This window comes from Lithobates pipiens, unplaced genomic scaffold (genome assembly GCF_037356315.1).
Source record: "Lithobates pipiens isolate NorthernLeopardFrog02 unplaced genomic scaffold, aLitPip1_a1.2 Scaffold_8, whole genome shotgun sequence".
Classification (NCBI taxonomy): Eukaryota; Metazoa; Chordata; class Amphibia; order Anura; family Ranidae; genus Lithobates; species Lithobates pipiens.
This window is the reverse complement of record NW_027507903.1, coordinates 235041083-235113171: the sequence shown is the minus strand read 5'-3', so window position 1 is coordinate 235113171 and position 72089 is coordinate 235041083. Positions and strand designations below refer to the sequence as shown.

The following is a 72089-nucleotide window of genomic DNA, read 5'->3' as shown; positions in this document are numbered from 1 at the left end:
CAAGGACCATATGGCCCTGGGTCATGTATCCCCAATTGCTGACACCTTTCTCGGACTTGTGTCCAAAATGGTTCTACCTGGGGGCCAGGGATCATATTACTGACAAATTCATAGGGTGATGGGGTGGCCATAGCTTGGGTTGCTGCAGTATTCCCCATCTAGTAGTCTGGGCAGTGTGTGTCTAGTGGCAGGACACAGGTGATAACACCCGGTTTGTCCAACAATCCGGTCTCTGGTCTGGGAGTAGGATCCCTGATCTTTTTTGGGGCAGATGGACTTATATAAAACTATGAAGATTTACCCTTAATATACGATGAAGGGTAAATTTTTCCTGGTGGCGGTATTTACCCCTCTTACACCAAGTCTGCAAGAGAACCCCCCTGGTCTGGTGGTCAGTCAAATCCACTTGTCATCTATTCTTAGGAAGAGTAGACCTAACGTGCAATGGGGGCAGGCGGATGCTATGTCACTACAAGAGGGCTCCTCATATTCTGCACTCATTTAAACAACAACAATTATTTTCCTTATACTCTATATTAAAACTTATACTCTATATACTTACACGTGTACCTAGAGAGAAACAGACATATTCTTAATATACTTTAAGACATGAAATAACCGTATTGCAATACATTTATCAATTTATAGTGCACTTTTTTTTAAAAAAAAATTTTTTTTTTTTTTTCAAATGGGCGTCCACTCCACCAATCCCTTTGTCACGGGCGTAATCTACTACTTCCCGTGTTAAAAATACTATCACCAATAGTTTTAAGTCAGACCAACCTAGTCGGACTCCCCTAAACCTATAAATTCCTTGCGAGCCCTTTTAACCTCCCGAGGGACCAGCCTAGTTCCTCGCGAAGGCACAGTTACTTCTTTTAATTTTAAACTAAGTTCGTAGCGGCCGCCCGGACAGAGTAAGTGTTTACACCATTCACCAATCAGGTAAAAAAGAGTAAAGTGACTTACCTGTCGCAAGACGAGACGAACCCCACTTTGCTGGTACCAAAACTGTTAGGTTGCTCGACTTCTGTAAGTAACCCCTGGTAGCCTAGGCTAGGATTGAAGAGCGGAGGTCCCTTTCACCGGTGGACAAAACATTACACATACACTGTTGTACGTGAATAATGAATGTGCCTATTGAAGCACACACAACAATTTTATTTAGTTTGAACAGAAGGACAGCCCTGTGGTTTAACCAATCAGGGACTGCCACATAAAATATGCAAGATAGTATATTTTACTACGTCATCATGGTTTTTTTGTACAAGCAATTTCTGCCTAGTAACAAAAAGCTAAATATATACATTTTTATACAGTTTAAAATGTTTCTTAAGTCTGGTGCAAGACAGGCCTGTGGTTTTAATGCCATGGAGTTACTTCTGCTCTCAAAAAGGGAAGTAGCTTAACCGCATCCATCTGTTCTAAACAGATATCTAACCTTGTGATAAAATACCTTGTACAAGCAAAAAACACATATGACCTTAAGCAATAGGTTTCTATGTCATGCTAACAGTAATTTTCCAATACCCAAAATGGATGTCTTCTAACAAGATGGTTCCCTCATTTACCTTATAGACACAATAACATCAGACATACTGTATTAGTGATATTTTGTGCAACCTGTCCCAAAATGTCACTGCTAAATAATGTGATATCTGAAGATTTAAGGCTGTTCTAAAGTTGCAATAAGCTACAATAATGAGCTTTATTTCACCTCAACCTCTTTATGCTCACTGGGAATTTTAATATTTATATTGAAAAAAGCAAAAAATGCCATCTCCAAATTTTCAGAAACTATGAATAGTTTCATGTACAGTAGGTCTGTCTATTCAATTGAGAATTGCACAATTTAAGAATCCAGGCAATCAATATTCATGAAAAATATTCATTCATATATTCAGAAAAATAATTTGCCTCCTTCTCAAACCAATTTAACCATGCCAAGTAATAAATATTTATTTAGTAAGTAACTGGAAATATAATGCACGTGAAATGGCATGCTAGATAGTCATAACAGACCAAACTTTTGGACTGCTCAATGACCATGTAGGACATTACTGTTCATTTCTATGCCATAATATAACATAGGTAGGGATCACAGTATAACAGTGTCAATAGCCATTAAATAACTAGATGCATCGCTTTGGTTCTTGTGCAGGAATTCAATTTTGGTAAGTCCAACTTCTTGTGTACATATCTGAGGGATTGCTAAAGGACTACATAGAGGTGTGAGAAACAGCAAATATTATACATGCTAGTAAGCATGAAATTATCAGAGACATATAATGTCAAACATACTTTCTTTTGATCAGAGACTAAGACAAAAGTGTGACTGTAGGTGGGGTATATTTGTTCTTTGCTAAAGCATCCTACCTCAACATGCCCAATAGGAAACTAACATCCTTAGGAACAAGGAATGTCTAGGGAGTGAACAATGACTTGAATACCGTGCACCAATAGTTTGCAATCATCAGCTCATACTACGAATGGTCTAAGGCCGCGTACACACGCGGGGACTGTTCGCCCAACTTTGTCCGCTGAACAGTGTTTCGGCAAACAGTCCGCTCGTGTGTGGGCTTTCAGCGGACAGTTTCAGCGAACAGTCCGCTGAACAAGGTTTTTCGGAAATTCCGAAAAACTGTCCGCTGAAACTTTGTTTCAGCGAACAGTCCCCTCGTGTGTAGGCTTGTTCGTCAAACTAAGTTCCGCGCATGCTCAGAAAGGATTTACACGCCGAAAGTTATAATGCAGTGTATAGGACGTCGTATTTTTCGTCCCGTCGTACGTGCCGTTCACGTCATCGCGCACGGTTTCAGCAAACTGTTCGTTCGTCGTGTGTGGCCATGTCCGTCCATGCTAATTTTGAGCGGACTGTTTGCCGAAACTGTTTGACGGACAAAGTTGGGCGAACAGTCCCCGCGTGTGTACGCGGCCTAAGGATATAAGCGTTGTGTACCATAAGATTCAGTTTTGTGGCCATTACTCTTTCACCTTCCAATTTGCTCCTCATGTGAACACAAAGTTGCTGTTTTTTACATTCTTAATTAAGCTTTGAATGTTTGCATTTTTAAAATGCAGAATAAACAAATTGTACTATGAAAGTTGCGTAAATGTTTATCAAAGCATTATTTTCTATAAAAATACAAAAAAATCATTATGAGCACACACAAATACAACTTAATCCCTAAATATCATAACATATATAACATGTAAAACTGTATTATATTAGTCAAAAACAAATATGTGCTAATTAACAGTTGTTCATTTTTTGAAAAACAGTAATATTCAAGTACACATAAAACTGTAAATAAACAACTTATGCTCATAACATTTTCTATATCATCTACTTTGCATTCTACCAAAATGAAGACCCCAGAAATGATTCCCAAACATCTTTCATATGTGGGAAAAATATGTGTATTGCAATAAGGGTCTTATCTTTTGTGTCCTAATGCTGCACGTTATGAGTTTAGGAACTTTTTTCTAAATTATTTTATTACTTTTATCGCTCTTTTAACATTTTACCTTTTTACTTTACTCTTTAAAGGGCTGTACACACAGGCAGAATATTGGGTGTCATTGGCTTTGGTAAATTGGTTTAATAGAAACCGGCCGATGTTCGGCTCATGTGTACGGCAGCGGTGCTTTCGGCCACCTTCTGTCGAAGTGGCATGACTGAAAAAGGTCTGCATTCTGCAGATCGCCATCCGAACAGTGCTCTCAGCCAATGGCTGAGAGAGCAGACTGGTGTGTTCTGGCGGGGGTCCATCCCCCTGTCAGAACGCAATAGCTCAGTATGGAAGATTTCTGTATTACCATTGCATAGTTAAGCCTAGAGCACATTGGCTGAATGTCAGGTGGCATTGGCCAGGTCAATAGAACCAGCCGACATTCGGCCTGTGTGTACTGCAGTCATGACCAAAATAGGTCTGCCGATCGGCTCCCAATCAGCACTGGTGTGTTCAGATAGGGGGCTCAGATAGGGGGGCTGCCCCCCATCACAACACAATAGAACAGCAGGGGAGATCGCTGTACTAACGTCAGATAGTTAGTACAATGGCTCCTCCTGGGTTTTAGATTTTTTCATTCAGTCCTGCTGGGTTGAAGGAAAATAAAAACTACTAGTGTGTACTAGGCTTTAGCATAGCGGCTATTTCCGAGCTCTTCTGTTTTTTGTTTTTTTTTCATTAAGCGCGCAGGGTTGAACGAAAAAAATAACTAATAGTGTGTACTAGGTTTTTACTATGATCAGTGGCCATAAAACTATCAACATAGTGACAGTGTACACAGAAAAAATTGGTTCACTTTAATGAGACATCAGATTAGACCCTTGAACTTCCCTTTTGTGTAAAATGAATCAGTCCCTAATCTGTCTGCTAAATCACATTTAACAGATATTACAACACAATAGAGTAAAGTCAGGCAGGCTCACAGTGCTGTTTATTCCACATATCTGATTTGTGGTCTAACTTTAATACAACACTTCATGGCAACAGTTTAAGCAGACCCTTTTCTGTTCCAGCAAGGCTATCCCATGGTGTATAAAATCACCAAGATGAGTTTAGGGTCAGGGAATCTGAGCAGACTGCACAGAGCCCTAACTTTAACCCTACTGAACACCTATGGAATAAATTATTTATTTATTTTTAGATTTTATTTTAGATTTTTTTATAAACACATAAAACATACACACAAAAATATTATCAAACCTACAACATAAAAAAAAAAATCCTACTATTAAGACGCAGCAAACATCAGACATTGCAGATGGAACCTATTTTGACAGCAGACTTATGTCTAAACAGGCCTATCCCTAGCTCAAACCCAAACTCATATGATCTACCCCAGATTGAGTCAAACCTCTTTGTTGAATTTCTAAGGAAAAAATATGTCTCTTATAGGAATTGTACTTATTGAGGTCAAATATCCAATCAGATATGGTTGTAGGATGCGGGGAATTTGTCTCCAAGCCATGAACAGTGCACATAAGACATTATTCCACTTTAGTGGCTTAAACAAACAACGATCAACATAGCCCAATAAACATGTAAGAGGATCCACTTGAAGGTTCACATCTAAGATCCCATGGAGTGTACCCACTCTCTTTGGGATGAATTAGGATGGCAATTATAAGCAAGGTCTCCACGTCCAACATCCCACAAATGCTGGTTTGGCTGAATGGGCACACATTCCCAAAGATAAACTAAAAAATCTTGTAGAAAGCCTTCCCCGAGGAGTCTAGGCTGCTAAAGCATACAGATACATATATACATATTTGTGGTTGGGGATGGGATGCCCAGAAGCTAAAATGGATTTGATGGTCAGGGTTCCACAAACCTTTGACAGCATCATTTAAAAATAAAGATTTCAGGCAGTTACACCAAGAGTATGCATAAAATGCACATATTGATTTTAAATGAATCTAGAACTGGACTAAATGGTGAATTTTTATTTATGCGTGGAGTTCTGTTTTAAGGGCTTGTACACACACATATATACACTAGAACAGTGATGGTGAACCTTGGCACCCCAGATGTTTTGGAACTACATTTCCCATGATGCTCATGCACTCTGCAGTGTAGTGGAGCATCATGGGAAATGTAGGTCCAAGACATCTGGGGTGCCAAGGTTTGCCACCACTGCACTAGAACAAATACAGTATAGTACTGTGGGTGACTGCAAACCCTGCTCCTACCACTTTAAGAAAGGCTCAGTGTACAGAAAAGTGTTGTTGTTTTTTTGTGTTTGTATATTTTGTTAAATGTGGTTTCAGGAACACAGCTCTGTAAAAAGTGATAACCTCCATATCTTGTCCTCACTTCAGGCAATACTTTTTTTCTAGCTCTTAAGAAGCCTGTGGTGAGAATGCTGACAATTTGCTATGTGATGCACATTGTATAGGACTGTCACCATTAACTCCTTATCACTGATTAGCTAGTCATCACAAAGATGCAATGCCTTCAATTCTAAATGACCCTACTCTGGAATGGGTTCACTTGAATGTACAGCATTCCTATTTCTGTGGATGTCCTGCAGTACTGAAAACATCGTCCCTGAAAAAACAGACACTTTGGGGGGTGATGTACTAAAAAGAAGGCACTGCACCAGTTCATACATTAATTGGTGCCCCGGAAAAGTCATTAATTGAACGTGCGAACCGGCGCACATTGAAGCGCAAATAACGGTAATAAATACCCGCCTATGTAAACTGCAACTGGCGCTAGGGTAACTGACGTTTTCTCATTGATAATAGCACACGCACAATACAATTGGTTTATTTAATCTCAATGGATGTGTTTTGTTTGGCAATAAGTAGGTGTTCACAGTTCTTAGTTTGATGCCAATCTCATTCCTATCACTTCTAATATATCTTTGAAATGTGTTTTTTTTTCTTTTTTTACCCAAATCTTTCAATACATTACAAAGAACAGAGAAGTGTTTCTAAACCCAATAAATTAATATTTTCAGATCTTGATCTTTAAAGGTGACCATACACTGCAATTATTTAGATCTTAAATAAATTAGATTTAGTGCAAAATTTACTATATTTTGAATTAATTGTTCAAGTGCGTCTTCCTATTACCTATTTTGCCTAAATATCGAGTTGTAGAGATTGGCCAATCAGATTGCATAGTGCATGACCATCTTAAGTGCCAAATGTGGAATGTAGATGTGCCATGACCCACTTATATTTTCCTAACGATATTTCTTGGGCATTATACAAGACACATGAAAAAACAGCTTTCATTTTGATCAGGAATCTTCAAACGGCTCTCCAGCTGTTGCGGAACTATACATCCCATGAGGCATTGTAAAATTCTGACATTCACAGACATGACTAGGCATGATGTGAATTGTAGTTCCTGACCAACTTGAGTGCCGTAGTTTGAAGACCCCTGTGCTAAACCGTTATTATGCCTCTAGAATTGGGAGTGTGGCATCTACCCAACTTCTTTCTGCTGGGGGACACAAGAACCTATATCTATATATAAACACACACACACTGAAGCAGGCAGGAATATAGCAGGAAGGAATACACATTGGCCTCTAAGCCCTTGTACACACGGTCGGAGATTCCGACTGAATGTTTCCTATCGGACCGTTTTATCGGATATTCCGACTGTGTGTGGTATGCATCGGACTGTTTCCGTCGGAATATTCAGACGGACCAACTTTTCAACTTGCCAGTAAAATTTTCTGACAAAATGCTCCGATCGGACATACTCCGATCATGTGTAGCCTACTCCGACGGACAAGGTGCCATGCATGCTCACAATCAAATTCGGACACGGAAGCGCTCGCTCAGGTAAAACTACTGCTCGTAATCGATATAGCGTATTCGTCACGCTACAATGTTAACAATTCTTTAATGAAACGCATTCTCTTGTTCTTTACAATGCTGCAAGAATGAACTTCTTTTGATGCTCATAGTCACACACACTTCTCCCGAACGTATTTCTTCAATCTTTTTTACTCATTTCAGCAATACAATATTTTAAATCGTCACATCTACACATTTTTTTTTCATCAACATCTCCTTTTTTGTCTGATTGCTCATCTTTGCATTTTTTGGGGTGTGTTTTGGGTTTCAACTTACCACAACACCATTATTATCTTTTTTGTATTTTCTTTTTTAATCTACAGGAGGTTGTTTAGTGTTGGTGCCCCTTGTTATTCATTTCATTTATTCATTTGTATTTTTGAAATGTACCTGCCTGCTCACAAAGAAACTGTCCTTTTTGAAGTAAAACGCATACGCAAGTATTTCTTCAAACAAAAAAAACCTTTATTTATGTTTCAAACAACTAAAAAGAGGAAGGCAGCGCTGGAGAAACTTGTCAATTTGGCGAAGCCTTTGGCCCCCAGGGCAGACATGAACTAATTCTAAAAAGAAAAATTGGTGGCCTGAGGAGTACATATCTCAGGGAGAGAAGTCTGGTCCAGAAGTCCTAGAGATCAGGAAAAGCAGATGCCATCTATGTCCCCAGGATGTGGTTCTTCAAGATGCTGCATCTTCTGTCAGACCAGACTGAACCCAGGCCATCACTCTCTCGTCTTCCTTAGGCACTTCCCACCAGGCATCCTTCGAGGCTGTGGCTGGGCTCCTGTAGTTGTGGCAGGAGGAGGAGAAGGAGGGCGATGGTCGACCTCCTGGCTGCCACTTGCCACAGCCTCCCCCCCGGCTGAGGTCTTCCTGTGTATGAAAATGGGACATAGTTTTAGTTTTTTGCTCATCAATCACACCATTTTGAGCTCATGACTGTTGCAAATTGAATGTTACCAAATAGAACAGACTATCATTCTGAGCCCAGCATTTTTCATTCTCGTCCCAAACATTTTTGCTCACTACTGTCTATTGAGATGTAAACCACTTTGTTAAATCACAACTTACTGATCAATAAGAACATCTAGTTAACATCATTAAATGTACGACAAGAAATATGTTCAACAATGCAATACCTGTCTCAAGCTGGGCCCCTCCACATGTTGTTGCCTGGAAGGCCCAGGTTGAACGTTGGAAGCCTCAGCTGGGGGTGAAGGAAGCCTTGAAGGAAGACGGTCGAGTGGTGGCCTGGGTACCCCCTGGTCTACCAGAAAATGCCGCCTCTCAAAGTACAACATCCTGAGGTAATAAATGGCATCTGGATCTCCTGATCTCAGGGACTCCAGGTGCTTCTTTCTCTCCCTGAGATATGTAATCTTCATGGCACCAATTTTAAACTTCACATAGGTCATGTCTGCCGTGGGGACCATGATCCGCACCAAAGCAAGAAGTTTCTCCAGCACTGCCTTCCTCTTTCTTCGGTCATGATAAAATGGGTTGTTCATCTGCCACAGGCAGGGCAGCTCCTTGAACAGTTCAAGGAATAGCCCCATAAAATTGGCGTTTTTGAAGGGATCCATCTTGTCTGCAAGACACAACACAAGACAAACCCTAAAATACTAATAATGCCATGATAAACCCTCCTAATCTTGTCCCAACATAGGCCTAGATAGAAGCAATCTAGTCTAGTGATGTACGAAGTTCAAAATTTTACCTTCGTTTGCACGATCGTCGTGTCAGCTCCTCACTCTGTTGACAGATCGTACGTACGACACACGCGCGTTGCGTTTTATATACAGTGCGCATGCGTGAAACTCCGCCCGCCCCTGGCGTTCTTTCTAGACTATTCCCCGCCCCTTCTCTTTCGGCGCAGTGGGGAGAGCACATGGCGGAGACAACGCAGGTGTGCAATCAGAGTTCCACTAACGAGGAGGAGGGCGAGGAAAGCCCGGAGCCTGAAATGTCACGATCCTGGAGGAGAAGATTTAAGGTCTCAAATATGTCTTTTGGAGAGATGTTGGAGATGGTGGACATATTGAAGAGGACCGACTATGATGGGAAGTATGGACCTTGCCCAAACCCAAATATCAGAAAGGCCAAGATCATGACTAAAGTTGTGAAGAGTCTTCAGAAGAATTTTGGGGTACGCCGATCCAAGGATCAACTGAGAAAACGCTGGTCAGACCTGAATGAATGAATGAATGAAATACTTGTATAGCGCACAATGCGAACTGAATCGCCTCTAGGACCTGAAACTGAGGAAGCCCGATCAGTACAGAAGGATCAAGTGTGTTCTTCAAAAAAGTAAGTAGTTGTCGTGTGTTCATATGAATATTCTTGCTTGCATACTGCTCCATGTGCTTTGATTTCATGTTGTACAGTTTAAAATGGCCACGTTCATGTTCATGGTTTCAATCGTTTGTTAGAAACATCGTTCGTTAGCCCACTCCCAACACAATGTTTTCCCAAATTACACTTCACTACATTTCTTCACACTGCAGGTAAATATTCCAGCTTAACAAAGTGTCCACAATAATGTTCTCACCTTTGAACTCGGGCAAAAATCACAATTGTACAACACTTCAAAGCAATATTTCATAATCCTATTTCTGCCCTCTGTGTGCTAAGTATTCATTTTTTGCATTCTCATAGGGGAGAGAAGACTCTGGAAGTCTGAGGACACCAGGGACCCCACCCCTCCCAAAGAAGGCGAAATTCCAACACCAGAAGCAGAGGAGCAGGAGGAGGAAGGAGAGATTGTTGAAGTTGGACAAATTGTCTCCACAACAGGTGAGTGTCGGAGACCACAGCTTCCGGTAAGCTCATCAATGTATGTCGGCATATTTATAATACATGGTGTGTTTTTTTTGCTTTTTTTTTGTAGGTGATGTGGAAGAAGAATCACATTTTACCAGTGAAAGTGCCCAGATCCCGATTGGGGAGATAATGGGGTGCAATCGGGATTTAGAAAATATACAGCAAAAGTTCAAAATAAAATGAAGAACGTCATTGATGTTTTGGGGAGAGTGTGAAACACCCCAAACTAGCTAGGGTTTTATTTTTTTGTTTTTAAACAACAACTTTTGTCTTTTACAAAAAGCCAAATTTGGAAGATGCACAGAGTGTGTCAACATGCGCTATCTTCCATCACGGGGGATCAATGTACGCGTTTTGTGGAACGTGGCTGAGTTGAAGGGGTTGCAGCCCCAAAACATGTACATTGATCCCCATGATGGGAGATAGCACATGTTGACACACTGTGTGCATCTTCCAATTTTGACTTTTCCAGGGGTGACACCCCATGTGATGAAGGCAATATCAGCCCAGTTTGTACATACTCATGTCTGATATTGTCTTCACTTTTCAAAGTTGATCTTTGTAAGTTCCTGTGTTCTGTATGTTACGCTTTGATACATGCCTGTTTACACAAAAACACCAAGTTACCCAAAAATTACCTTAAATAATGTTTTTGATACACCCAATATGTTGGTTTGTTGTAAAACCCTTTTCTAAACACACATGTGAATGTGCTTTGATTAAAAAGTGAAATTATCAACAATGTGTGGCTTCCTTTTACAATGCGCAAAAGCAGTATTTGGAGTAAAATTGTTGTTTTCGGTGACAATGGGTGTTATTTACTAAATGCAACTCTACTTTGCACTCCAAGTGGTCCGGGGTGAGGATCCTCATTGGGAAAGGCAGCATCAGATGGTTTGCCAGGGCAAACACCTCATCCGTGACGAAGACTAACGGGAGTCCTTCCTGATTCTCCTCTGGGGGTGGCAAGCCCAGACTGCCACTCTGGAGACGCCAGTAGAATTCCGTCCGTAAGAACACTCCACCATCCGACATCCGGCCATTTTGCCCCACGTCTACATACAAGAACTCATAGGTCGTAGACACCACCGCCAACATCACGATACTATTAAACCCCTTGTAATTATAATAGTACGACCCCGAGTTGGGGGGTGGGACGATGCGGAGGTGTTTCCCATCAATTGCACCTCCACAATTGGGAAAGTCCCAACGACTGGCAAAGTGGGAGGCCACAGTCTGTCATTCCTGTGGCGTTGAAGGAAACTGTGGAGTGAAACAAGACAAAAAATTTGTAATTTTGCACATCAACATTGCAAGCAGATTTGACACCAACATTTTTTGCCAAGATCATTATAACATTTTGGGAAATTAGTATTTAAAGCCTAAAGTATAAGGTCCCCTTATCAGAGTCATCACCCCCCCCCCCCCCCCATCCCTCCCCCACCTCCATCCCCCCATCTGATGGGCCCTTGCAAAAAATGAGGGGGGGTGTTTTGGACAGGTAACCCTCTCCACTTGATTGAGAGCTGAATGCCTAAATAATGTGCGATACTTTGGGAAGCCCCTCCTTACTTACACTATTGGCAGCCCACCGGACAGGTAAGAAGTGTCATAATACCAAAAATTTTCAAAAATGGAAGCACATTTTGACATTCTGCTATTACATATCAAGATAATAATAGGGGAAACGAAAAAAAATTATAACATTTGAAAGTATTGAGGCAGGCCCTTGCACTACATGCTTTGGTGAACTCCTCCATAAATGTGACCATAAAAAAGGTAGGTAGAGTGTGTATTGGGTTTGGTAAAGTCAGCAGATAGAGGATTGCTATCAGCTGACCTAGCAGTTGGGGGGAGGTGGGTTCATAATTAGTTTGGCATAACCCCCAAAAAATAAAAAAAAAGTAACTCTGCATGAATTGAAGCACACACATAACATTTGTAGACATTTTAGGGAGTGTTTAGGGGAAAGCAATACTATGGAGCTGACAAAAGACATTGGTAAGGGACTAGGACTATAGTTTTATGGGCCAAAAAGAGCATGGTGGGGAAGTTAGTGAGGCAAATATGCATGAGGACAAAGGGGCAGAGCATATGAATTCGAGCATATTGCAATCATGGTAATTAGGGAATGAGGAAAGAAATGCAAGACATTAGCAATCATAAAATACATAGAATGTGATGTTAAAGGATAAAACTTACCTTCATATAGTCCTTCTGCAGCACCTGAATGATGGCAGAACAGGTCTCTGGAATAATGATCCCCAAAGCCTGGGGGGAGATGCCTGTAGAGAACTTGAGGTCCTGAAGGCTTCTCCCTGTCGCCAAGTAGCGCAACGTGGTGATGAGCCTCTGCTCCGGAGTGATGGCTTGCCGCATGCAGGTATCCTGCCTGGTGATATAAGGGGACAGCAAAGCCAGCAGACGGTGAAAAAGGGGGTCTGTCATCCTGAGATAATTCCTGAAATCATCAGGATTATTCTCCCGGATCTCACAGAGCAAAGGCATGTGCGAGAACTGGTCACGCTGGCACAACCAATTCTTGGTCCACAAACGCCTCCCCTCCCTGTTCATGGACCGGGCTTGTGTCAAAGTAAGAACCCCAACACGAAGCCCCTGCACAGCACAAACTCTACGACGAGTACGTAGAGGAAACATGGTTTGAAAATGGTCGGCTGGTCAGAACGGACAACAGAAAGCACTGATTAACAGCAATGCCTGAAAGAACGACCTGAATAGCAGAAACAAGCAGACAATAAGCAATGCAAATCAAAGCGTACTATACCAAGATATAGTCCACAATGAGAAACTAATGCTTACTGACTATACGCACTGATTATCAGATACCCAAAGACAAGCAGAAGCTGAAGAGCAGTACCGAACTGAAGCACAAATCTGAAAAGCACGAATCGTCTCTCACCAAACTTCTACTAACACCCGATAGACACGAGATCAGCAGAAGGAGCCCAAAGGGTGCCGGACGTGGTGCTGAACTTCCTTTTTCTGGTGCCACCATACGCGGCTTACGTCACCGCGTTTTGGCAACCGGAAATTCTGACAACTTAGTCCGACCGTGTGTATGCAACATCACTTCCGGACCTCTTCCGGAATTAATCTGTCGGAATAACGGATTTGGTTGTCGGAATCTCTGACCGTGTGTACGGGGGCTAAGTGAATCTGTACACAGGAAGTAGGTGTGTGTTTTGAGGCCAAATCTTTTAGACATACACACATGACCCACACAAACACCACCCCATGTAAAAATAAATAAAAAATGATCTTCATTTGCAAATAAGGATCATCTCTTCCTCAGAGAACAGTGAGTGGGGCATGGTGGTGGGAAGAAATTAGCAGCAGTACAAGCAACTTCCTGGAGAGGCGTGATGTCACTCCTGTGTGCTGGCCACTGCTTCCGGGAACCAGATATGCACCACAGCAGTTTTGCATCTCACATACACAGTGGTCACGCATCTAGATGCATTTGGTGCATCTAGCTGGAGGAACCCAAATTTTATGGAAATTAATAGTAAAGCAGATGCAGATTTCCAGGACTGGACTAACAAATGTTTATAGTGAAAGGCAACTGGTGTTTTCTAATAAACAAGGTCTAAATGGGCCATTGACAAGCATCACACTTGAACTTAGGAATGTGTTTTTGCAAAGCTAAACTAAATTAAATCCTTTCTTATTTTTTCTTGGGGATAGAGTGAAGATGGATTAGAAGTCTTGTCAGTTTTTGGGGATGTCTGCACCCCTGATAGGGTGAACACAACTACCAAATTTTGCCAGTTTCTCCTTCAAATGTATTCACTTCCTGTCACATAGCCAAACAGGAAGTAAGGGTAAAACCCTACCAATGTCTTTTCTTGGGGACACAGGTCAATCTAAATAGTTTCCCCATTAGGGAAATTGCACTCTAGAATTTTGCTGTGTACACCCCAAATTATTAGGTATCTTGGACTTTGGGGTTTATTTACTAAAGGCAAATCCACTTATTGCAGAGTGGATTTGCCTTTAATAAACCCCAAAATACCTAATAATTTGGGGTGTACCCAACAAAGTGCTAGATTCCAATTTGCCTAAAGGGACACTAGTTAGATTGACCTGTGTGTCCCAAAGGAAAGACATTGGTAGGGTTTTACCCTCACTTCCTCTTTAGCTATGTGACAGGAAGTGAAGCCAATGGACACAAAGCCCAACCTAAAAAAGAGAAGCAGGAGTTCTAACACTCACTTGGTTTAGCTCAAATGCCCCCATTTAGAATAGGATTGTCTTGAGCTAGATTTTAGCTCTAAATCAGTGGTTCTCAACCCTGTCCTCAAGTACCCCCAACAGGCCATGTTTGCAGGTTCACCTTCATCTTGCACAGGTGCTTTAAATCGGAGTTAATGGCTTGGTATTTTGGACAGCTATTTAGCTAAGATAAATTCCCAAAATGTGTTCGGTCGGGGGTACTTGAGAACTGAGGCTGAGAACCACTGCGTTAAAATGGAAAATTGAATATTTACCTCTCTGTAATTTTCCTTTCCTGGTTCCTATTCATGGCAGCGTGTGCACAATCCATGCATATGATACCACGAAGACACCAGGAAAGTAGCTTTTAGACAAATCACATCTTTTTGTTTTGCCATCAGCCTAGTTAAGCTGCAGCTGGGTAATCTGTTGCATGAAACTTTTGGGTGGGGAGGGGGGGGGAGTGTAAAAAGTTACTCTCTTTTGGAGCCAGGTCAGTGGAAGTGGCCCTCTCGCTGTGCCGTCTGGGAGAGGGTATTTATGATACGGGCGTCACGTGGTTCGGGGTTCCGGTCCAGTATGAAGTGCAGATTACATGGTCCTGGTCATCCTGACCAGCCCCCAGGAAGGCTATGGCCTGGGGTGTGGTTCCACCCGACTTTAATGCCCTGGAGCTGGCTAGCCCAAGGCATGGAAACTAGAGGAGGATTCTGAGGTGGAAGGGTGCCGTGTGCGGTTCGGGAGGGACCCATTGGACGTCGAGCTTTCCAGGGGAGGACTCTTTAGAAGAACACCACATGTGAGTTTGGTTTTCTTAACAAGAGCCTGGAAGGGCTGAAGTAACCGAGAGAATCAGGTCTTGAGGATATCGGCAAGTAGACTGAAAGATCCAGGTATCCTACAAGTGTTCTACAGCTTAGTTTCCTACGTGTTCTGCAACAATGTCGGTGTTAAAGACTTTGTTCCTGAGTAAGCACCTTGTTGGCTGCTAGGCCTTGTGAGAGAGGGACTGTCCAACCTGAGTGTTCATACAGCTGCGAATGGCTATTCTCTGGATGCAGTCAAAGTAAGCAAGTTCCTTAACGTTTATAGACTTTGACATTGAGAGTACCTTAATTCCTTTCCAACCCTCTGATCCCAAGTTAAAGACTGTTCAATGGTTGAAGTTTGCAAATAAAATCCATTCAAGTGGATCTATTTTCAGTCTCAAGTTACTGGGTCATCTACCACGAGACATCCCCTAGACGTGCAAACAAGGAGAAGCGGAAGGTAATGGTAAGCCCAAAAATAACCGGCAGCTCCTTGGGGGGTTAGTGCTACATATATATATTCACCCCTTTCTGGCAGTGAGAGACAGCCCTTTAAGGGGATCTTAATATCTTAATGCCAGAGACCAGTAGGTTGGTTTCTGCTCATGTTAGCCCGTCCCACCAGTTGCCAAATGCAAACAATGACTGGGAGCTGTTGGTGATACACTTGGTCCAAATGCAGGGGGGCCAGAGTGAGAACACTTCCAGCACAATTCATTGGTGCCAGCTGTATGCATATACTGTATGTAACAGCCCAGCATTATAGCCCAATGTCATGCTGCCCCATATATGTGCATGGCCGGTGGGAAGGGGTTAATAAATGAGTGTAAGTACCTTAATTTATCTTTATATTGGTTTTCTGTATCCACCCTCACTCATATTGAGAGAGGGAGCATAGAAAAAACACAAGTAGATGTACTGTACATGTTTATCAGGTTGTTGAAAAAGATCAGATGACTCGCTTTACAATATCAAGAGAGAAGAAAATAAAATTGAAATACGTGTAGCAAATGCTCAATTCTACCTCAGTGCAACAAAGACACCCTAGCCTAGACCCTAGACAGGTGCTAGGTTTAGATAGATAGAATTAGTATGTGTTTTTATAGGTAAATTTAGTTGCCGTACTGTAGTCAGTGTGGTTGTGATTGCTTGTTAGGTAAAAGCATAGGTTGCTCACTGTACTTAAGCATTAATTCAGTTAGTCAGGTCTGCTCGGTGTGTTCAGCTGCTGCCATTCTGATAGCCTCCTCTGCATCCAGAGAGCTTGAGAAGTTTCTGGATGATAGGAGTGGAGCTATGCAGATGGCAGCATGAATATTGATACAGCCCTGGCCTATCGCAGAGAGACAGGCTCTGGTGGCATGCTGAGAGACTGTATATATTCTGTGAGCTCACTGAGCCCTGGGTCTTTTCCTGGAGAGGATTAGTCCAGCCTGGAGGGCACACTGCCCTCCTAGGCAGTGCTGCTATGTCTGCTGCCGTGAGGCCTCAGGTGGGTGACCTTAGGGCCTGAATTCTGAGACCCTGGAGCTTAGAGAAAGTTGACTGTGGGGACTGTCCACTGAAGATCTAGTCTGGTATCACCAAAGTAAGGTGTTGCTTGGAAGTGGAAGGAGGCAACCAGCTGTTCCTTGGGCCTTGAATGAGTACAGACACTTTTGAATGATCTTGGGAACCTTTGGGCTTTTGCCACCCCTGTGACGCTAGAGAGCTATTGGTCTAGTTAAAGGGGGCAGCTGTGGGTCTAGTTAAAGGTGACACCGGCTGATGTCCTGAAGAGCTTTGTCCATGCAATCTTCTACTTAAAGGGACTCTGCTCTTGTTGCTCTAAGAAAAAAGTTTATAGTAATCACTACTACCAATTCTACTACTTTAAAGAGTAACTCCACTTTTGCTGAAAAAAAAAACATCCCCCTTTGGGTGATCTGTGTACAATGCAAGGATTTAAACAAACTTTGTTGCAGATTCCTACCTTTTGTTATTCTGAAGGAATAGCTGTTTGTTTGTGTCCATGTGCATCTGTATGGAAGTGGTTTAACCACTTCCAGACCACTAGCCGGCATTATACATTGGCTGTTTGAAGAGGGAAATTGTTGTTATGGCAGCAGCTAGCTGCCATAACCCCCTTAACCTCTTCTTCAGCGGGCGGTACACTTTCAGATAAAAGTGGTCTCTGACGTCAAAACGTCACTTTTGCCCATAGCTCTTAAAGCAATTTTTTTTTTTTAAATGACATTTAATATATACATATATTTTTTTTATTGCATTTTCGTGTAAATATGAGATCTGAGGTCTTTTTGACCCCAGATTTCATATTTAAGAGGTTCTGTCATGCTTTTTTTCTATTATAAGGGATGTTTACATTCCTTGTAATAGGAATTAAAGTGACACCATTTTTTTTGAAGAACAGTGTAAAAATAAAAAATAAAAGGTAAAATGAATAAGATTTTGTTTTTTAAATGCGCCCCATCCCGCTGAGCTTCGCATGCAGAAGCGACCGCATACGTGAGTAGCGCCTGCATATGAAAACAGTGTTCAAACCACACAAATGAGGTATCGCTGTGATCATTCAAGCGAGAGCAATAATTCTGGCCCTAGACCTCCTCTGTAACTCAAAACATGCAACCTCCGCAAATACGGTGTGACAAAAAGTATTGCAGGGAACCGACTTAGTACAGACTTTTGGGAAAATCAGTAAGCCAATTGCACAAGCAGGAAATTACATATCTGGGGGGCATTCTGTACACCAACTGTGTAAACCCCCTATGTGAATGGGTATTGGGTACATTGTACCCCTAACCATTCACCAAAAAAAAGCAGTGAAATGTGCCAAAAATCAAAAGCCGATTTTTGACAATTAATTTATTGTAAATTAGCTCTGAGCGGTCTTCTCCCCCAGCCGTGTCTCCCACCGTGATCTTCTCCTGGTGCTGTCTCTCTTGCTGCCATCTTCTGTCGCCGCCTTCTGTCGTGTTCTTTCCAGCCACCACCTGCATCTCCCGCTGCTGTGTTCTTCCTCGCCACTGTCATCCTCCGTTGTGTTGTCACCTGCTCTCTGGAGCCTCTTACACAGCCATGGGGCGTGACCATCCGATTACGTCACACGGAAAGCCCACCCCCTTTTTTCCAAAAATAAAGGGGACGGGCTCTCTGTGTGACATCAATGGATGGTCACGCCCCATGGTGCTCGTGTCACCCTGACACAGCGCATCTCCGATCGGCAGGAGGGCTCTGTGATTGGCCCTCCTATTAAGTGTATAATAATTGTTTTGTGTGATCACGCACATATGTACGCAATGATCACTGACATATGTGCGCAGATGATCACTGACATATGTGTGCAGATGATCACGGACATATGTGTGCAGATGATCATTGTGACTTTTCATTTTAGTGTTACATAGGTGGGAACAGATGTTTTTCCTGTGTGGGGACAGTGTTTTGGGGACACTGTGTGTATCTGTTCTCCTCTCCTCACTGACAACTTTTGTGTGAGGAGGGGAGAGCCAATCGCCTAGCAACCATCTCTTTGTTCACATAACATGATGGCTCTGATTGGACCCATCCATCATGTGATCAGGAGGGCCAGTCACAGAGCCCTCCTCCCAATCGGAGATGTGCTGTGTCAGGGTGACACGAGAGCATCAGGATCACACCACTGTGAGGGCATGCACGTGCACAATCCTCCTCCTTCTGAGGAACATTCCTAAACGTCCACTCAGAAGGAGTAATCGCCCACCCGGCCGTATATGTGCAGTGGCTGGGTGGGAAGTGGTTAACAGTCATTCTTACAAAGCATTCCAACATAATATTAAAAAAGGCACTTATTCAAAATATAACACCCACCACCACCCCACAATCCACACATAGGTGAGTATGTTGTGCTGGAAACTGCATTTCTGTGTACATGTTTAAGCAATGATATCAAAGAGTCAGCAGATGCTCCCAAACCATGAACCAGACAGGAACAATACACACACAACATTGACAGCATGGCCACATAAACCCACTTTTGATGGAAAAAATGCACAAGAATTTCAGTAAACAGCCCTAGTTGGGCATTTGTCAATATGCACAATAGCATTCCTTCTCCCACAAAAATTACAGCAAAAAACCTGGCCTCTGCACAGACAAAACAACCCCCCCTCCCCCCCACTGCAGCCCTTTATATAAGATAAGTTGTATTGTTAGCACACTGACACATGCCCAATAGAAGTACACGCCAACCAGTATCTTTCAATCAGTCTCTTCATGTATGTCTAAAGTGATTGCACCTGATGAGCAGAAACACATAATAATATTTGCAACTGTATTAGCCCTTGGCTATATGCATCAAATCTCCAACTACAGGCCAAATATCAAAGACCATTTGCATGCACATAAACAAAGCAACAGTTTTATAAGCATATGTACCTGTGCAGTGTAAATCCTACAATTTTAAATGTCCAAGTCCCTAGGCATGATTAGTGCTAACAAACATTAACATCAGTCCCAGGCTGCATCGAGCTTCCAATCTAAAGTCCAAAACTAAGTTTCTTACATTCGACAGTGTCACAAGCAATATACAATATATTGTCCTTAGTATTGGGACGCCTGCCTTTATACTCACATGAACTGTAATGGCACCCCAGTCTTAGTCCGTAGAGTTCAAAATTGGCCCACCCTTTGCAGCTATAACAGCTTCAACCCTTCTGGGAAGGCTTTCCAAAAGGTTTAGGAGTATATCTATGTGAATGTTTGACAACTCTTCCATAAGTACATTTGTGAGGTCAGGCACTGATTTTGGACGAGAAGGCCTGGCTCTCAGTCTCCACTCTAATTCATCCCCAAGATGTTCTGTTGAGGTCAGGACTTTGTGCAGGCCAGTCAAGTTCCTCCACCCCAAACTCACTCATCCATGTCTTTATGGACCTTGCTTTGTGCACTGGTCGAAATTATTTGGTGGACGGGGATTATGATGTGGGGTTGTTTTTTAGGGGTTGAGCTTGGCCTCTTTTCCAGTGAAGGGAACTCTTAAGGCACCAGCATACCAAGACATTTTGGAAAATTTCATGCTTCTAACTTTGTGGGAACCGTTTGGGGATGGCCCCTCCCTGTTCCAACATGACTGCACACCAGTGCACAAAGCAAAGTCCATAAAGACATGGTTGAGCAAGTTTGAGGTAGAGAAACTTGACTGACCTGCACAGAGTCCTAACCTCAACCTGATAGAACACCTTTTGGCTGAATTAGAGCAGAGACTGCGAGCCAGGCCTTCTCATCCAACATCAGTGCTTAGCCTCACAAATGCATTTCTGAAAGAATGGTCAAACATTCCCATAGATACACTAAACCTTGTGGACAGCTTTCCTAGACTTCCCAGAAGTGATTCTAGCCGCAAAGGGTGGGCCAAATCAAATTTTAACCATAAGGACTAAGACTGGGCTGCCATTAAAGTTCCTGTGTGTGTAAAGGCAGGCGTTCCAATACTTTTGGCTAGATAGTGTATCTGACAAGATTTGCAATGGTGGTGGAACCCTCCTACACATAAATACTACATTTAGACATAGTTTTAGGATCTGAGTCAGGAGCTATGTTTAACAACAAAGGGAGGTAAGACAACTTCTCCACATGAAGCAGCATGTTTGGGATTCAAATGTAGACACTCAGGGATGCTAAGCAGAAGTTCTAACCTCCAACCACAGAGCTGCCACATGTGAAATCCTCCTACACAAAAATACACATAAATACACAAAAATACTTTATTTCTTTGGACATACAGGCAATGGAATTACATTGCTCAAGAGTTATTCTTTTTGATTTATTCTGTGATATTTGGTGGTTCTTTGTGGGTGAGTGTAGAATAGTGATATTACCCTCAAATTTTGGTGAATTACATTTTGATTTCTGATGTTGGTACACATATCACTTTTTATGGGCTCAAATTATGATTATTTGGAAACAATAAAAAGCAAATTTGCATCAGCAATGGTATTGGTTTTGGTTTGTAAAGACACCTGAGTAAGTTTGGGTAAAGATTGTTGTGAGATGGAGAGTACAAAAGTGACAGAGAAAAATATATTTTACCAAAACATCAAAAATTCACATTCTAGCATTCTTAAAAACAAAATAGATTAAGTAGAAGCATGTTGCAATAAAAATTTATTTCAGAGAAAGATACATTTCATCTCAACGTTAAAAGATTTATTTGGAGACAATTTTACCATTGGAATCAATGGCAAAAACTTGCATTGGACTATAATAGCACCGATTTTCACTCCCAAAAACGCTCTTTAACACAGCACTCATTTTGGTATTTATTATAGCACCCTGTAAAAACGACATTGGAGGTAAAATGAGAGTAGTTTGCATTTCTGAGCACCTAGTTGTACAGAGAAGGGGAATTTATCTCTTCTCAGACTTTTAAAGATATTTCAGTGTAGAAATCACTTTTTCACCCAGTTTAAAAGCAGACTATCTTTAAACAATATACCGCATACTGCAGTACCATTTAGCCAATTATATCATGCTCTAAACATTATTTCCTTGTGCACTACTCCAGGTTTTAGCAGAGTAAGGTTTTGGGCGCTATTTGTTTTCAGGGAACTATAGTAAATTTGATTTTGGGAGTATTTTTTTTACCAGCGCTATAGGGAATACAATTTTAGCACTAATTAGCGCTAATTTGCTGTAATTAGCGCCGCGGGCACTATAGTAAATGACCCCCATAGTGTACATTTAAAATTCAGATTGTCAGATTTTGTATATATTTAGTATATCAAACCTCTGCCTGGACTGCACCCATTTGCTACTAGTTTCTCTCTTTCAACATATAAACATTGGGAATTAAATACTGCGACCACTAGCAATGATAAAGAAGCACCTGTGATGACAAGGCCAAAAATAACTGATGTGTTAGACCTTGTTAGGTACATGACCTGTGGAGACCTTATTAACATTGGTCTCATGAAGCCAGGAAGCTTGTCGATCACACAGACAACTACAGGAGTTGGGGACCTTGGCATTTCATCCATGCAAGAATTTGATTTGCTTATCAGATGGTTTGGGGCTCATTTATCAGCCTGTGTTAAGAGACTGAAAATTGTTCACATCTATGAACCAGACAAGAGCCTTAAAGGATAAGTTCACATTTGTGAACATGTTGCATGTTCCACCTATACATGTTTCCACTCCTACAGCTGCTCCCCCATCCCCCTTCCTTGTGACAGGAGGCCAGGATGTTCTCCCTGCACCTGCTGACACTATTTGAAAAGAGGAGGAATTTTGACAGATGTCATCCTCATGTGTGAGAATGCTGTGGCTGCTAACCGTACCTTGAGCTTGCTGTCACCCTGTCATCCTTGGTCTCAGTGATGTCTACAGTCTCACACTGATCACAGCTGCTTGGTATCAGGTGTTCCTTATCCATGCTGAATTATACTGACTTCAATGTAAGTGTGCTACTTATTTTAAGTGATTTTTATTTGATACTGACCTCAGCACCCTGCTATTTGTTTTCTTCTGCATTTAGATGATCCTACCCAGATCTTCTGCAGGAGCTGCAGAGGTTCTAGTCTCAGTCCCTTCTCCTGCTTAGCCATCCATCCATGGATTACTATCTTCTCCATCCATCCATCTGTCCAGTTGCCTGATCCATTCCTCTACCCTGTTGATGGTCTGCAGATACAGCGAGAGACTTAATCTTTCTCTTTTCATGTTGTTCTCTATTTCCTATATTTCTTATGCTCCAGAGGACAAATCAGCCACATTTATGGACTTATTTTTGGCTGAGACATGGGCAGGGGGTGTGGTCAGCTCGTCAGCATCTATCTGCATGCACCCTGCCCTATCAGGTGCATGCAGATAAATACCAGAGAGCAGCCTGAAGGGTAAGTCACAAAAGTTTAGTGTTTGCTGCTATGCCCAATATGCTGCCTGTATATTTAAAATTTATTTAATATCCTTCTCTTTGGATGGGACACCTGAGGGCCGAGCCTGACAAGCTGGAATCAGTGGCATGATGGAGTTGCATTGTGGAAAATGTATGAGAATGGCTCTGGGTGGAGAGCCCCTATTCACTATGTAACTCTCATCCCCACCCAGAGACATTCTCATTAATTTTGCACAATGCAACTCCATCACTTTCATCCCCACCCAGCATCATCTATCCCTCTCCAGAATGCATCCCCATCCTCGCCCAGCACCATCCACCCATCCACCCCTCTGCACAGTGCATCCCCATCCGCACCCAGCACCATCCACCCATCCATCCCTCTCCACAATGCTTCCCCATCCTCACCCAGCACCATCCATCCATCCCTCTCCACAATGCATCCCTATCCTCGCCCAGCACCATCCATCCATCCCTCTCCACAATGCATCCACATCCTCATCCAGCATCATCCATCCCTCCCTCTCCACAATGCACCCCCATTCCCACCCAGCACCATACATCCATCCATCCCTCTCCACAATGCACCCCCATCCCCACCCAGCACCATTCATCCCTCTCCGCAATGCACCCCCATCCCCGCCCAGCACTATCCATCCATCCAACCCTCTCCACGATGCATCTCCATCCCAGCCCAGTACCATCCATCCATCCATCCCTCTCCACAGTGCATTCCCATCCTCGCCCAGCACCATCCATCCATCCCTCTCCACAATGCATACACTGTGGAGAGGGATGAATGGATGGTGCTAGGCGTGGATGGGGATACATTGTGGACAGGGATGGATGATGCTGGACATGGATGGGGACTCGTGGGATGACCAGTGGATGGATTTATTGGGACGGCCCTAGGGAATGTGGCCAGACTGGGAGGGGGGCCCAGGCCTAAATGTGTGTAAGGGGCCCGAAAATTTCTGATGGCTGCAATGATTGGAACAGAGATCAGTGTTCACTAACACACAGCCACGCCCCCCACAGTTAGTAACACGCCCCTAGAACACACTTAACCCCTACACTGCCACCTCCTGGTTAACCCCTTCACTGCCAGTTTAATTTACACAGGAATCAGTGCATTTGTATAGCACTGATTGCTGTATAAATGACAATGGTCCCAAAAATGTGTCAAAAATGTCCGATGTGTCCGCCATAATGTCGCAGTCACAATAAAAATCCCTGATCGCTGCCATTACTAGTAAAAAAAAAATGTTAATAAAAATGCCATAAAACTATCCCCTATTTTGTAAACGCTATAAATTTTGTGCAAATGAATCAATAATTTCTTATTGCGATTTTTTTTTACCAAAAATATGTAGAAGAATACGGATCGGCCTAAACTGAGGAAAAAAAATGTTTTTTTTATATATTTTTGGGGGATATTTATTATAGTAAAAAAGAATGCGTTTTTTTCAAAATTGACGCTATTTTTTTGTTTATAGCGCAAAAAATAAAAACCGCAGGGGCGGTCAAATAAAGGCCAAAAGAAAGCTCTATTTGTGGGGAAAAAAGGATGTCAATTTTGTTTGGGAGCCACATCGCATGACCACGCAATTGTATGTTAAAGCGACGCAGTGCCGAATCCCAAAAAGTGGTCTGATCTTAAGCCAGCAAAATGGTCGGGTTTGAAAGTGGTTAAATCATAATTTCCTCTGATCATAGGTGCTGTTTATCAATGGATTATTTATTATTGTCCTTGCATCTTTTCCTCCCCTACCCTTTCTTCCATATTATTCTAGTCTCTTCCCCCCCCCCCCCCTTTTTTTCCCTTTCCTCTCCCTTGAAGAACTAAACCCCGCAGGCTGTGGACCGTGACACATGGCTGTCTTATTCTTCCTCTTTCTCTTATATACTAGCATCTGTTCCTTCTGCTACACTGGGGTATACTCCCAGCTATGGGTGTCTTTGCTTCTCCAATGGAAACCGGGAGACAATGTAACACTGAGAATGTATCTTTGTTTCACTATTTGTACTTTATTAGGTATGTGGAATCTCAGCTTGCACTGAAATGTGTAAGCCCACAGATGCTTTTTAACCTGCACAATTAAGGTGCTTCTTGCTCTGCTTTTCCTGAATAATTAGAGTTTTATACTGTTTTTTTGTCAAGTGTCTGAGGTGTACTCCTTTCTTTAAATAAAGATTGTTAAAAAAAATGCTAACCTGCCTGAAGATTCTGCCAAGTTAGCAAGGGGCCATACTGACCGCACAGACTGGTTCCTTGAAAGTATGTCATTGCATTTATCAGCATTTAACAGAACAATAATAAACATATTTCTGTATATATTAATTAGTTTTATTTGCAAACCAAATAAAAAATAAAAAAATTAGTTTAGCAATTATAAGAATTTATTATAGAACAGGTGTATTTAATAAATTAAAAACATAGGTGAGATACTGTACATATACAGCATGTGCACTGTTTTATCTGCCTCTGCCAAGTGATATTTTTTTTTCTGTTCACACACTGCTAAACTACAATATATTTGATGACAATGATACTATGGTTCTATACAAAAGGTATTTTATAGTAGGCGTGTGGTTTCTTCCTGTTCACGGTACAGTTAGGTTAATTATATTAATCTTAATGCAAAGAATAATGTATGAACTGCAGTAATCCACAGCAGTTAATTAATCAAACTACATTTAACTTATAAAATCAGATTTCCTTCACATTTTGCTTCTATACTCCTTTTTTTTGCTTCTATACTCTTTTTCCCTGTGTTATTCTATGCATTAAGGTGAAAAACCTTCTGTGGTGCTGCAGCCCCCCTGAGCCCCTGTTTTACTTTCCTGACCCCAATCTTTCTGCAGCCAGGAACGAACACACCAGCTCTAGTTGGTGTCTCGTGTCCTGATTGGATAGATTGATATAAGTGCAGCCGTTGGCTCCCACTGCTGTCAATCAAATCCAATGACGACGGCACCGGGGACGGGGCCGAGTCCTGCATTCTGTGTGAATGGGCACAGAAGCAAGACTCAGAAGCATGCCCGCACGGGTGTCCACCTTAGAAGAGCCTTCTCCATCGTGGGCTCTTGATGCAGGGAGGAGCCACCAGCACCATTGGGGGACCCCAGAAGAGGCAGATCGGGGCCACTCTGTGCAAAATGAACTGCACTGTGGAGGCAAGTATGACATGTTTGTTATTTAAAAAAAAAAAAAAAATACGATGGTTTACAAGCCCTTAAGGTGAATGCCTTAGCATAACGATGGTAGTAAAAGTAAACTTCACCCATGGCAGCAGTCCCCAGACACAACACGAGCCATTGAGAAGGCAGCTCAGGCCTTTTTCCATCATCAATGGCCAACCGTTTACCATTGCAGTCCCATTATTATTATTAGAATTTTGTAAGTCATTATATCATATCTTGGAAACAATTTTTATACATGCTTTTATTTGTCTACATGAACTAACCTTGAATTGTCAGAATACCTGTAAGCCCTTGTACACACGGTCGGACATTCCGACAACAAAATCCGTCGGATTTTGTCCGAAACTGGTGTTGCATACACACGGTCGGACAAAGTTGTCGGAAAATCCGATAGTTCGGAACATGATGACGTTCATTCGCTATGACTTGACTACGCTCAGGCTAGTAGCCAATAGCTTTGGTCTAGGAATTTGATCTGAGCATGCGTGGCACTTTGTCCGATCGGAATTCTCTACAAGCGACCAGACAAAGTCCGATCAGATCATGTTGTCGAAAAATTTTATAGCCCTGCTCTAAAACTTTGTCGGTCGGATATTCCGACGGAAACAGTCCGATGGAGCCCACACACGGTTGGATTATCCAAGAACACGGTCCGATCGGACATTTTCCGTCAGATTTTCCGACCATGTGTACAAGGGCTAAGAGGTGGCTTATCATTTGTATGTTGGAGTGGTAAAAATAAACCAAAATAGGTGTGCTTCCTAAACCATATTTGTATAACTCAATTGTGCCAACAAATAAACAACAAATTCATAAAATTTCAGTGCAAAGATCAAAAATGTGAAACATTATACAGGAAATAATGTACAGTTGTCACTGTACATCAGTTCCTGGCTTTACAGGAATTATCTTTTGACCCTGTCCATCGTCTCTATCTTTCTATGAGAGAGCCACACGTTCAGACATGACCAGGAGGGAGGTCACACAACATTAGTTGATTGCAGCTGCGCAAGGACATGCCAACCTCTGGGATAAATCTCACCCAGATTATAAAGACGGAATTATAAAACATTCATCCTGGGAGGAGATAGCATGAACTGGTGCACCCTGGATATTCGGAAGAGTAGAATTGAAGAGTAGAGTGGCATGGTTCTTGATGGCTCAGGAAACTCTGCTCACAATATCCTTTGCTCTTTTTGTCCAAAATGGCACCCAGCAAAAAAAGGCTGTCAAATGCTTATTTTGGGAGTAAAACTTTTGCAGAGGGGAGTGTAGTGAAAAAAACACCTATAAATTAAAATGCTCTTAAACTCTCATAGACTCGCCTAAACTTTGTACAATATATTCTCAATTCGTGTCTTTTATGCCACGTCTTAAAGCTAAAATGCTGACGTTTTTTCTGCACCTAGTGTGCATGGAGCCTTCATTTTGATGATTATGGCTTACAGCTAGTAAAAACCTAAAATTCTGTATCTCAGAAAATTTGAATATCACATAAGACCAAGTAAAAAAAAAAAGGTTTTTAATACAGAAATTTTGGCCTACTAAAAAGTATGTCCATGTACAGTAGAGTATGCACTTAATACTTGGCCAGGTCTCCTTTTGCATGAATTACTGCAGCAATGTGGCGTGGCATGGAGGCAGTTGGCCTGTGGCTCTGCTGAGGTGTTATAGAAACCCAGGTTGGTTTGAAAGTAGCCTCCAGCTCATCTGCATTGTTGGGTCTGGTGTCTCTCATCTTCCTCTTGACAATACCCCACAGATTCTTTATGGGGTTTAAGTCAGGCGAGTTTGCTGGCCAATCAAACACAGTGATGCCATGATCATTAACCACTTTCAGACCGGACCAATTTGCTGGTCAAAGACCAGACCACCTTTTGCGATTCGGCACTGCATCGCTTTAACTGACAATTGCGCGGTCGTGCGACGTGGCTCCCAAACAAAATTGACGTCCTTTTTTTCCCACAAATAGAGCTTTCTTTAGGTGGTATTTGATCACCCCTGCGGTTTTTATTTTTTGCGCTATAAACAAAAATAGAGCGACAATTTTGAAAAAAACGCATTATTTTTTACTTTTTGTTATAATAAATATCCCCCAAAAATATATAAAAAAACATTTTTTTCCCTCAGTTTAGGCCGATACGTATTCTTCTACATATTTTTGTTAAAAAAAATCGCAATAAGCGATTATTGATTGGTTTGCGCAAAAGTTATAGCGTTTACAAAATAGGGGATAGTTTTATAGCATTTTTATTAATAATTTTTTACTATTTTTTTTTTTTACTAGTAATGGCGGCGATCAGCGATTTTTATTGTGACTGCGACATTGTGGGGGACCCATCGGACATTTTTGGGACCATTGTCATTTATACAGTAATCACTGCTATATAAATGCAGTGATTCCTGTGTAAATGACACTGGCAGTGAAGGGGTTAACCAGGGGGTGGCAGTGTAGGGGTTAAGTGTTCCTAGGGGTGTGTTACTAACTGTGGGGGGATTGGGCTTTCATTTAGTGAACACTGATCTCTGCTCCAATCACATGGAGCAGAGATCAGCGTCACTAGTTGCTAGGCAGAATGGAGAAATGCTGTTTACTCGGCATTTCCTCCATTCGGCCGCTCCGTGAGACGATCGGGGGGATGCCCGCGGCGATCGAGTCCGCGGGTCCCGCGACCGGACTCACGGGGGTCCCGACCAGCGCGGGAGCGCGCTCCCGATGGCAGGGCGGCATTGAATATTGGACGTACCTGTACGCCAATATGCCTGCCTGTGCCATTCTGTCGACGTACATCGTCGTGCGCTGGTCGGGAAGTGGTTAAACCAGGTATTGGTACTTTTGGCAGTGTGGGCAGATGCCAAGTCCTGCTGGAAAATGAAATTAGCATCTCTATAAAGCTGGCCAACAGAGGGAAGCATGAAGTGCTCTAGAATTTCCTGGTAGAGGGCTGTGCTGACTTTGGACTTGATAAAACACAGTGGACCAACACCAGATGATATAACTCCCCAAATCATCATGGACTGTGGAAAATTTTGCATTTCATTTGGAAATCAAGGTCCAAGAGTCTGGAGGAAGAATGGAGAGACACAGAATCCAAGTTGCATGAGGTCCAGTGTGACGCTTCCACAGTCAGTGATGATTTGGGGAGTCATGTCATCTTGTGTTGGTCCACTGTGTTTTATCAAGTCCAAAGTCAGCACAGCCCTCTACAGATATACATTTGGATATGTGCACTGAAATTCCTTTTTATTAAAGGGTTAGGCCGTGTACACACAACCGGACTTTCCGACAGACTAGGTCCAACAATCTCCCCGACGGACTTTTCAGCGGAGTTCCATTTCCGAATGAACGGACTTGGCCACACACAATCACACCAAAGTCCGGCGGATTTGAATGTGATAACGTATGGCTGGACTAGAATAAGCGTCGGTTTTCGTCCGTCGGAATTGGCATACAGACAAGCTGATTTTTCGACCAGACTCGAGTCCGTCGGAAAGATTTGAAACATGTTCTAAATCTAAAGTCCGTCTGATTTTTTCGACCGCAAAGGTCCGATGAAGCCCACACGCGGTCGAATTGTCCGACAGATTTGTTCCGTCGGACCTTTGCTGTCGAAAAGTCTGGATACGGCATAACTCCATCTTTGTGGGGAAAAAAGTATCAAACAAAGAAAAAAATAATATAGCACATATAATTTGAGACACTAATCATATTTTAATTAAATGTTATTAAAAATTACCTTTACTTTTTAATCTGTAGCCACTGCAATTTTCTGAGAATGCAATGCAATAAGGCTACATGAAGTTGTTCTGTACATAGAGTGTGTACTGACCACTCCCCAGAAACATAATTTCCTGCTTGTGTGATTGGCTCACCAATTTTCCTAGAAATCTACCTAAGATACAAGTCAGATTTCAGGCATCCCCTGCAACAAAAATTTCATTTTTCGAGAGATACTTTCAATAGGAACACATCTAAAGGGATGCAGGACCATCCGATTTACTCATTAGTGCCCTGCAGCTGCACACCTGCCAGTTAATTATGAAACCACTCCCATTAGACCCACTCAGTACAGAGGCACATACAAACACACATGGATTTCTTCAGAATAACAAAAGGTAGGGGAATCTGCAACAAAGGTTGTTATAATCTTTGCAATATACATTGATCACCCAGCGGGGAATATTTTTTTCTTTAAGTGAGATAATTTATGAGGAATGAAATTTCCTTGGCACTATTGATTTATACAATTATGGTTTTGGAAGTGCCCCTATTTTTGCTTATCTATATCGTGCATTGAAAATAGTTTGTGTTGTGTATCCACACTTATTATTTTTTCAAGCGCAAAAAGAATTTTCTATTACTATGGAGCATTATTCACCAGTTCATCATAAAGCCACTGTCTGGCATAAATCATTAAAAAGTCTAAAAAAGAAAACGACAAGAAATGTAAACCAGATGGACTCTTGATACCATATCACGCCATAAGTAGCGTTATGGTCATTGTTCATTCTGACATTGCAGGTCTCTCAGTTTGTTTTACTGTTCCAGTCATTTAGTGTGTGTTTACCTGGGCAAACATAACAATGAACTCTGTTTAGTCTGAGTAAATAAAAAAAAATAAAAGCTCTTATAAAGTATACGTTCACTGATAAGTCACCCAGTGCGTGACACAAAAGCTGCTATCACCAAAGTAAAGCCCAGACAGTGAAACTTCCTATTAATCTTTGACTACATGCGTGTGCCAAATACATCAGAGGAGTAGCAGTCTACACTTTGACCTGATAGCATTAGTATTACTGCAATAAACAGTCATTGTTAAACCGGAGTTCCACCCAAAAATGGAACTTACGCTTTAAGTACTTGTGACCCCGACATGCCACATTTGGCATTTCTTTTTTTGGGGAGGGGAGCAGGTACTTTGTTTTCACAGGTACCCAGCTCCCATTTGCTCTCCTGGCGCTGCGGCGAAGAGCGGCGCCCCCCCCCCCCGAACTCTTCTGGCACACATCACAGGTCCCAGAAGATTGCCCAGCCATTCACTACGTGCAGTGAAGCTTGCGTATGCGCAGTGCCGGAACCATAGAGAGGAAGGGAGAGGCAGCCGCATCGCTGGACCGTGGGACAGGTGAGTGTATGTTTATTAAAAGTCAGCAGCTACACTTTTAAATGGGTGGAACTCCGCTTTAAGATTTTTATAACATTTGTGGGTGTTTGTAAAACTGCTCTGGGCAATTTGTCTACACTTTAACCACTTCAGCTCTGCAAGAATTACCCCCTTCATAACCAGGCCATTTTTTGCAGTACGGCACTGCGTTACTTTAACTGCCAATTGTGCGGTCATGCAATGCTGTACCCAAATAAAATGTATGTCCCTTTTGCCCCACAAATAGAGCTTTCTTTTGGAGGTGTTTGATCACCTCTGCATTTTTATTTTTTGCGCTATAAACAAAAAAAGACTGCCAATTTTGATTAAAAATAAATAAATAAATGTACTTTCTGCTATAAAACATATCCAATAAGAAAAATGTAAAAAACAAATTCATCAGTTTAGGCCAATATGTATTCTGCCACATATTTTTGGTAAAAAAAAATCACAATAAGCATATATTGATTGGTTAGCGCAAAAGGTATAGTGTCTACAAACTATGGGATATATTTATGGCATTTTTATTTATTTATTATTTTTTTACTAGTAATGGCGGCGATCAGCGACTTATAGTGGGACTGCGATATTGCGGTGGACAAATCGAACACTGACACTTTTGTGGGAACCAGTGATACTAAAGCCCCGTACACAGGCAGAATGTGGAGAGACATTTGCCAGTTCAAACGAAAATGTCCGACATTCGGCCTATGTGTATGTCAGTCTGCTGGCTTCTGTTGGACGTGCGTACTGAAAAACCAGCAGCTGATCGACTCCCGATCAGAGCTCTCAGCCAACGCCAGAGGCGCATCCCCCTGTCAGAACACAACAACTCAGTGGGAAGATTGGTGAACTAACTGTGCATGGTTAATACAGTGGCTCTGACCGGAGCTGTCAGTTTTTTTTTTGTGCAACCCACTGGATTGCACATAAAAAACTGTAGCGTGTACCCAGCTTAATACAGTGATCAGTGCTAAAATATGCATTGTCACTATGTCACACTGCCTGGAAATGGGTTAACATCAAGGGGCAATCAAAGGGTTAACTGTGTGTCTAGCCTGTGTTTTTATACAGTGTGGGGGGGTGCTTTTACTAGGGGAAGACATGGATCCTTGTCCCTGCTTTGCAGTAACACAGGGCATATGTCTTCCTTACTGACAGAATGGCAATCTGCCTTATTTACATAGGAAGACTGCCCTTCTGCCTCTGTAATGAATGATCAGTGGGTGCTTGAGGACATTGAGTCCACAGACCCCACTGATCGGCTCCCACTGTGTATAATCACAGCAGGAGCGAGCCGCCAGTGGCGTGCATTCGCACCCACTACCCAGAAGTGCAGAATCATGTATATATTCATGATCTTGCACACGGCATATAGCATACAGTATATCTGCTATAGGGTGGTCGACAAGTGATTAACCCCTTCGTGAGTGCCCCGGCATCCCTTTACACAGTTTGGAACTTCCTGGGTGTGGGAAGGATCATCAATCATGTGACCAATATCTGGAATCCAGTCCCAACAATGACCAATCAACTAGTCTGGACCAAGAACTGTCTTCAAGAGCTCAGTTTTTTTTCTTGGAGCATGCGATAAGCGCGCTCTCAACACATAAACATCTGTCACCCAGCAACAACATATGTGCGGCGTTTAGGCATTAAAGTCCACCCCAATATATCTTATTGTGACAGTTGTAAAGGGCTCTTGCACAGCTGAGATTCAATGTAATTCCTGGTGTATTTCCTCTGCCTGAGCAGTCCAGATGCAGTGTACAGCTTGTCATTGACATGAATGGCTATGTACCTCTGTGCTGTATACCATGGTTCTGTTTTAAAAATGAATACAGCATATACAACATGCTGCCACTACAAAGTGCAGCTTACCTTTCATTTGAATGAACCCAACTGTAATATGCATTAGCTGCTTCTGTGATACTTTCTGCTGTATGGTAAGTGATGCACACAGTCCAATGTCTGAGATGTTTTTATACTTTTTATACTACTTATTTATTAAGGCAGCAAAATGAACTCTGATTACATGCCAAGGTATACTGCCCTTTGCGATTTATCATGGCAACTACCCAAGGCAACCAAGTGCATTTTTGTTTACCAAAGTCAAATCAGTAAAAAGGTGGTTTCTGGCTGTGGAATAGTGTGCACCATGCACATTATAAATGCTCTTTTCATCTTCATGTTGACTAAACAATTTATCATATTAAAAATAATTTTTCACGTGGACTAAAACGCAGCTAGGTTCACTATATGAGATCATCTGAACTGGAGGAAGTCATGCTTGAATCGGAAAAATTATCAAATAGTCATGGCCAAAAATATTGGCACCCCTACATTTCTGTCAGATAATAGCCCGGAAAATTGTTTTAATTGCAAATGTCTAGGCATTCTCAGGACTGTCTTGATACCCAGTAATTAAACATGACTGATTAAAAAGAAATACATACATTTTATTAGACATTTTTAAAAGAATGTTGAAATGAACAACCAATATACGGATTTATGTCATCATAACATAGACAATATAATATTCAAACAATACTATGCCACCCATTGATTGGAGAAAAGGGGGACTTGTGCCCAAGTTAGTGGTGTCCTCTACATGTTTTGCAACCGAGTCGCTTCTTCAGGAGGTGTCTAGGCGCATCTAGAATTAAGTAGATACAATCTCATAGTTATGATGTTCACGACTAGCTTACTACAGAAAAATCCCAAAGTGACCTTACAAAATTGCAAACATGTAGTAAATTACAGTGATAGTATAGATAACATCGCGGCTTACCACCAGGGTCCCCAAAGGAAGCCCACAAACAAGGCACGTGTGGCACCCCCACAGGGTGTCCCACCCCCGGGGCGGACATGGGAGGCAAAATAAACAGGGACGGCTGTGGGTAACAAATTCAAAAAAGGTAAGGAAATATGTATACAAATATAACTAACATATTGTATTCACCAAGCACATGTGGTGAATATATGGCTACACCTAATACCATTGTACCATTAAGGATAGACTGATGAGAAAAGGAAATCTCAGAAAAAGAGGGGGGGGGGAAATGGTAGAGGAATTAAGCCCACCTAAGTCAATTGAAGTCACCACAGGCAGGGACACAGAACAAGAATTGAAAAAAGAACAAATGAAGGGGGAAAAAGATAGAAAAAATTAAAAGGGGAAAACAAGGAGGGGAGGGGGGGGAAAGGGGGGGGGAGGAGGAGAGGGAAGGGAAACAATGGGGGGAGGGGAAAGGGGGGGAGGGGAGGGAGAAAAAGGAGGGAGGGGGAGAAAGGGGGAAGAGGGAAAGGAGGAGAAAAAAGGGGGGATAAAGATCCCCAGAGGGTCGGGAAGGAATTGGAGAAAGAAAAGGGACAAGTCAAGGTCCTTATAGAGGAGCATTAATTAGGTAGAACAAATGGAAATGCAAGTATGGAGATAGCCACCATGGTAAAAATGTAGTGCCAATATACAAAGATTAATTACTTTGGAATCAGGCTGAGAGCATATTGTAGCAAAGTGCCTCTGATTTCAAAATTAGCCTATAAAGATAACAAGGATATTGATATCAGTGATAATTCCCAACCCCAGCCAACAATAAAAACACGCCAGATCCACCGCTCCTAATGCGCATGCGTCATAAATGACTGCGCGTGCACCAGCTCCTGGTTTCTATGGGAACCCCATGAGCCAAGAGCACAGGCTTTTGGTGAAACTCACCTGTACCAATTAACGGGTGCTGAAAATATAAAAATCAAACCAGATGGAATGGTGAAAATTTTACTCAAACTTTCTGTGTTTCTGTGTGCCACACAAAGCATGGATAATCTTAAGGTTGTAAGTCCATCTCCAGAGATCTTAATATTCCTGTGTCCACTGTGTGCAACATTGTCCAGAATTTTACAGCCCATGGCATTGTAGCTAATCTCCCTGGATGTGGTTGAAAAAGGAAAATTTAACAAAGAGTTTGCCAAAACTTACCTGAGGAAGCCAAAATCCTTTTGGGAGAATGTGCTGTGGACAGACGAAACAAAATTACAGCTTTTTTGGTAAAGCCCATCATTCTACTGTTTTCAGAAAAAAAAATTAGGCCTTTAAAAAAAAGAATACAGTGCCTACAGTCAAACATGGTGGAGGTTCACTAAAGTTTGGGGTTGCTTTGCTGCTTCAGGCACTGGATGTCTTGACCGTGTGCATGGCATTATGAAATCTGAAGACTACCAAAGAATTCTGGGGTGCAATGCAGGGCCCAGTGTCAGAAAGTTGGGTCTCCGTTAGAGGTCATGGGTCTTACAACAGGACAATCACCCATAGCACACATCAAAAAGCACCCAAAAATGGTTTAAGACAAAGCGTTGGAGAGTACTGAACTGGCCAGCAATGAGTCCAGATCTAAATCCTATACAGCACCTATGGAGAGATCTGAAAACAGCAGTTGGGAAAAGGAACACTTCCAATCTGGGAGACCTGGAGCAGTTGGTGAAAGAAGAGTGGTCCAAAATTCCAGTAGAGAAGTGTAAAGTGTAATGGTTACAGTGAGCAATTGATTTCAGTTATTTTTTCCAAGGGGTGTGCTACCAAATATTAAATTGAAGGTGGCAATAATTTTGTGCAGTCACTTTTTGTAGCTTTGCGTTGAATGTGTCAGATTTGGCTTTTGTTTGAGAATGCCTAAACATTTGCAATTGCAGCAATTTTCTGGCGAAGTGGTGCATTATCTGACAGAAATGCAGGGGTGTCAATATTTTTGCCCATGACTATACTTACCTCAAAACTGTAAGTACCAGGTTCCATGGGGTGCCATAGACCCCAGTTTATGTAGATCTGCATTAAGTCATTGATAACTTTACCGCTTCTAACTTGCCCCCTTCCAGACTGCTTGGGTAATCTAGTAAAGGAGCCCTAAACTTAAAGCCCAGCTAAACCCTCTAGGGAAACCTTTTCAATACATTAAAGCCACAGTGATGAATATATCATCTGTTACCCTACCTCTACTTTGCCCCTAGATTTTCACTGCCCTACGAGCAATCCCCTATGCTTCATGCACCATGTAAGGGGGACAACAGCATTGCCTGCATGACCAGCAGTCTGGTAGAAGCAGTCCATTATGCCCCTGCCTGCCTAAGCAGGACTTCATGACAAATTACATGGACAGTCTTTACCAACCAGTTCAGCAGCCACTGTTCACTGCAAAGAGGAATCAGTATGTTCTCTAATGAGGAAATTTCCTCTCACTTGCACATTTTTAATGGGATAGGTAGTGACAAAAATGGAGAAAAGCCAGCAATATAATCCTGTTAGAAGTTCTATTTATTCCGCACTATGTACAGAACCAAACAAGTTCCTGCTGGAGTTCCACCTAAATGAAGATCCCCACCAAGAATCTTTAAAGAAAAATTAAGTGTTAGCATATTTGTTTAAAAAGTTCCTCTAAAACAACACAAAAGAAAAATCATTTTCATTGATACTTTATTTGAAATGGAATGCACTTTAAAAAATAAATCAATTCTCTTTGATATCATGAAAACTATTTACACAGAAAAAATGGAAACATGACTGTCCCCTTCTAACAGTAGGTGACATGGAATTTTTGGTGAATGATTAAAACCCCAAGGAACATTTGCGTGCTTTACTTTCCATGTCATCCAAATTTACATATTGTGAATTCAAAGAAAGAACAGAAGAGAATGGGGCATATCACGCAGCGGTAACATCTGACTGTACAGACATAAAAAGATAAATCACATTATAAAATATGACTTTTTCTGCTGAAATAACTCAGTTTTCCTTCTGCTTCCAGAAATCGTGATTTTACACCACCCACTACAGAATACATTTTATAACAATTTGTTTTTGATGATTCATTGCTCATTAGACTTTATAATTCTATTCCATAAATGGGATGGAAACCCCCAGCAACAAATATCATGTACTCATCAGAGTAAGAGCATAGAATAATATGTTCCCTGACAGATTGTCCATGGGAGGATTGGTGTCTTGGCTGTTATTTTAGCATTCGTTGGAACTGCTGTTTGGCTTGCCACTAATATCATTACATCTATAAATGGATTATATTACTGAAGATACAAACTGTAGACAGAATTCAAGTAGACGTAAGAAATGAAAGCCAGCATTGAAACTTGATTCCATTGTAGATGACATCAGCACTGATGGATGCATGAGCGCGTTCTTCATAACACTACGACAAGCCAGTACCAAGCACGTCACTGGAAAATATGTGTTACCCAGAAATTCTGCCCTTTCTTCATTCACACGTTCTGAATAGCTCACTGTTCTCTGTTCTGTACATTTTGATGGTTCTGGGACCCCTGCTATACCATGAGAATACACTGTGAAAGCACCAAGTCTATATTAAAGCTGAGACTCTGCCACTTAACAGCTACGAAAGTATGTACTGTCTGCAGAATGGCTGGGGACTTGTAGCTCCACAAATGTCAAGAAGATGGACACAAAAATTGTATATGCATTTTCTGAACATTCCCCAGTTATAGCTATAGCTAAACAAATATTTTGTGTACTGAATAACTCACTATTATAACAAGACATTCCCCCATTTATTTATAGCTCTAGTCAATGCCAACGTGTAAAGAAAAATCAATAAGCAAAGGAATCTTGCAGATTCAAAGTAAAAAAGAAAAAAAATCACAATCATAAAGAAAGAAAACAAAATCATGGCATGCCATCCAAAATTCTATGTACAAAAAATATTGACAATATATAAAATCAAGTCAAAATTTAAAACAGCAAAAAAAAGATTTTTAGTTTTTCTTGACTAACGTTACATAATTCCATGTAGCCTTATCAGTTCCTTCATCTCGTTTCTGGAAGAGCCAGATGTAATCTAAAACATATAACAAACTGACAATGTAGACACGTGTCTATCACTGTGCATTATGAAGCTTGAGACCTGATTGAGAGTTTTGATTCAAGATCTTTCCACAAGCAGCTTAATGACCCAAAACAATCACTTTAGAGAGAGACAATTTATAATGCAAACTTTGGTGCCGATCATAAGTGCTTCGGTATTTGCAGTGGTATCGCTCCACTTTCAGGGTTATTAACCAAAGCAGTGTAAAATGTCACAGCCCATAACAACTAGTCAAATGTCAGTTTACTGTAGAGTGATCTGTTACAGAATGATCTTGAACTGATGCTATGGGGTACTGCTTTTCACACTATGATTGTTCTTTCATACTTTTGCACATGCTGTCAAATATTGCAACAAAACCCCCATTGCTGTTTGTGTGCTGTCACTCACTTGTGCCATTCGCTTGTGCCACAAACAGACCTTTTTACTGGGACCTAATCCAACATATCTGGCTACCAAGAGGTCTAACATAAAATAAATAAAGTGATTACAATATTCTGAGTACATGTAATGGAGCTTGGTGTATTAAATAATGTGTTAATATACCTTTGTGTTCTCTGTATAGGTATTGATATAAATGCTCTGCTTTGGTTGCAGTCATCCTCCAGTTCTTTCTAACTCTACTATACATTTGATGCAATTTTTGTACTAGAATGTAATTATTTCCTAAACAGGCAAAGAGAGGTGAGCTAAAAGACAAAGGATGACATTTTTTAGACCTCAGTAACAGAGCCAAAGAAACACACCATAAGAGGTTATTTACTAAAATTGGAGAGTACAAAATCTGCTGCAGCTCGCCCTTCCATATGTTCCTTGCTGCAAAGGCCAGTTATAGCTGGGGGCAGTGGCCATTTGTTTGGAATACTGGTGAAGGGACACACTGGACACCTTTGCTGCCATTGTGCTATGCGCTGGGTGTCCAGTGCACCCCCTGTGCCTTTAAAGAGGGGTGGGCTACCTCTAGGCTCACCTGCCCTGTGCCTATCCATTATTATGCATGTGCTTCAACTGTGGAGGCTCTCAAAATTTAGAGTTAGGACTGCAAATAATACTAGGGTGCCATGAAGTGGCTCTGCAGCTTACGCATGTATTTGCAAATGTGTGCAAACTAAACTCCTGTTTGTAACGCATACTGTTAGACAGGTCAATTTGGTTGGTTGCAGACTGGTCGGTGAGTTGAGCTGGGAATTTCCTTTGGTTTTGTCGCCCTTCTATGTGCTCCTTGCTGCAAAGGCCAGTTATAAGTGGGGGCAGTGTCCATTTGTTTGTACTGCATATAAATCAATCCGCTTCAAGGTTTTATTGTCAAAGCTTAATTGAACAAGCTGAAGTTAGAAATTCATTGGTTACCATGTACAGCTGCACCAATTCTGAATTGTCCAGTTTTAGTAAAACTCCCTTACAGTTTTAAATTTACCCCACAAACTCTCAAATGAAAGCATAATTTAATTTAAAAAATTGTTTTTTTTTCATTTTCGATAGAGTAGAAAGGGGTTAAAGGCCCCTAAATCTTTTTAGGAAGATTTACTCTCTCTATTTATCATGCTTACAATTATCAAAAGTGAAAAAAAATCCCACTGGTTATCCCCAGAATAGTAATAGAAGGGAAATATTCCAATGGAGACAATAGTTCCGGGGACAACCTGGGATTTCACTTTGGAGGGATTTCCTATTGCACCCTGTTTTGACTATTGGAGAGGAAGTGAAGTAAAATCTCTCCAATAGGACAATGACAAAAAAACTGAGAGGGGTTATAACCCTACCTTACTCCAAAATGAAAAAAAATGTTAGCCATTAGGTCTATGGGATTGATAAATAACAATTAATAGAAGGGTGGAAATGGCTTTCCTGAAGAAATTGGTGCTCCAGGCTCCTCCTGTGATTTTCACCAAACACCTAGCATTTTGTTGTGTACTCTGCGTTATTATTTAATATGATCTTTTCTTCCTTTCAATGGAGATTGCATAACCAGTTGCCTAAGGTCCAATAATCACCCCTTCAGCAGCATCCTCAACAGTATTTCAGTCCTTCCAATACTCCTTCGTATTTATCAAAGAAAGTCTGTTCATAATGGTTTATAAATAACTTATCAGTTTAGGAACATAGGAGCTGCCACCACTCACCTGCTTGATTTCAAGTACCCCTTAAATTGTTACAATACTTAGTAAATCAACATTGCTTTCAATATTAGAAAGAGATGAGCAATGGCCGCCTGCATGCTTTTTTTTCAACCAAGATTTATTTTATAGTGTATGTCCAGCTTTAGATAAAAAAATAACCTCATCTAGGTCATCAATTTACATTGCAATGATTTTAGCTAACTTTAATGTGGATGTATACATTTCTTTGGCTTGAAGAATTAGCTATTAGATTCACTATGTTCTCTCTAGACTGATTCCTGAATTGGAGGGTCAGCTTTCATTATAAACACTGGAGCAAATCTTAGCGTTCTAATGAGGTAAACTGCAGTGCCTGAAAATGCAAATTCCAAAATGAAACTTCTATTGCAGGAGATATATCATATTTGAGTGTAGACTTCAGGGAAAGTCATTGAACCAATCACACAAGCAGGAAATTAGATTTGTAGGGGATGAACTATACACAGGCATGTAAACAACACAATAAGTTTGCAGTATTACAAGGAAGCAATATTTCATTTTTTTTTTTTACTCTTTTACAAAATTACAGAGGCAGCAGATTGCAAAAAAATATATATAATTACAATACATACATATATTGATCGAAATTTGTCCGGTTCAACAGGGATGGTTCAAATTTCAATCCATGTATGGGCAGGCCAATTGTACACAAGTTAAACTATCAATTGACTTGTGTACAATCAGCCTGTTAGAAAAATTTCTCTCAATCAGCGCTGCCGGTTTTAGCTGGCGGTGCTCACCATTGTATTCTGACTGCAGGGACGTCTCCCCGCAGTCATAATACAATAGCTCCGCCGGAGGGATTACCCCATCCACATCCAAAGTGTGGATGGAGGGAATCGAGTCATTTTCTTTCCTTTAGCCTGCTGACTGAAAGAAAAAAAAATCCTTATGTATGTGCAACCTAAAGAACAATACTACTAAAAACATTAATTGAGTCAGAAAAATATTAATCCTAATTAATGACCTCTTCAATTTCATCAATAAATTTATATTTCTACGATTGTGTAATTTCCAAATAAACTATTCAATTTTAAGGAAACATCAACACATTTTAAAGTGTAAATTTAGACAGAATTTCCCTATTATCTATCAGTATGGCAGAGAGGAGGTATTGCTTTTCTAATTAATTTGAGGCCAAGTTGTCCAGACTGCACTTATTAAAATGCTTTTGTGGTTGAAGTAGATGTAGGAGGATTTGGAAAACATGTTGCTATGACTATCGAACTGAATCAACGATGGTATTTATAGATGATGTCTCTTTTATAATAGCTATGTAAGGTCTCATTAAATGAGACATAGTTAACATCGTAATTAAAAAGATACCACATAAGAAAAAAAAACTTTTCCCCACATATTTCGGACTGGTAAATATTAGTGACCTGTTAATTATGTAATATAAAACACTTTTTTTCCATTGCTTTTCTGGCTTATGTGTGGCCAAGACTGACTCAGGCTTTTGTCCTTTGCATATATGCACCAAAACCAAAGGACATTAGAAGTCTATGGCAAAGAACAGGTAGCCCAAATGAAAATCACGGGGACACTGCAGGGCACCCACACTGAGCAAGGAGTGCACCAGATCAACGTGAAAGAGGCTTTAATCTCATTCATCCTCTCCTTTCCCTTCTTCATACTGTATAAAATTTAAGTAATTTATTGTTTAGGAAGAAGGTGGAAAGTTGGATCCAACAAACATTAAAGAAACATAATTGCACTAGAATATAAATAATTTGGCTGCTAAAATGGTACCCTAGACTTTTAATGGTTGGTAAGTACAATTGGGCTGCCATGCAAAATAAATATGTAGTTATTCATAAAGTGAAATACACTTGATTTCCAAAATTTTATTTTATCCTGTTGTTTGAAGCAAGAAATAATTAGTTCATATTTCTGCATTCAGAGTCACTGTACTGTCAAGGGACCTATCCTAACAGTTGCTACATAATCAGTTACGTGACATAGCTCATATACAACATAATAAGAATGGTAAGGATTAAAAATATAAGCAACTTAGGTATATATTTCCCTAAAAAGGACAGAAACAGGCTTAGTTAAAATTTTGTATTGTAATGCATTAAAACCTAAATGCGACAGCAATTTTTTGTCACTACATCGGAGTATTTTGAAGCATCACAAAAAGAGCCTAGGAAATCTAATTTAAAAAAGACTCAAGATACTATAATACTCCCATTTTATTTTATAAAAATGTATGTGTTGTTAGAGGCAGCAGTGTTGGGTTCATATAAGAGCCTACACCTCCTGTTGCATCGTGGTCTTGGACAAAATTTCCCTTGACAGGAACAATGAGAGCTACCATTAGGGCCTGGGGTAATAATCAGGACCTACTGGCACCTGTGTCTGAATCCTGATGTGGTTGAATCCCCATTGAATATCTATATCTGATCCAGTAATATGAGCGTTAAAATGGGTTAAGACCTTAGGTGACATTGTTAAAGAGGGAGAATTATCTAAATTTGCTGATCTGAAACAAAGATTTGGCCTGCCTAACCCGCATCTGTTACACTACCTTCAATTGAGACATGCATCTATCTCTCAATTCAGCTTTATCAGGGTGACAATAAGACCCTCCACACTGGAAAATGTCCTACTGGACGAGTCCATAATAAAACCCTTATTGGAATTATACAAGGAGTTCTTCCCTGCTCCTCCTCCCTCTGTAATCAGGTATAGGGAGCAGTGGGTGGCAGAGGTTCCAAACTTAGGAGGAGAGGACTGGGATAATATGTGGAGTTTCTCTTTTCCCCATTTAGTGTCGGAAAGAAATCAATTTATCCAATTTTTGCAAAAGATATATTATACTCCAGCAAAACTAGCCAACATTTACTCGGGAACTTCAGCGGAGTGTTGGGTTTGCTCACACTCTCCAGCTGAATTTAGTCATATATTTTGGTACTGCCTGGTAGCTCTGGAGTTCTGGGCTGCTGTTGTTCGCTGTTTCACAGAGGTTACCTTTGTGCAAGTGCTTATGACGGTGTCAATCTGCCCGCTTGGCCTGGTAGAGGGCCTTGCACCAACTAGAGCTCAGCACACTTTACTTAGCCTGCTTCTATTTTATGCTCGCAAGGCGCTGATCCTCTATTGGAAAAAGCCAATAACTCATTGTCTTACTGGAAAGGACTTGTGAATAAGTTGACTCCATTCTACAAAGCCGCATATCTAGGCAGGGGCTGTCCAAACAAGTCTGATAAGGTTTGGAAGGTCTGGCTGGAGAGCCCTGCCTCTGTTGCATAGGGTGGTCTTGATGTTGGGTATGTGGGCGAAGACTGATTGGAAGGTGGTGAACAATAGATGTGCCATACTCGGGAATTTGTTCTAAATGCTGAGGTTTTTGTTGAGGCCGGTTCAGCACATATTAGATACATGACTGTGTGCCCAGCCATGTTACTATCTTAGAGGCTGCATACTGATTTAATGTATGAGTTATTCATACTCATAATCTTGCCCCTGAGGGGGTCCTAGATCTGGGATGGTGGAGTTACCTGCAGGGTGGTAAGCTTGGATGGGAAGGGAATGGGGGGGGGGGGGGTTTAAAGTCCTGTTTTGCTTCTATTGTAAATTCTGCCCTGCACCGCGAGGAGTTTTTGTTATATATTTTCATAAAATAATAAATACAAATTATCAAAAAGATAAAATAAAAAAAAAGAAGATGTGTTCCCACAGATCAAAGATTACAAATTATGAAAACAGGGCATATATGTGGCCATCCCTCACCATGTCACAGCTGGGACAGTCTAAAAAAAGCAATACAAAGCCATGATCCCATAAACCAGTACGGCAAAGGCACAATTCCCCCATCAACACAGTCAGGGGTTGATTTAATAAAACTGAAGAGTTTAAAATCTGGTGCAGCTCTGCATTGAAACCAATCAGATTCCATGTTTTTTTTGTCAAAGCTTAATTGAACAAGCTGATGTTAGAAGCTGATTGGCTACCATGCATAGCTGCACCAGATTTTGCACTCTCCAATTTTAGTAAATTAAACCCACAGTGTTGACAGGGGAATCCCTCCTGCGGAGACATTGTCTGCTCGACGGGGGCAGACAGGGAAAGCCATCCCCACTGGGAGAAGACAGTGGCTATTGCTAATGGCTATAGCAGCCACTAGCAATCATAAGTGAATCCGGCAGGCTGGTTGTACCCAAGTTGAGTGACCACTCAACTTGGTACATTCAGCCTGCCCACACACGGTCCGAATCATGGCTGGTTCAGCAGGAGATTCAAATTGTTTATGGCTGGCATAAGAGTCTTTCTTCCCATGCTTCATGGGTCAGTCAAGTTACAATAATGGGAATGGTCAGAATTGAACTGGCATCCAGTTATTCTCATTGATGTTAAAGCAGAGCAAAGTTAGGACAACATATTTTTCTAGATGTTGGAGTCAGGGGGTCAGCCAATGTACAATCTAGAGCGATAACACCATCCGAAACTAAAGTCAATTTGTTAATAAGTATTATAATCAGAAAAATAAATGCCATTACAGTCTGCAGAAATGTTTGTTCGGAGTTCCTTATTATTATGCTTAGCCTAAAAATGGCCCACATACTTTTTTCCTGAACAAATCAGTATAAAGAATACCTACAAATCTGATCATACACCAGTAAAATTTTGTTAGAAATGTTTTGTTTTCAGAATGTTTGTTTCTAATGGTTAGTGGGGTTAAACTGACATTTGTTTTTGACCGTAGTAAAGAGAAAATTGCAGGATAGAATTTTTTTACGCAAACAAATCATTTTCTAACTGTGAATGTGGTTTTCATTTAGGAAAAATGGTACAAATTGCAATGAAACATATTTAATATGTCTGGGATTAAAATGAAATAGCATGTCTGGATGAAACTGTAAGGGCTTTCGGATGAATTTACTTAACTGAATGATGGCAAGAAAGAATGTTCTGAAAAGAGAACTTTCTACAAATGTTCAAACACAAATCTAACCACGTGTCGCCAGCTTAAGGCATGATATTGCTTGCTATGGTCATTGGTGACACAAAGGGTTCATGTGTCAGGCAATCACACTTGATAAGTCTAATTTCAATCCATAAACAAACACAAATACAGTCTCTCGTTTGGCCCTCTACCCCATTACCATCACCTTTATCTACTGGGAGTCAGTTACATAATGCACTTTATTTAACAAGCTTTACCACTCATTATATGAACAATGCTTATAGACACACAGTAACAGCATTTTATACAGCATTTATATACAAACAGCAATGTACTCCCGAAAATGAAGCTGGCCGCTTTGATTCAAAATGGCCATACATTGTACAAGTGTAGTATTAGCCATCCAGCTGCCAACTATGTATTCAGATTTACGTTTCCTTTTCCCTGCTATTCCAAAGAAAAGGCTTCTTGATTTTAAATCTGACATTTACAAAGACTGAGGAAAAATAGACATTTGCCAAAGAATCAAGAGTGCTTATATGTGAAGGTTTCTCGGCCCCTTTGGAGCTAATAGATGCGACAAGCTGGTTGCAAAGACAGCGGCTAAAGATGCAAATCCTCCTGACAACATAGAGACAGAAAGCATCAAATGGGAATTATCAGCCTGACCAAACAGAACCATCAGATCCCTTTGTTTGATTTTCATCCTCCGCTCGACTTGTATCACGCTGGATATTCTGTCTTGCAAGTTTGCTCAACGGTAAAAAATTAATTTTTCATACGGTTTAACTTTATGTGTGGACCTCAGCAGAAAATGTTGGCATCCTCAATGGTACAAAAGGCAAACGAATTACAACCTTTCCTGTGCCTCTTTCAGTGTTCTAAAACATTAACACTTTCAGCACAGAAAAAAAAATAGGCAAGATATAGATGATGTAGGCAGCATTACTTTGGACTAATTTCCTCTTAGGCAGTCATGTTTGGCAGTTAAAAAGGACGAGAGAAATAAATACATTGCAAAAATCATAGTACATAAAGTCCTGACCAATTTTTAATTTTGACATCATATGGTTCATGAATAACTGCAGACCTTCAAGCTGCAGGGGATGTCCACAATCAAGCATTCCATTCCCAACTTTCTGAATGTATGTGATGAATTCAACAAAAAAGACCTCTTGTACCAAGTAAAGTGCATCTTTATTCAACCTGAAACAGAGCAATAGGTAATTGGTTAGTGAGATATATAAAATCACACAAACATTACGAGATCAAACTCTCGAACTCCAAAAGGAATCCTTTTTTAATTTTCAACAAAGTGAGGATGGGTTGAAACCTTTGTCGGGTTTTTGTTGATGTGTTGTGGCTTGTTGTGGAAATTCAGTTAGAGAGATTTCCCCTCACTATTGTGTTGACCACTCACAAGTAGGGTAATCCCCCCAACAGGAACTCTGGCAACATTACAAATTAGAAAGAGGTTCTATCCTTTTCTCTTTCTTCTCAAGACTTCTATTGGAGTTCTATTAGAGATTAAACTAGAGTACGATTGGAGTTCTATTGCTTCAGTTCATTCACACGATAGCTGTAAGGGCCTTTTCACACAAGCAGACTGATCGGGTCTGGTCCACCTGTCAGTTTTTTAGGTGGACCCGATCAACCCCTCACATCTCTTCTATTCCTCTGATCCATACCCTATCCATCGGATGGCAGTCGGGTGTAAACGAATAGGTGGTCTGTTTACATCTGACCGCCCATTAAAGCGGGCTGTGTCCTAAAATAGAAAAGGAAAGATGGCGCAAGGATTGGGACATACACAACGCTATAGAGAAAAGCTCATGCTGTTAAAAACACTCATACATTGTAGATAAAAATAAGAATATTTCAAAAATTGTTCTGAAAGGTTATCAGAAAGACAAAAAGTCCCAGTTTAGTAAAGGAGTCCAATAAGATACTATAACGGCACTAGAGGCAACTCCCTTGGGAGTGAAGCAGTTTCTGGAAAACAAAGTAAAAACAACAATGTGCGCTAGACTAAGCATATTGGTAAAATTAAATGTATTAACTTATCTGCCAAATTGCTACTCACATAATGTCTATGAAAAATATCTACAGAAAAAGCCGAAGCTTTGAAACACATCATCTGACACGTCCCCACGTCACTTCTGGTTTCCGGAGCCTCCCGAGTGTGTTCCATGCTGGTTTCACACTGCAAAGCAGGAACCTGGCCGGCTCTTTCCATCTCCTTGCTGTCACATCGGTGCAGGCCACTGGGACACCTTCTGCATAAAGTCTCAGACTCCCCCAGTGACCATGGACTTTCTTTGGAATCATATGCCTGTTTTTCACAGACATTATTAGCCAATTGGCTGATAATTTAATAAATTTCCTTTTTACCAATACTTAGAGGTCGACCGATATGGGTTTTTCTCTGGCCGATGCCGATATTTAGAAATCATGGCGGCCGATAGCCGATATATGATGCCGATTTTTTTGGGCCGATATGTTAGGCCGATATTATTTTATTTATTTATTTTTTTCCTTTTTTATTTATTTATTTATTTATTTTTTAATCCCCCTTGATCTAACACACCTTTCCCACTGGGGCGTTTTTCAGGCGCTTTTGGGCTAAAAATAGCGCCTGTAAAGTGCCTGCAAAATGGCTCCCCTGCAGTCTGTGTGAAAGACAGAGTGCTTTCACACTGAGGCGATGCGCTGGCAGGATCTTAAAAAAAAGTCCTACAAGCAGCACGTTTGAATTGGTATATACCGCTCCTCCACCACTCCTGCCCATTGATATGAATGGGCACCACTGCCGAAGTGCATGCAATGCGATTTGGCAGAAGTGCTTCATGGGCGCATTTAACCTCTTCCTTGGCCGCTAGCTGGGTTATATGTGCCCCACTAGCAGCCAAATAGCACCGCTAAAATTATGGTAAAGAGCCGCTAAAACTTGCGTTTTACCATCAACGCCTGCCCGCTCCAGTGTGAAAGCAGCCTTCATAAGTGATACAGAAAATGTCTTACACTTAAACATTTATTAAACAAAACAAACCTCCAATCAGTTTACTTGTATGTATGATTTAGATTTAAAAAAAAACTATATATTAAATAAAAACAGGTAGTCAAAACTTTTGGACGAAAAAAAAAAATGGGCTAACTTTACTGTTTTTATTTTATTTTTATTTTTTAAATAGTGTATTTTTTTCCCAAAAAAATGCATTTGAAAGACCTCTGTGCAAATGCCGTGTGACATAAAATATTGCAACAACCGCTATTTTATTCCCTAGGATCTCTGCTAAAAAAATATATATAATTTTTGGGGGGTCTAAGTGATTTTCTGGCAGAAAATACAGCATTTTTACTTGTAAGCAACAAGTGTCAGAAAAGATTTAGTCTTTAAATGGTTAAACTGAGAACTTCTACACACTGAGATGACTTCATTCATTCAAGTGTAAACATTGTATCTTTCTGTTCTTTTCTTGGCAGACTGCCCAGAGAGGAGGAAAGACGTTTCTATGAGGACTCAGGCAACTTATACTGACTTCTATTACAGAAGTAATTTCAAAGTCCCCGCTGTAGTTCTAAATCTGCTTTTTATCAGCACAATTGGCCGATGCCGATTAATTAAAAAACGGCAAATATCGGCCGATATATCAGTCGACCTCTACCAATACTGCACTTAGTCTGGCGCACCTTGTTGTTTCTACTGTGTCTGTGTCCGCTTTGCATAGGCAGAGCGGACATGTACCAGCCATCCACCTGCTCAGCGGGGATCAGCAGACAGATTCCCCCCTGAGCAGGTAGATTCCAATGGAGCCTGATTTGTAAAGCCACACTATTTTCAAAAAGAACAGCAGGTAGGGGAGAAGACCCCCCTGCTCGCTGTCATAGAGTAGGGAGTACTGGTGGCGGCAGGTGGGTGCATAGGAGCATGTTACATCCTAAATATGGGTGTAACATGTAACATGCTCCTAAAGGTGAACTGTACATTTCCTTTAACAAACACCATGGATCAGAGCTAAAAATTGAATGTATCAGTTTACTTCGTCTGCCTTTAAAAAGACATATAAAGAAAATATCAAATGAGCTATTCAGCCTCAGCCGTAAATTCCAAAGGATGAGCATAATAGTTCTGAGTAGATTTTAAAGGCCATTAAACGGAAAAGCTGATAAAGTGAGTATTTATAGTGAGATGTCAGAGCATATGCTTACAATATGGAGGATTATTGTAGATAATTCATCAAGCTTCACCTGCTACAGAGTTGCATTCTCCATGAAAATAAGCCAGTTACTAAGCAAACATTTAACCATTTGAGGGTTTTGAACAAATAAAATATGTCCTACAAAAAATTCAATAAAGATTTCAGGACGCATTACAAACATCCAGCTACCCTCACCCCACCACTAATACTGGCAATTACCCGCTGTCAAAATGACAATTGCTTGCATTACACATGGTATCATAGCAATTGCTTTGTATTACACAGCAGGAGCAGCTTTTAAAATGCAGTCGCCCATATGTAATATTATATATATTTTTTTTGTTTTGTTTGTTACTTTTTTTAGTGCCAAATTTCAAGTAAATATGCAAAATCGGGGAAAAAAAAAGCCAAATAACTGTCATGCTTTGAACCAGAAACATAATTTTAGTGTAATCTAAAATGGGACAAATTATAGAATGAAACTAACACTTTTTACTTATAGTAAAACTACTTCTTTTAAGAACTAAAGCCAATCATAGATGGTTAGAATCTCAGCCGGTTCAGCAGGGACCGGCCGAGATTCGCTCCATGTATGGGCAGGCTGATTGTACGCAAGTTGGTCCCTTGACCTGTATTAACCTTCATTAATAACACTCACTCATTAACTCATTTATTATCAAAATAACTATTTTTAGTTCATGCTTTTTTCCCGGCTACTTCCTAAAGCGTAATCTAACCAAACCTGAAAATTTAGTTTTGGATAGACTCCAGCGCATTACTGGATCTTAACCAGTTTTACCCTATGAGTACTTTTGATTTATACAGCAAGTTTATCATAATAAAGATTTAGTAAATAATAAAATGTACATAAATAACGAGGGCCGCTGGTAATAAATCTACTTAAATAAAGAGGTATTTAAGATTAACTGACCAAAACCATGAGGAACATTTTAAAGAGACTCTTTCACTGCAAAGTAACAAGATCTCTTTAAAACCCACCCTTATACACACCTTAACCTTCTCCTGACCCTTCCTCTGCTTCAGCCACTGCAAAATACCAGTTATTAATGGTTAGAGGGAGCCACAAGATCACCTCCTTCCATCATGTGACCATTTTGACATCTAGCAATTGGCTCTTAGAAGCAAGGATTAATGGGAGGAGGTCATATGCTCCCCCATGCCCGGAAGAATGAGTATATCATCGAAGCTGCAATGGAAGACAGAACGGCGGGAAAGCATTGTTAAGATGAGTATAACTGGGACATGGGTTGGGTTTTAAGGAAGACTATCACTTTGCCAAGGAGATAGGGTCTCCTAAATAAAAATTGGATTAGATTACTTACATATATGCATTGAGCAACCTTAAAGTTCACCTTTGTTTTACCTCATTCTCTTCATAGTTGTTTAAACACACTGCTCGATTAGTTCTGCCTTACTTCCTGTACAGACTTTAGGTCATGACACAGGAAGGAGTTGAGCAGCTGTTCTCATTAGCCCTCAGCTGGTCCACTCCTTCCTGTGTCATGACCTAAAGTCTGATCAGGAAGTAAAGAGGAATTAATAATCAGTGTGTTTTAACAGCTATGAGTTAGGTAAGCCGGTGCAGAATTAATGGAAAGCTGTTTTATTTTTGCAAAATAGATACATTACTGCTATATTGATACATAGGGGAGCTTGAATTTAGAAAAAATAAATAAAAGGTGAACAAAGTTGAACTTAGTCTTTAAAGTAGAACTATGGGCAAAACACTTTTTTTTCATTTTGGATAGAGCAAGGGAGGGTTTAGGGTTATAACCCTGCTGTGTTAATTTTTTGCCACCTGTGCCCCATTGGGGAAATTTACCTTCACTTCCTGTCCCACAGCCGACACAGTAAGTGAGAGGAAATCCCTGCAAATTAATGGAATTCCTTGGGGACATCCAAGCCACCAGAACTAGTGTCCTCGTTGGAAGATTTCTCCTATATCTCTATTCTGGTGAGAACCCAAATTTTTATTTTTTATTTTTACTTTCACTTTCAATGCTAATGGTAAATAAGACAAATAGACGAGGTGAATCTCTCTAAAAGGGGCACAGACAGCAATAAAAAAACTGACAGGTGTTCTAATCCCTCTCCACTCTATCCAAAACTAAAGAAAATGTTTTGTCTTTAGCTATACTTTAAGGGATGTCATCTTGTACAGACTCCAGGCTCCATCTACCACCCCTCCCAACTACCCCGGATTCCACGGGACTGTCCCAAGATTTAAACTTAATTCCAGCATCCTAGGGATCCAGGTTGGAGCTCAGAGCTCAGTGCCAGAACAAGTTCTGGCACATGGCTCTGCTGATTTACTTCACAAGGACTTGCTAGCACAAGGTGCCCTGGGTCCCCGGCACTACGATCAGCCGCTCTAGTATTGTGAAAGGCAAGCAGCAGGGAGAGATGATGGATGCCTGTCATAATAGTACACCTAAGAGCCAAATAAAGCTTTTTCTTTTTCTATACACTTTTCTAGGCTCTTCCTTCGCTCTGACTTTATCATCCACAACAGGAGGAGGAGTCTAGGAGTGACATCCCTATTTGAATTGAGCTGTGGTAATCTGAGGTCTGTAATGGATATTAGAGATTTACACTGGAGGAGTGGAGGGATTACACTCTGGGGAGTACACTGAGGGTTACATTGGGGGGGATTATACTGGGGGGGGGGATACTGGAGGGATTACAATGAGGGAAGTGCACTGGTGGGATTACACTGGAAGAGCACAGTGAGGGTATTACATCGTGAGTATTACATGGAGTGACACCGTTTGTATTACATTGGGGGGTATTACACTGGGGGAGTACACTGGAGGAATTACATTGAGGGCAATACACTGGGGGGATTACACTGTACACTGTGGGTATTACATTGAGGGTATTACACTGGGGGGGTACACTGGTTATAATATTGGGGTGAATACACTGGGGGGGGTGCATTAGAGGGATTACAATGAGGGCAATACAGGGAGGGATTACACAGTACACTGTTGGTATTACACTGGAGGGATTACAATGAGGGCAGCACTAGTGCGATTACAGTGTACACTGTGGTTATTACAGTGGGGGAGTACACTGAAGGGATTACAATGAGGGCAGTACACTGGGGGATTACACTGGTAGTACACTGAGGGTATTACGTTGGGGAGGGATTACACTGGGAGGAGGGCACTGGGGGATTACACTGGGGGAAGTACACTGAGGCCGCGTACACACGGGCGGATTGTCTACCCAACTTAGTCCGCTGAACCGTGTTTCAGCGGACAATCCGCTCGTGTGTGGGCTTCAGCGGACTTTTTCAGCGGACTGTCTGACGAACAAAGTCTTACGGAATTTCCGTAATTTTGTCCGTCCAAACTTGGTTTTGTCCGTCCAAACTTGGTTTCAGCGGACAGTCTGCTCGTGTGTAGGCAAGTTGGACGGACTAAATATGGCGCATGCTCAGAAAGGATTTACACGGCCGAAGGTTGCATTGCAGTGTATTGGACGTCGTTTTTCTAGTCCCGTCGTACGTGCTGTACACGTCATCGCGCAAGTTTTCAGCGGACTGTCTGTTCATCGTGTGTGGTCAAGTCCGTTCATTCAAAAGTTGAACGGACTGTCTGTCGGATTGTCTGACGAACTTAGTTGGGCAGACAATCCGCCCGTGTGTACGCGGCCTGAGGGTATTACATTGGGGGATTACACTGAGAGGGGTGCACTGGAGGGATTACAATGAGGGCAGTACACTTGGGGGATTAAACTGTACACTGTGGGTATTACATTGGGGGTACTACACTGAGAGGAAGGCACTGGAGGGATTACACTGTACACTGAGGGTATTACATTGGGGGATTACACTAAAAGGGGTGCACTGGAGGGATTACAATGAGGGCAGTACACTTGGGGGATTACACTGTACACTGAGGGTATTACATTGGGGTATAACACTGAGAGGGGTGCACTGGAGGGATTACAATGAGGGCAGTACACTGGAAGGATTACACTGTACACTGAGGGTATTACATTGGGGGATTACACCGAGAGGGGTGAAATTGAGGGATTACAATGAGGGCAGTACACTGGAGGGATTACACTGTACACTGAGGGTATTACATTGGGAGATTACACTGAGAGGGGTGCACTGGAGGGGTTACAATGAGGGCAGTACACTGGAGGGATTACAATGTACACTGAGGGTATTACATTGGGGTATTACACTGAGAGGGGTGCACTGGAGGGATTACAATGAGGCTAGTACACTGGAAAAGTTACACTGTACACTGAGGGTGTTACATTGGGGGATTACACTGAGAGGGGTACACTGGAGGGATTACAAAGAGGGCAGTACACTGGAGGGATTAAACTGTACACTGTGGGTATTACATTGGGGGTACTACACTGAGAGGAAGGCACTGGGGGGATTAAGGGCAGTACACTGGAGGTATTACACTGTACAGTGAGGGTATTACATTGGGGGATTAAACTGAGAGGGGTGCACTGGAGGGATTACAATGAGGGCAGTACACTTGGGGGATTAAACTGTACACTGTGGGTATTACACTGGGGGTACTACACTGAGGAGGGCACTGGAGGGATTAAGGGCAGTACACTGGGTGGATTACACTGTACACTGAGAAAATACACTGGGGGGAGTACACAGGGGGTTGGGGGTAAGGGAGACACAGTGGCCTGGGGGAGGGGGGAATCATTTGTGCTGGGAGGAACTATTTTGTGGGGGAGGGGGATAAGAAGATACCTGCTGGGGGCAATTTGGAAGAGGATGGGGAGTGGGCTCGATACATACATAACTAAAGCATTCAAATATTGCTCCATCCATGAAATATGAACTCTGTGATAAAACCGCCAGTGATGTCATTACTTGGTAGTTTGGCCTGCAGCATTTCTAGTATAGAGTATAGACAGAAGAAGACTCTGTCAAAACAAACAAATCTAACCGACACAAATATAGAATGCTATCCAATATTACTTTACAACTTCCTCTATCTTCAAAGAAGATATATAAAGAAAATACCAGATGAGCCATTTATCTTTAGCTTTGACTTTCACAGAATGTTTATAAGCAGTTTATAGAGATCATTAAACAGAAAATGGAATAAATGATGTACAGTATGTACTATATTAATAGAACGGGGAGGTTCAGGGTAGGTAACTGGCACACTTTCATCTGCTTAAGAACTATATGCTTTATGAGACTGAGCTAGGCAGTAAGCAAAAAGGTATTGAACAATTCCCATCAATGAGCTACTAAAGCAATCAAACGCTGAAGAAGTGAAAAAGTTCACTCGGTTTATAGAGGAGAAAGTCGCTACACTCACACTTGCCCTCCTGCGGTTAGCTTTTCCAATCACAGGAGAAGTTATTGGGGAAATATACACAATTATGCTTCCCGGATCAGTGTTCAGATGTCCTCTCTTGCATTTACATGTTCCTGATTTAGCCTGGTTCACATTGATGCAATGCAGAAAATGCAGAGATTCCTGTGCGTTTCCTGCACCACATAGCAATCGCACTGCGTTCATGTGATCTGTTGTGGTTGTCAATTGAAAGTTAATGACAACCCAAAAGCAGCTAACAAAACACAGTGTGTTTGCCTGAACTGGATCACATGGGTATGACCATCTATGCGATCCGATTCTAGTGCAAACAAAAAAAAAGCCGCACTTTTTTTCATGCAGATTCGGTGTGATTTCAACCATTCAAAATGAATAGGCTCAAATCACAAGACACAGAACTGCATATGATTTAACAGGAATGAGGTGCTAATTATGGTATGATTTTGGAAAAGTGATTTAACTAAAAAGTTACCATTTTCACCATCTGTGAATCATTGAGCCTTTCCTGCAAAATTTGCATGAAAATTTCTTTACCTTTTTTCTTTATATAGAAGGTGTGTTTCTGGGGGTCATTTAGTGTGGTTTATATTTCATTCAATTAAGGGTTCCACTGAAATGTTGGCTCCCGCTGCTGTCAATCCGAGCCAGTGACAAGGGGGTGGGGCCAAGTCCCGCTCTGTGTGCCTTATAGACACACAGAGCAGAGCTCGGGAGAGAGCACGCCCGAGTGCCCCCACAGCAAGCGGCTTTCTTTGAGGTCACTCAACAGGGGGGGGGAGTGCCGGCGAGGGACCCAAGAAGAGGATCGGAGCTGTTCTGTGGAAAGCTATTGCACAGAGCAGGTATGTCTTGTTATTTTAATTAAAAAAACCTTTACAATCACATTTCAGAATTATTTCTAGATTATCTGTCTAAAACAGGGATATGGAATTAATGGACTTCCAGCTGTTGCAAAACTACAAGTCCAATAATGCCTCTGCCTCTGGGTGTCATGCTTGTAGCTGTCAGAATCTTGCTATGCCTCATGGGACTTGTAGTTCTGCAACAGCTGGAGGTCCGCTAATTGCATATCCCTGTACTGTAGATTATACTGTATGTATATGTATTCAAAGTGAACGCAAGTTCACGCTATTTAGTGACAGTGAACAGCCCCTAATCCTTTGGTAAATCAACCCAGTGCCTAGGTCACATACTATTGTCCTCATGTCTGAGGCTCCCCTCCAAGCAGATAACAATCCATCCCAGAGTCATTCTAATGAATCGGCTCAGATTTACTACTCTATGAATTCGTGTCCCTGTGCCAATGATATGCACACAAAACTGACGCTGACATTTACTTTCCCATATCTCTCAGTGTCACAGTTATCTGTCTGATCATTATCTCATAACTGCAGCTTACAGCCAAAGCATAATAGATTAGTGTTCTAATCTTCCGAACGTCACTGGGACTGCCGGATCCAAGTTTTATGATGGAACTATAAATGTATACAAGAACCAGATTGCAGATTTGGCTTTATTTGTATACAGTAATAAATTGTCTGCAGATTCTCAAACCAACGAAATTACTTTTTTCCAAAATAAAATTGATTTAAAGTGTATGTAAACTCTAACAATAAATTTCTCTGCTTTGTTCCCTTTGGTTCTTATAAATATACCATTGAATGGGTTTTATTATATCTGTTCAACAATTGCAAAACAAAGTTAGCTGTTCATCCAGCCAGAAATCTTGTGCACTGACAGCTTTCCGTGCCATCTACCGCTGGACTGTGATGAGCTAACACCATTACCTGCTATCTCTGTGGACTACAGAACACCTCCCCCATTATAGAGAAGACAGGGAAGTGTTATGCAGTCCCAACACTGTGGGGTTGATTTACTAAAACTGGAGTGCAAAATATGGTGCAGATCTGCATAGAAACCAATTAGCTTCCATTTTTATTTTTTTTTGTCAAAGCTGAACCACTTAAGCAACGGACCATTTTGCAGGCCAAAGACCAGAGCGTTTTTTTTGCGATTCGCCACTGCGTCACTTTAACTGACAATTGCGTGGTCGTGCGATGTGGCTCTCAAACAAAATTGACGTCCTTTTTTTCCCCCACAAATAGAGCTTCTTTTGGTGGTATTTGGTCACCTCTGCGGTTTTTATTTTTTGCGCTATAAACCAAAAAATAGCGACAATTTTGAAAAAAAACGCATTGTTTTTTACTTTTTGCTATAATAAATAACCCCAAAAAATATATAATTTTTTTTCCCTCAGTTTAGGCCGATACATATTCTACATATTTTTGGTAAAAAAAAAAAAAAAAAATCACAATAAACATGTGATTGGTTTGCACAAAAGTTATAGCGTTTACAAAATAGGGGATAGTTTTATGGCATTTTTATTATTTATTTTTTTTTTTTTTATTAGTAATGGCGCCGATCAGTGATTTTTTATCGTGACTGGGACATTATGGTGGACAGATCGGACACTTTTGGCGCGATTTTGGGACCATTCACATTTATACAGTGATCAGTGCAATTAAAAATGCATTAATTACTGTGTAAATGTGACTGGCAGTAAAGGGGTTAACCACTAGGTGACAGTGTAGGGGTTAAGTATGTCCTAGGGAGTGATTCTAACTGTGGGGGGGGGGTGGGGCTGTGTGTGACACAACGCTGATCACCGCTCCTGATTACAGGGAGCGGTGATCAGTGTCCTGTCACTAGGCAGATTGGGGAAATGCTTGTTTACATTAGCATTTCCCCGTTCTTCCTCTCCATGAGACAAACGCAGGTATCCCCACGGACATAAAGTCTGCGGGACCCGCAATCGCACTCATGAAGCTCCTGGTGGACTCGCGTGCCTGCAACCTGCCTCTTAAAGGGCAACGTACAGGTATGTGATTCTGCCTGTACATATTCTGCCACAGTATATCTGCATGAGACGGTCGGGAAACGGTTAATTGAACAAGCTGAAGTTAGAAAATGATTGGCTACCATGCACAGCTACACCAGATTTTGCACTCTCTAGATTTAGTGAATCAATGCAACTGTTATGTAGCCCACACTCCCTGTCCTATAGTGACAACGATACTCAGTACAGTTGGAACCCTAGGACAGGAGGTTAGGTAATGGCAAGATTATCAGATTAACCCCTTAACACTGATGCCTCCCAGCCCTTTAAGAGGTTTCAAACTCTGGAAGGTGGGCATTTCGCTCATGTGACCGCTGTGATTGGCTGTCACAGCAGTCACATGATTGAAAAGCCCCCAATCACAGATTACCCACTGGTAACTGTGCCAGTATTGTGAAAAGTGCACATTCTCTGCACAACCTTGTTTACATTTTGGTACACATATATGCAGCCTCTTGCCGTTAAGGCCCACCCACCAAGAGGCTGCATATATGGGTATGACTGGCGTGAAGAGGTTAAAATAAAGGAAAGTGTAGAAAAAAACGAATGCAGCCACCACATCTCAGGACAGGTAAGCTGCGAGATCATTTTTTTGTTCTCTCTTGTGCTTCAAAAATGTCATCAGAAATCCCAGTAAGACATTTGCTGCCTATGTCTAGAAATCTGAAATGGATAAACTAATGACACAATTTAGATACCAACTTTACAACGTTAAGTCTACATGCACACAGCCATAAACATTTTGCTGATCATATAGGTGAGAATTTTCAGAAACAAAAGTTCCTGCATAAATGGTCGGTAAAAAGCTTTCCTTTTAAATGTGTAAAATTGTAGTTCTATATCCTTTTTTTGTTCCTTTTATACGCATTTCCTCAGAAGCTAATTTTATCCATTTGTGGTTATGGATCTGAAGGCAGTACATGTTTAGGCCCCTTTGTGTATGTCCCCATTACAAACAACATGCCTGCATTCACATCTGTAAACAAGGAACGCTTTGAAATGCGTTTTCTTCTACCTGTAGGCATGAGGCCCTAACTATGGTTTTTGTATCAAAGCCCTTAAAGAGGAAGTAAACTCTCCCACTCTGATGCTTCTTTTCATTTAGTCCATTATAATAAGTAATTATCAAACTATAGCCACTGTAATCCAGCCCAAATTGCATATTACTTACTGTTTAAAGAAACTTTAAAAAACTTGTTTCCAGGGGTTAGGCAGCACCATCTTAAGTATTGTTTTCTGAGTCCACAGTGGAGTGTATTTCCGCCCTTACATTGAGCACTTCCTGTACTGTTAACCAAGCCTCCTTCTCAATCCAACGTTTCTGTGGCAACCCTGCTTCCCTGTTCATAGCTGACTTGTTTTATATCATAGTATTTACTTATGCTGATTATCTAGTGTTTGCCTGTGTGAGTCCTATCAGCTTCACACTGCATGTGATGTCACATGGTCACATGGTGTGTAGGAGGAAGCTCTGGGTGATTATGAAGTCTCCTGGGATATCACTGGTGTGCTGTAGGAAGACCTGATAACAGATAGATAAGCACAAAAAGAGTGTGCCATAAATCAGGGGAGATCTGGGCATGCTCAGTGACGTCATTCTAAAGAACAAACAGGATTACAACAATACTAAGCAAGTAAGGAGATATCTACAAGCAGTGTTCATTAGGGTTTTTTAACCTGATTTACATGGGATAAAGTTGTGGGGGAGGGTTTACAACCACTTTAAAGGATAAATAATGGTAGAACATTCCTAGTTTAGTATAGGGTGTAGAGGGATGAAAACATCAATTATGTTTTTATTGCTGCCTGTGCCCGTTAGGGAGATTCACCCTCTCTATCTGTCCTGTTTACCATTATCACTGAGAGTGAAAGTGAAAGAAAATCCCACATTTTGAGTTGTCACCAGAACAAGAATAGAGGAGAAATCTTCCCATGAGGACACTAGTTCTGGTGACAACCAAGGATTTCCTCACTTTGGAGGGATATCCTCTCACTTCCCGTTTGACTATGGGACAGGAAGTGAAGGAAATTCTCCCCAATGGGACACAGATGACAAAAAAGACCTGACAGGGGGTTCCAACCCTCCCTATGCGATGAGACATGGGCAACTCTGGCTCTAGTGATCCCATTGTTGAAATTTTGTCAACATTGGCAGGATTGATAAAAGGGTGCCTATTTCATACTTATGGCACTAGTGACTGAGATTAAAACAGGGTATGCACAGACCGAAAATGTCAAATTGTGCTCAGTGTTTACCGTTGTCTGCTTAACAGAAGCCAGTCTAAGGATCGGCAAACGGTCCTGCTGGAAAACCAGCATTCGATCGGTGATTGGGGGGCAATGGCTTCAGTGCTGATCTGTGTATTCTGATGGGGGGAGAGCGTCCGCTGTCAGACTACAATAGTGCAGCAGAAGAGATCCCTGCATCCACATGACTTGTGTGGATTCAGAGATTTGTCAGTTTTCTTTTTTGCTTAACTTGTTGGTTGAATGAAAAAAATTAAAAACAACCTCAGGGTGTATACCCTGCCTAATGCTGGCCATCCATTATACGATTTTCTTGTACAATTTACCTTTAGCTTTATATATCCATATAATATGAGGTCATACCTAAACATGTTCAATTTGTACGCAATCAGGCGGGCCCTTACACTACATATTTGAATATAAATCTAAAGGAAACAATTAGAAAAGTGTATGATGTATGGCCAGGTTAAGGCTAGTTTCACACTACGCAGGTGTTGGACTGTGTGCAATTGCTTGCCTCCCCGCACCCGCATCAAAAACACACAGATACACGGGGATATCAATAATTCTTAATGGCAACCCCCAAAGCTGTATTCTTGGAAATGGTACAGAGACCTTTTGCTTTCCATAGGTACAGGAGCCCATTCAAACAAATGGGCGTCTGTGCTTGTGCAAATGTGTCTACTGGGCAACTGGCATAGTGTAGTCCTAGCCTTACCACCATTCAGGCCAGCGACAGAGCAACACCTTTTTGCTGCATGTGGCTACAGAAGCAGTGATGCCATAGGGCATTTTTTGGGGGAGGAGCAGGTACCTGGTTTTGACAGATACCTGCTCCCCCTTCTGGCTGAGTTCCCCACAGCAAACTCAGCTGAACGTTCGCCCCCCCCCCCTCCCCCGCAGCCGGTCCATTCACAGACCGTAGCGTGCTTTGCACATGCGCAGTAGGGAACTAACTGTGAAGCCGCAAGGCTTCATTGCCAGTTTCCCTTAGTGGAGATGGCGGCGGCAATATTTGAAAGCCAATCTAAAAATCAGCTCTGGTGAGAACAACTGCTGGATTCCTGGACAGGTAAGTGTCCTAATATTAAAAGTCAGCAGCTACAATATTTGTAGTTGATGACGTTTAATTTTTTTCTGAAGGAAACTGGAGCTCCCCTTTAAGCCAAGAACACACTATAAGAAAACTGTTTGAAAACACTACACGTTAAACAAAATTCGTTTGTTCTATTCACATACGAGAAAAATTTTGGAATTTGCACCTTTGGAAATTTTTGTTTGGAAAGTGTGGATCAGATGCCGAAAGTTGTGTACTCACTACACGAAAATTGAACAATTGCTCCTCCTACTGAATTTTTCTTCCAATTTTCTCATAGTGTGTGCCCCACTTTAGGCAGCCCATATATGCCATCATTTTTTTTTCGTTCAATGAAAAAACGAATCCTATTCTCCCATCCACAAAAGTTCGATGTGGTTAGGGAAATCCTCCTGCCAGAGCCTTCCTCGCTGTCAGAATACAATGACCAGTGCTATTGGCAGGGCTGCTGATAGAAACCAGACAAGACAACCTGCCATGGAGCCCCATACAGACAAATGAAAAGAACTTACCGCTCCAGGTGTAAATGATATGCCCACTGCAACACACACCTGAGTGCTAGCCTCCGTGGTAAATTGTCAAAATAAAGCCCCATACACACTATCAGATTTTCTGCTGATTTTTTTCCTTCAGATTTACCAAAACCATAGAATATCAGGTCAAACCTTAGGAGTTTCCATTTGTATGCAATCAGGCAGGCCCTTGCACTACATGGTTTTGGTAAATCCGAAGACAAAAATCATCAGAAAATCTGATAGTGTGTATGGGGCTTAAATGATTGCACCTCACGTGGGCTCCAAATAAAGTTTATTGGAATATGAAAATATCCAAAATGACACCAGAGGACACCAGCAGTGGTCAAGGTAGATGCGTTTCACACAACAGAAATGTGCCTAATGATTAAGTTCATTTCTGTTGTGTGAAACATATTCATATTCCAATAAACTTTACTTGGAGTCCACGTAAGGTGCAGCCGTTTCTTATTTTGCCCCATACAGGCAGCCTACCATGGGGCCCCATACAGACAGCCTACCATGGGGCCCCATACAGACAGCCTACCATGGGGCCCCATACATACAGCCTACCATGGGGCCCCATACAGACAGCCTACCATGGGGCCCCATACAGACAGCCTACCATGGGGCCCCATACAGACAGCCTACCATGGGGCCCCATACATACAGCCTACCATGGGGCCCCTATACAGACAGCCTACCATGGGGCCCCATACATACAGCCTACCATGGGGCCCCATACAGACAGCCTACCATGGGGCCCCATACATACAGCCTACCATGAGGCCCCATACAGACAAGCTACCACGTAGCCCCATACAGACAAGCTACCACGTGGCCCCATACAGACAACCTACCTCGGGGCCCCATACAGACAACCTACCTTGGGGCCCCATACAGACAACCTACCTCGGGGGCCCCATACAGACAACCTTCCTCGGGGCCCCATACAGACAACCTGCCACTGGGCACCATACAGACAACCTGCCGCCATACAGACAACCTGACAGGGCTCAATACAGCCAATGCTTCAGTTATAAACACAGTGAGTGCTCAGTACCAATCACTCATTGTGTTCATTCAGGAAAGGAAGGGGCTGGTAAATATGACATATATAACTAACCTTTCCCCCACTCTTAATCAGCAGGGGAAAACATATGGTGCACAGGGAGGGTGATTGGTGTGGCGGGGGAGGTCAATTACTGGAACCTATCCTTTGTATGGCTCTCTCTGCAGCAGCTGAAAGCCAACAGGAAGGAGAGGAGAAGATACCAGCTTTTAGCCACTGCAGAGAGCCATACAGGTGACTGGCTCTGGTAATTGGTCCCCTGCCACACCGATCATCATTCCTCTCCACATCCGATTCATCCTGCTGCCTGGGCAGCACGGGAGGACGGGTGGTACCCCCTTATTTATGGCTTTGGCTGCAGCCAGCAACACTGATTGATCGGAAAAAATCAGTTCTGTATTACCACCATGGTTGTACAGAACTGGGTTTTTCACGATCAATCAGTATTCCTGCCTTGGATTAAAATTCATCTGGTCCCTCCTGAACCGGCCAAATTTCACTCCGACTTATGCACGAGAGGGCTCTAACCCAGTTGGGTCTGATCCCCATCAGGAGATATCACCCCGGTGACATCAGCCTCACTCTATCCAAAGTTTAGCCTTTGGGGAGGTTGCTTTGTGTGGAAGCGATTGCTAGCTCTGTGTGTAGAAGTGGTTGCTAGCTCTGTATGTAGAAGTGATTGCTAGCTCTGTGTGGAAGTGATTGCTAGCTCTGTGTGTGGAAGCGATTGCTAGCTCTATGTGTAGAAGTGATTGCTAGCTCTGTGTAGAAGTGATTGCTAGCTCTGTGTAGAAGTGATTGCTAGCTCTGTGTAGAAGTGATTGCTAGCTCTGTGTAGAAGTGATTGCTAGCTCTGTGTGGAAGTGATTGCTAGCTCTGTGTGGAAGCGATTGCTAGCTCTGTGTAGAAGTGATTGCTAGCTCTGTGTAGAAGTGATTGCTAGCTCTGTGTACAAGTGATTGCTAGCTCTGTGTAGAAGTGATTGCTAGCTCTGTGTAGAAGTGATTGCTAGCTCTGTGTAGAAGTGATTGCTAGCTCTGTGTACAAGTGATTGCTAGCTCTGTGTAGAAGTGATTGCTAGCTCTGTGTGGAAGTGATTGCTAGCTCTGTGTGGAAGTGATTGCTAGCTCTGTGTAGAAGTGATTGCTAGCTCTGTGTAGAAGTGATTGCTAGCTCTGTGTGGAAGTGATTGCTAGCTCTGTGTGGAAGTGATTGCTATCTCTGTGTGTAGAAGTGATTGCTAGCTCTGTGTAGAAGCGATTGCTAGCTCTGTGTAGAAGTGATTGCTAGCTCTGTGTAGAAGTGATTGCTAGCTCTGTGTGGAAGTGATTGCTAGCTCTGTGTAGAAGTAATTGCTAGCTCTGTGTAGAAGTGATTGCTAGCTCTGTGTAGAAGTGATTGCTAGCTCTGTGTAGAAGTGATTGCTAGCTTTGTGTACAAGTGATTGCTAGCTCTGTGTGGAAGTGATTGCTAGCTCTGTGTAGAAGCGATTGCTAGCTCTGTGTAGAAGCGATTGCTAGCTCTGTGTAGAAGTGATTGCTAGCTCTGTGTGGAAGTGATTGCTAGCTCTGTGTAGAAGTGATTGCTAGCTCTGTGTAGAAGTGATTGCTAGCTCTGTGTAGAAGTGATTGCTAGCTCTGTGTAGAAGTGATTGCTAGCTTTGTGTACAAGTGATTGCTAGCTCTGTGTGGAAGTGATTGCTAGCTCTGTGTAGAAGTGATTGCTAGCTCTGTGTGTAGAAGTGATTGCTAGCTCTGTGTAGAAGTGATTGCTAGCTCTGTGTGGAAGTGATTGCTAGCTCTGTGTAGAAGTGATTGCTAGCTCTGTGTACAAGTGATTGCTAGCTCTGTGTAGAAGTGATTGCTAGCTCTGTGTAGAAGTGATTGCTAGCTCTGTGTAGAAGTGATTGCTAGCTCTGTGTAGAAGTGATTGCTAGCTCTGTGTAGAAGTGATTGCTAGCTCTGTGTACAAGTGATTGCTAGCTCTGTGTAGAAGTGATTGCTAGCTCTGTGTAGAAGTGATTGCTAGCTCTGTGTAGAAGTGATTGCTAGCTCTGTGTAGAAGTGATTGCTAGCTCTGTGTAGAAGTGATTGCTAGCTCTGTGTGGAAGTGATTGCTAGCTCTGTGTACAAGTGATTGCTAGCTCTGTGTAGAAGTGATTGCTAGCTCTGTGTAGAAGTGATTGCTAGCTCTGTGTACAAGTGATTGCTAGCTCTGTGTAGAAGTGATTGCTAGCTCTGTGTAGAAGTGATTGCTAGCTCTGTGTAGAAGTGATTGCTAGCTCTGTGTAGAAGTGATTGCTAGCTCTGTGTAGAAGTGATTGCTAGCTCTGTGTACAAGTGATTGCTAGCTCTGTGTACAAGTGATTGCTAGCTCTGTGTAGAAGTGATTGCTAGCTCTGTGTGGAAGTGATTGCTAGCTCTGTGTGGAAGTGATTGCTAGCTCTGTGTGGAAGTGATTGCTAGCTCTGTGTAGAAGTGATTGCTAGCTCTGTGTAGAAGTGATTGCTAGCTCTGTGTGGAAGTGATTGCTAGCTCTGTGTGGAAGTGATTGCTATCTCTGTGTGTAGAAGTGATTGCTAGCTCTGTGTAGAAGCGATTGCTAGCTCTGTGTAGAAGTGATTGCTAGCTCTGTGTAGAAGCGATTGCTAGCTCTGTGTACAAGTGATTGCTAGCTCTGTGTAGAAGTGATTGCTAGCTCTGTGTGGAAGCGATTGCTAGCTCTGTGTAGAAGTGATTGCTAGCTCTGTGTAGAAGTGATTGCTAGCTCTGTGTACAAGTGATTGCTAGCTCTGTGTGGAAGCGATTGCTAGCTCTGTGTAGAAGTGATTGTTAGCTGTGTGGCCCAGTACCTGGAATGGATGGACTATGCGGAGTTGGAGCTGCTCCTGATCCGGTGCCCATGCTGCTGGACCAGATGTTGTTGTTTCTGTCGGGTAGATTTGACGGCCAGGATGGCTTGTCTGTTCTTATAATGCACCATCTGCAGGGTGATCTCCGCATTCCAGCCCTCGTCCTGCGGGCACCGAAAATCAATCTCCCGGCCCTCGGCCATCACCACCGTGAAGTACACGTACTTGCCTTTGCGCTCCACACAGTCCACCGTCTTCATATTGGAGAAGTGCAGCTCCTTGATGCGGGCCGGCTCGGGCGGAGGACTGTGCTGCTCCAGCTGTTTAGGAGGGATGAGGAGCAATCCTTCCTCGGTCAGCAGGCAGCGCTTCTTCTTCCACAGCTGCAGCAAACCATCACTCCTCTTCTCCAACACTCCCTCCTTCACCACCTTACAGCTGCTCTCCAACATCCTCCCGAAACCAACTCACTTCACCTACAACAGGCAATGGGAGAGGACGGACCTGCAAGGCAAGCATCAACAGTCAGCAGTGACAATGCCCGCCCGGCCGCCCGGCCGCCTGAGGAGTCAGTGGGCTGAGTGTGACGGCATCGCGCCTGCAATCCGCTTCACTATATCATCATGCCTGCCCCGCTCCTCTGCCGCCGCTTGTATGCTAGCGCCACCTGCCGGACGCGCTCACCTATTGGACTGGCAGCATTTCCATTTGCAGCAGCCAACTTTACATTTCTTCCCATTCCCATCAACCTGACTGCATTAACCCCTCAGTGCCTGCAGATAAAACAAATCTTGTGCTTGTGTTCGCACTGTCACGTGCCAGGAGCGCAATCACAATCGCACGCGTTTCTGAGACGCAGTCAATTTTAGCCAACCCCCTCCGCTCAGCCAGTCAACAACCCCTCACCCGATCGCTGTTCCCCCCGGTCACTCAATTAATCGATCGCCACTTCGCTAGGGTTGGCGCACCATCCCTTTAATCCAGGACACACATTAATTACAGGTTGTGTGGCTGATTAAGGTGGTAATTAAACTCACTTAGGCCCCTTTCACACTGGGGCGGTGCGGCCGTCGGCGGTAAAGCGCCGCTATTTTTAGCGGCGCTTTACCGTCGTTTTAGCGGCGGTCTGCGGGCGCTAGCGGGGTGGTTTTAACCCCTGCTAGCGGCCGAAAAGGGTTAAAACCGCCCACAAAGCACCGCTGCAGCGGCGCTTTGCCGGCGGTATTGCCGCGCTGTCCCATTGATTTCAATGGGTAGGAGTGGTTTAGGAGCGGTGAATACACCGCACCTTCACCGCTCCAAAGATGCGGCTAGCAGGACTTTTTTCACCGTCCTCACACTGGAGTGAAACGGCTTTCACACTGGAGTGAAAGGGGCTGGTTTTTTCAGCGCTGTAACGCCTGAAAACCGCCTTAGTGCCTTATCTGCATTAAATCAGCCTCAGAACCCGGGATGACGTGGCAACCCTACACTGGCCCCCCGTTAGCCCCTTACCCCATCCAGGTCTCAGTTTCCCCCCTCCCCTTGGGTCTCCTCCTAAGTCCCAGCAGTCACTTCTCCTCCTGGCCAATCAGGACTTAGGACTCGCGGCCAATCAGGACTTAGGTTTCCCCAGGCCAATCGAGACATGCTTCCTGATTTGCCAGGAGGAGAAACAGGAAGACATTATTATATTATTTTGCTAATGTCACCCAACTGGGTGGGCTCAGGGCACAGTGGTATGCATCCCAAGCCCACCCGTTTTGAAGCCAATTAGAGCCTCCGGTAAGGTTGCCACCTCATCTCTTTAGCCCAGGTTCGTGCTGACTGCGGGAATTAAATCGTGTGAGTTCAGCTAAACTCACACAAATTAATTCCCGCATGTCAGTCCCGACTTAAGGGGCAATTGTAGAGACATCTGTGCAGGTTTCTGCACAAATGTCAATAGAAATCGCACCCCCAAATTGGCAAAAGTAGTACAGAAACGACTTTTGGGAATCGGTGCAGCGAATCGGTGCGGCGTCGCACCGATTCCCGGTGGCAATTGCCAGCAATCACATTCCCGGTGGCAATTGCCAGCAATCACTTGCCAAATCGGTGGCAATTGCCAGCAATTGCCACAGATTTGGCATGCGATTTCACATGTCAAATTGCATGCCAAATCGCATGAATGTGAACCAGGGCTGAAACCCGAACACATATTAATTGCACAGGATCTGTGTCTAATTTTCAAAAAGGGTCCGGGTCTTCTTTCCCCCCGTCCTACCTGCAGGATGCAGCCTGTACAAGTGTGCACCGGGTCTTTATGCCCGGACCCAGTTTTGAAACTTTGTATATGTGTTCCCACAAAAAAAAAAAAAGTATAAATAAAAATAAAAATGGGGCAGACTGGATGGACCACTTGGTCTTTTTTTTCTGCTGTAATTTTTCTGTTTCCACATTTATTGTGTTAGTAAAACCGTACATGTCATCGCAACTTCTTAGTGTATTCCTGAAATCATACCTTATTTTTTCATATTTTTGGCCTTTTTTTTGGTCGTAAATGACAATTGGTATCTCCCAATTTTCCTTATAGTCAAAGGAAAAATTGACCCAAAACAGCATTAAAAAAAATGATCTTTTAAACTTTAGCTGTATATTTTTTGCAATTTATTTGACCCACCATCAACAAAATAAATACATTCTCCTACTCCTGATGGACGCCATGGAGGTTATTTACTAAAACTGGAGAGTGCAAAATCTGGTGCAACGCTGCAGTTAGAAGCTGATTGGCTACCATGCACAGCTGCACCGGATTCTGAGTGCACCAGCTTTAGTAAATCTACCCCCATGCATTTTTTTGTTACTTGTATCTGTAGTAGGGCTAAGAAGCAATAGTGCACATTATTTTATCATTTTATCACTGAGGGGTTGATTTACTAAAACTAGAGAGTGCAAAATCAGATGCAGCTCTGCATAAAAACCAATCCGTTCCTTGATTTATTGCCAAAGCTTAATCGAACAAGCTGAAATGAGAAGCTGATTGGCTACCATCCACAGCTGCACCAGATGTTGTACTGTCCGTATTAGTAAATCAACCCCACTGATCCTGACTTTGAGGGCCGGTTCACACTTGTGCGATGCCAGACATCGCATGTAATTCGCAGCGCACTGCTGTTCACATTACATGTGATGTCAGTGCGCTGCGATATCAGCCATACAGATAGTATGGCAGATATCGTACCGCATTCGGTTTTTTCTGTTCGGACCAGATTCGGATCGCATGTGTGTTCACACATATGCGATCAGATTCATGTGAATACACATGCGATGCGATTCATGTCCGAACTATCAGTTCGCAGTGCGATACGCGAGTTGAAATTGGGGTGTCGTTAAAATATAATGACACTCCCCAGCAGTTCGCATATGGCAGTGTGAACTGCCGTGCGTGTCGGGTGCGATTCGCAGTGCATTCGCAGGGTTCTCGCATCGCAAAAGTGTGAACCGGAACTTAACCCCCTGACATTTAGACCCAAATGTGATCTGTGACCCTGACCTTAATAATGATCCTGATCTAGCTAATTCATCTTTATTACTATTATGATCATTATCATAATTATTATTATTCATATTTTAATTGTATTTAGTTTAGTTTAGTGACTTTTTTTTATTTGCTACCTGTCAACTCAACATGTCAGGATACATTTGCTGCCGCATGATGCATGCCCCTCCATTTGTATGTTATCTTTTAATCGAGTGGTCAAGGGGCTGTAAAACCATGGCTCTACCACCTGCTTTTACCACCCATGTAAAAGAGGTCCTTTTTTTTTTTGCCATGGTCCATGTTTATGGTCTAGCATAATCCTATGTTAAAACTATTACAATCTTGTTAGCTATTAGCATCATTTCTGAGAAATGTTTGGAAGTGCAGAACGTAGAAAAAGCTAAACTGCTTTCTATAACTGCTGAGTTTAGGGAGAAGACATAACTTTATACATAACTTTATACTACATCTGTTAGTAATCAATCCCAGCCCTTCAGCAGCATGTAATTTCTGTTTTACTTATTTTTTAAAGCTAAAGCGTTAATTCACAAAAGACCATATGTCCCTCCAGTTCAGCAAACTGTGGTCACTTTAAGGGTCTGATAGTTTTAACAGGCTAATCCGGGAAAAAAACAAACAAATATTCCTAAAATATTTCTAAGAATTGTAGTGATGTGGAAATGTATCCCCCCCTCCAAGAGCCCTCCTGTAGACCCAGCAGCATTCCTGTATGTTGTTTATGTTGCTCAGCCTAACCATAGACATGAGATTATCATTACCCGTTCTAGACAAGAGGGTTACACATACTGCAACCTCTGCAGGGACCTTCTGGCCCAAAATTCATGTTGTGAAATTTATTGTCCCAGACAGATTTTACTGTTTGTATGATTTATGCCCTGTACACGCGGTCGGAAATTCCGATGGAAAAAGTCAGATCAGATTATGTTGTCGGAAAATCTGATCGTGTGTGGGCTCTATCGGACTTTTTCCATCGGGATTTCCGACGCACAAAGTTTGAGAGCAGGATCTAAAATTTTCCGATAACAAAATCCGATCGCATAAATTCCGATCGTGTGTAGACAATTCCGACGGACAAAGTGCCACACATGCTCAGAATAAACTAAGAGACGAAAGCTATTGGCTACTGGCCCGTTTATAGTACCGACGTACGTGTTGTACGTAACCTCACCTTTCCGACAACTTTGTGCGACTGTGCGTATGCAACACAAGTTTTGGACAAAATCCATCTGAAAAAATCCGACGGATTTTGTGGTCGGAATGTCCGACCGTGTGTACAGGGCATTCGGGCTGCCAGTGCCACTACAGTTACTGTACAGAGCTATTGTGTTTTTGTTGGCTCTTCCAACCCCAATCTTAAGTCTATGGGTAACCCAAGAATTATTTCTTCTAGCATAGTGACAGCTATGATATTAGGTTAACCTTCTGGTGGCGCTGCAAGTCATTTTCCCAATAAGAAGAAAACTGGTATGCGTGAAGCGTCTATCTAACCCAATGACTACAATGATGTGAAATATTGAACGGGCACAAATTTCTTTAGACCCTGTTCACGCTTGAGCATATTATATATAGGCAATTTTGATGTTTTTTGGGGGTTTTTTGTGTGTTTTTGCATATTTTATTTTTTTCATGCGTTTTTAGAAGCAACATGTTGTACAGGAGAATCTTTAGGGCAGGATCGCACATTTTTGGCCACTTAGCCTTTAATATAGGACCTCCTGAAAAGGGTGTTCAATGTGTGTTTTTGCCCTTTTTTTTGCTCTCCATCTAAAGTCTATGGAGCCAAACTCAACTGAATTCTGCCTACAAAAAAAAGCTTATGTGCCTGCGCGTTCATATGTGAACTGGAATCATTGAAAACTATGGGATTCTAGATGAGCATTGTTGCACATAAAAAAAAGTACGGCAAAGTGGCGGTTAGTAGGAAACATATAGTGGGGTTAATTTACTAAAACTGGAAAGTGCAAAAATCTAGCGCAACTCTGCATACAAGCCAATCAGCTTCCAGTTTTTTTTTTTTTTTGTCAAAGTTTAATAGAACAAGCTGATTGGAGCTGCACTCTCCGGTTTTAGTAAATCAACCCCATAATGTCCTCCAATAAAACCTAATTTATTGCTAAATGCCAAACCTGTGATGCTTATATAAAAAAATCTTTGCTATCAAACGAGTAGTTTCGTTTGTTTTTTTTTTGTTTTTTTTTATAACATATTGTTTCTTTTTTTTAACACTACAGCCATCTAACTAGGATCTACTGTATGTAATCATCTCCAAACTAGATCCATTAAAGTCACCGTGTATGCATTATGAGATCAGTTCAATAAAACCCCACATTTGTGTCTTTATAGCTGTGTTACTAATGCATTCAAACCAAAACTACTACTTCTCCTGCCCTGTATGTTTCACTGGGTAAGTTATGCTAATAAAACATGACTAGGTATGAACAATAGAATTTATGGGATACTTACTTGGCAAGCTGCTCAGTTTGTGAAATTCCCAACAGGCGGATGTATAGATATGTGCACCATTAATAACAATGGAAGCCAAATCTTATAGCCAACGATGAATGTTAAAAGCAGTACAGCCTTCCTCTTGTGTGTGACTGCAACAGCTGCAATCCTGCACTATGGCTTTTGAACTAACTCCCGCCCACTGCCAGCACAGAACGCAGAGAAAGCAAACCCTGGGATGTTGCAAGATGCTTTAAGCCGCAAGACTGGAAATGGAGAGGAAGGAAGAGAAGGAGGGGGGTAGAGTGGTAGCAGTCCTATCATAAGCCACACACCATTCATCATTTCTACACATGGCTTTATTAGCCTTCTACGCTGAGAGCAAACTGTAGAAGGCATATGGCATGTGTACATTGTGTTCATATTTGCTGCTGGCTGAAAAGAGGCTTCTCGCTAGTATCTTTATTACAGGGTAGGAAACCCTTAGCATGAGAGCGCTGACCTCAGTAAAAATCATCCCGGCTATGGGAAAATT

At 42.0% G+C, this 72089-nt stretch overlaps 1 protein-coding gene across 1 annotated transcript; it reads right to left on the bottom strand.

Moving 5' to 3' along the window:
• Positions 1-45580: 45580 nt before the first annotated feature.
• Positions 45581-71798, bottom strand: PHLDA1 (pleckstrin homology like domain family A member 1). Its single transcript, XM_077474243.1, has 3 exons — positions 71573-71798; positions 65587-66090; positions 45581-46565 (listed from the first exon to the last, which is right to left on the bottom strand). Exon 2 carries the CDS (start codon positions 66036-66038, stop codon positions 65601-65603), a length of 438 nt encoding a protein of 145 aa, XP_077330369.1. The 5' UTR covers positions 66039-66090; positions 71573-71798; the 3' UTR covers positions 45581-46565; positions 65587-65600.
• Between the last annotated feature and the right edge of the window lie 291 nt (positions 71799-72089).

Excerpts from the sequence above, each read along its gene's own strand:
- PHLDA1 (XM_077474243.1), bottom strand. The coding sequence starts at position 66,038 with ATGTTGGAGAGCAGCTGTAAGGTGGTGAAGGAGGGAGTGTTGGAGAAG.